The sequence below is a fragment of the Solea senegalensis genome, linkage group LG14, assembly GCF_019176455.1.
Source record: "Solea senegalensis isolate Sse05_10M linkage group LG14, IFAPA_SoseM_1, whole genome shotgun sequence".
NCBI lineage: Eukaryota > Metazoa > Chordata > Actinopteri > Pleuronectiformes > Soleidae > Solea > Solea senegalensis.
Window position 1 is genome coordinate 19,300,460 of NC_058034.1, and position 72,089 is coordinate 19,372,548.

The following is a 72,089-nucleotide window of genomic DNA, read 5'->3' on the forward strand; positions in this document are numbered from 1 at the left end:
TTTTACGGAATTGTATGTATGTAGACAAATGTGTGGTGTAACTTTTGAGTGTTGTGTGTGTTTTTTTTTTTTTTAACCTCAGCTGCACTGACTGTTTTTCATCAGTGTAGTGTTGGGAGGCGACAGGAGTCTATGAGATGATATATAGAAGGCTGTCAGGCAATTTCACACACTCTTTGGCAGACATGTGGAGTCGTGGACAGCGAGGATTCACCAGATCAGCCACTTGTGCTGATCGTATGCTGTTGAAGTGAGCCACGGACTCACAACAATCCCCGTTGTATGCTTTTCAAATCTATACATTAGATTCATGGTCAGGCCTCCATGATGGCACCAGGTTTGGTCCGCGCGGCGTACTAATCATCACAGCTGCTCGATGGCCCGTATTACCTCAGGTAATGTTTTTTGCAAACATTACACAAATATAGCATGTCACTGTAAGTGCTGCCACCTGGAGTCCCTCAATCTAAACAAAAACGAAAGACCTACATCGATGAAATGACTTTGGTTGCAGAACACACACTGTTGCTGTAACTAGGACCAACTAATAGTTCCTTCTTCAGTCTGAAATTTTGGTTTGGTTTGTCCCAGAAGTTACAGCAGAGGCTGGTAGTAGAGTGGATGACATCATTCAAAGGCGACTAATATGAGACCATAAATTTCTATGGTTTCAAAGAGTGTTTTAAACATTTCGGGTAATGTAAGTACACTACGTAACAAAAATATAACACTACTTGCATTATTTTTTAGATATTTTAAAGCAAACTACCCTGGAAAATACTTTTTTTCCACAATATTTACTTATTCTTTCCAGAAACTGATAGCAGGTGCCTCTTGTCACATGCTGTAAATATACATAGATGTGGCAACAGGTGGTGTTATCAGGTTTTGCAGCACAATATGGCCCCCTCTTTATTGCGGCAGTCGTTTCCATCGACACAACAATGGAGTCATACTTTAATGTTGCGCTATTTATGTTGCCAGTTATGAGTATACTTAGTCGCACGCATAATATAAAAAAACTAGCAAACAGCTAATGACCAAAAACTAAGCAACAGTCAGGATTATTTCGTCAGAAAAAAGGAAGAAAAAAAAATCCTTATTCAGATGCAGGCACCCTATATCTTCCCACCGCAAACCACTTTATATGGACACGGAAAATGAACACAAGCGTCTTCAAGCAGAGTGATTTGCCACAATGCAGCTTGATTGGACGTTGATTGTGTTTGTTGGCTCAACCTTAATTATCCCGGCTGATTGGCGAGCATCTCCCACCTCTGACTGCTGACGCATATCCCCATGAGATTGCGAGGAGCAGCGTCCTGCGTCTGTCAACAGCAACATCTCAAGTGCCACTGAGGCTTCTAACGATCATTTCGCAACACTCGAGGCTGCTCAGATTTGATTTGGAGTGTTTCCTTCTTCCTTTTTTTTTTGCCCGGCTGTTTCGCGAAACTTGCCTGTTGTTGAATCATCATTGTTGAGGACGCTATGATGGCTCTGAGCTGATTAAATTACCACAGTTCTATCTTGTTCAAACAATAAGAAGCTTGTCTGCATTCATATACACACACAAAAGCTATAGATGGACATCTGGTATAGTTCCACTTTGATGCATACATTTCCTCATGCATAATCATCACAGTTATCTTCCCTCAGAGTAATCTTATCTTCATATACTGAACCCTTCTGGTCCAGTATTTGAATGGATATTCATATAATTGCTTCATAGACTTCCATACAAGTATATGAACCAATGTCATGAGATTTCTGATAACAGGCGAGAAAAAACCTGGCACAATCATTTATTCATCTAATAGGATCTTGGAATATGTTATTGATTTCTAAGCGTTTTTCATTTAATTGGGTGTCAAATGATGTGCAGGAGAGCCAGACAGTGTGGAAGATGAAAATCTTGTAATATCGTTTGAAATTAACCTCCTTAGGAAGGAAAACGGCACCTACATATGATTTGTAATCCAAAGCTGTTTTCTTAATGCAGCAGCATTCAATACCGAGGGTTTAAACACATTAATGCAATAATGCTTTTTTTTTTTTTTCATGCTTGTGTGGCATGGTAAGCACTTTAAAGGCACCCTGTTGTGGTTTTGATATGAGTTTTTAATGTTATAAAGTTGTCGGGGAAAAAAGGGATACACTGAAACGTGGCTTTTGAGACACCAACTATTGATTTTCAACATTTTTAACTGATGTTACAAACAATATGTACCTTTTTGTGCATTAGAACACAAACATCAGTTGAGGTTTCAGTCCTCTACATGGTGTGTGACTAGTGATGGAGAACTGAGAAATGCACCAACGAAGTTTTAATCAAACATCTGGAGTTAGATTGGACTGAATCTTTTATTTGATAGCATGAAAGAGGTGTTGACAAAGTTTACTATATATATATATATTGCACTACATGATATCACAATACTCAATGTATTGCGATATCATGTCCTACATATCGTGATAATATCGCATTGTGGGGTCTCTGGCAATTCCCACTCCAAGCAGCTTAACAGTACTAGCACTTATCCATTGTGTTCCTTCAAATATACTCTTTACTACAGTGGATTAAAAAGCACAATATCATCCTTTACTATGTGGCTGACATCCAACAGAAGTACACAACCCAGAGATCATGTGGTACTTGGAAAACAAAATGAATTAAAACCCATTAAGTAGTCATATTGAATTGTCAAAATTAGCTTCACATAAACTCTCCATTAAATACCAGTTAAAGACTCAAATGGGCTAGTACTTTCACTTTTGATGGGGTTTTTCTTTAATACCAAGATTCTTCTTTTACACCGTCTAACTAAACTACTTAGATTAGATGATGCTTGAATATGGGCCCGCAGCTCATTTTTTTGCCTCGGGCCCATTAGTTGTTTAATCTGGCCTTTGATATTTCTAATTTTGCTCAAGTAAAGTGTGTGAACACCTTTCCCAAAACTACCATGGAAAATGACCACCATCGCAGAGTAACCACTGTGAAATTACAAACATTTTCTGATTTCTGAAAGATTGACTTCCCTCACAGTACGTCACAGTATTCATATGCACTTATACGTATCTCATGAAATACGTGTATAGCGCCATATTATCGCATAATTACCAATATCTAAGCGTTAGTGTGATGTTTGATGAACATTTAGGGTTTATTGAAGCATAGCATCACTGCGGGGCCTCAGTTAACTAGAAAAGAAATTACACCGATTTCACACTCTGGTCCCCTAACGCACAGACACAGACTCAGACGTCGAGCGCGGAGTGGTGTATTTGTGAAATTGTGACATAAATCGAAATAATTCATAAATGACCTTGTCTAGCAGCGGTGCCTCGGTCCTCTGATGAGTACATGTCACAGCAAAGGATTGTCTAATAAGTAATGCACCGGGAAGCCTGGCCAGAGAATCCCTGAAGCAATTCTTTTGTAATTGATGTTGCAACATAAAATGGCTCTCAGTGGGCCAGGCTGATTAGGTTGGGGTTTTTTTGTAACCGTCTAGCCACTCGGCTCTCACAAACAGTCACACAGCAGGTGGACACACATCACATCCAATTATCCCATTAAAGCAGATCCCATTCTTGTGTGTCCCGCTGCGCGTCTCACTTCTCATCTCATGTCTAAAGGCGTGTTTGCTGACCAGAAGGGACAGCACATTAATATTAAATCTTGATCACTGGCCATCACTTGCACTGTCGAGCAACCGTGGACACAAACGCAGACACACGACATCTGAAGTTTGTCCCAGAGTATTGAATGTAGTCCACAATTTATGGTGATGAATATGAAAAAGGATAACCCCCGTTGTCAAAAAAAGGATGCTGAACAGATACAGGTACGAACAGTGTCATTTTCTGTAGTGTTAAATGTGTTATTTAAAGGTATATGCAAATATACACAACAACACAACAGTATTTAAATGGCTGACTGGATTTAAATTTAAAACGTCGGAGAGTGTGGGCTGCAAACCACGGGTATCAGTCAAAGTGCCTCTGTTTTGAAGCAGCAGCAGCAGAGTCACAGCTGCAGAGAAAACTCATATGATGTGAAAACATAACATGTCAAGATGAGAAACAAACAGCGAGAGGGGAGGGAATTAACTAACCTTGGTTGAAGCTTTCTGTTTCTGTCTCTGTCTACATCCACACTGGCATCTGTCTTCAACTTTACTCCAAGCATTCCGTCATCTATAATTTATCTGCTGATCTTCGTTGTTCTTATGCTCTGGCTGAAACATTTTTGAGAGGGGTAATGAGGCTTAATAGGTTGCGAATATTCTGCATTTCTGATGCATAACTACGGCTTCCCGGGAACCTGGCTGTTGAAGTGCTCTAAGCTGCATTAGTGGGTGGGTGGCAGGCAAAACAGAACACAACAAACATTTTTAGCGACAGTACAGACCCAAAATGAAAATGTTTGTAATCCGTGAAGCCAGTTATTTAAGTTAAGTTAAGTTATGTCATACCATGTGTCCATTTTATGACTTCATGTAATATAAATATCTTACATCCTTATTTGATCAGCAGCAAAAATATGGTGCCAAGTCATTCTAGTATCCTGACAATCCTGTATGTCTATCTTCCTTGTATACTTTCTCAAATAATTAAAATGTACTGCATGGCACTATACTCTAACAAATGATGTGTTGGCTCAACTTAAAAAATTGATGTAACATTTTGCATTTTAATGTCATAATGTGTTAAAATGACTAATTTTAGTTATTCTAACTTATTTATTTTGCTTTTGTTCTACTCCACGCAAATTGTTACATCATTTTTTAGTACAAGAACAGAATAAATCAGAATAAATCACACATTGAAATTCCAGTACACACAAAAAATGTAACCATCATAAAATACATCAAGAAACTTACAACGTAAAATAGCCTTGTTTAACTGTCTCAAACACATTGCAAATAACAGTGTGACCTTTCCTCTCTAATTTGAGGATAGCTTAAATGTCTTTTACTCTTCACATTTTTTTAGCAGTGTATTTGTCAGCAACATTACCTATTTTTTGTTTAATTGTAGAACACGTTACAGAGACATAGCATCTCAGTTATCTCCTAAAAACAAAACATCACATTTACTTTATGTATGTTTATGTCAACACTGTGGGTCCACTAGGGGAGAGTAGCTACCCTGTGCTGCTCATGCGCAGCTCTGTAATGAACGCACTCTGTCTCTGTGAACTCAAAGTAAAGTGGTGTCTGATTTACCTCCTATTTAAATAGCAACTCCACCTTTTCCCATTTACACCATTAGGCCACGGATGGCAACCTCCCTCCTTGCCCCAGCAGAATTGTCCTGTGAATAAGAAAAATATTCTAAATGATAAATAATATTTATCTATATATAATCTAATGTAATTTAGTTTTAATTTATATTAATTTATATATTTTTTCATATGTTTTCGTCGACTAAGCCATGAACAATTATCTGACATTATATTCTCTTGTATGACTTAGAGTTCTACAATTCTACAATTCGCTTAGCAGACCAATGTAATGTACAACAGCCTAGCTATGAAGCTATTGCTGCTCAAACCTTCAACGCAAATTTGAAATACATATGAAAGTTAAACCACCGCCCGTAAAATGAAACTTGACAAATACTATTGTATAACTGCTACACCATTACTGCTAGCTTACACATTACCACTGGAAAAGCATCTAGTGTTGTGTAAAATGATTTATTGTAGGCTACTCTCAGTTATTAGCTTATTAGCGAACCGCGTTATTCCAACTGTGCTCTCCACAGTCCTGTCTTTCAAACGGCCCCGCCTAACTTGTCTGGACATGTCAGCCTTGTACTCAGCTTTTAACAGACAGGACACAGATTTTTTTAAGTTAGTAACTTAGCACACTTCTATGTTATGTTAAGGCAGAAATATCTGTTCAAAATCCATGTATTATTGAGTTAAGACTGTTTTGTTTAATTTCATTTAGAACAAATTATTATATTAAGTTATAAACTCATTATAATGTATACTGTTCTTGATTTTGAGCTATACCTACTAATGCCATGAATCATTTCTTAGCATTGCATCATAATGCATTCACATTAGGGTTGTGTACCGCTCATAATTGAACCAATGCAGCACCGGTATTGTTATGTTGAATTCGGTACCGGTAGCAAACGGTACCTTATTTCGGGACTTTTAAAATGTTTTTCAGTTGTAAAACAAAGTCTACACTCCTCAGTTTCAGATTTTTTAAGAAGCTACTTAGCTGATAATTACCTGAATTACCTGTTGATGAGGCGGATTCATTCGTCGTCAACGTTTCTAGCTTGACTAGCTTTAGGGGTGTTGCTACTCGCAGTGCTAGTAGTAGCACTGCTAGTAGCAACAGTAGTAGCAGTTGTCACTTTCCTTGAAAAAAAACGGTACATTCTTCAGCTTCTAAATAGATCCAGCGTTTGTCCATGTGCTTCATCAGGTTTGAGGTGTTTCCCCCGGCCCGCCTTGCATTTCACGTCGCAAATACTACATTGATAAAACATTATACACCATAAATAGAGCATTGTGTTAGGTATCCATGCAGCATTAACCCAGTGGCTCTTGAGTAATTGGACAATTAAAATAATCATGCTCGGAAACAAACTCGCAGTGTACTTGTGTTGACGTCTGAGCATCACTGCCACTAACGTGCGGCGGTGCATTGCGGCTGTCTGGGCTCCTGAGCAGTAGCCGCCATGACTTTGTCTGGTGTGACATTTGAAACACTATTTACATAATGAAAGTAGAAGCAGTGTCCAAGTCGGTGTCTCATCCTCCGTGCTAATGATTTCATGCTGTTTCCTCCAATCTATGAGGCTTGATTTAGAAGGACACCTCACTCTGCCCTTTTCCGTGACACATCTTACTTTAGAAACAAAACAGAGAAACTTGGGGGGAAGAAATCCGACTTTCAGTGTCCTACTACATTTTCATGTTGCCTTTTTTTTCTTACAAATAGCCTCCTTGGACAATAACCATGTCCATCGCATATTGAAGTGTGCAAATAAAGTTGTGTGATAAATATATACTGACAAGCAGGTGAAATTGAATATGATAAAAAAAGTCTGTCTGTCTTGGGAAAACAAAACAAAACTTTATCCCTCCAAAATGTCATTCCCTGTCATATTATTAAGAGAGTGAAGTCGTAATATTATGGGAATAAAGTCAGAATCTTTTCAGAATAAAGAGAATAAATTCAATAACTCAATAAAATGAGTAACGTGGATCATTTGGTGAATTTACATTTTGATTGGGGCTTCATAAATAAAGAAAGACTCTATTCTTATTTTTGTCACATCAGCACCACATTATAATAATAATCTTTAGCATCAGGACTTTGAAAAGATTTTGCAAGAAACTGAGTCTGTTTGGAAGAAAGAATCCCACAGATAAGGAGGAAATCATCTCTTTTGTGGAGGAGGAAATGGCTGATAGTGGTCGACTGCAGGCTATCGCTGGTTCTTTTGCTATTTAATAACAAGAACAACAATAATAATAATAAAAATCCCGTAATATTACAACTTTATTCTTGCAAAGTTATGATTTTATTCTCGAAATATGTAATATTTTGGCCCTTATACTCGTAATGATCCACATATTTGATTTGGCAGTGATTTTTACACCAAATATCCTTCCTTCTATTTATCTGGGCTTGGAACTGGCAAAAGGAGAACACTGGATGTGTCCAATTTAAAGTGTCCAGTTAACAATGAGCAATGGGGAGAGGATTGGGTACCTTGCTCACAGTTGCCCCAGTCCTTGACCTGACAGGGGACTCAAAGCAGTCACCCCATTGGTCACAAGCCAAGGTCCTCCATCATCTTTAATCTTTGCACAACCATGTTAATGCACTGTTACTACCAAAATGAATCTGATTCACCTGGCACACTGAATAATGCCATTTTATAATGCATCACGGTAGCTAATTAACTAATAAATGGGATTGATTTGTGCTTGTACAAAAAAAAATCAGGCAAAAGCCATCACATTGCTAATAAATTGATGCTGATCTGGTAGCAGGGACGAAGCAGCCAAATGCCAAGAGAATTTGATTTGCTTGTGTGTATATATATATATATATATATATATATATATATATATATATATATATATATACATATAAGTGTGTGTATTCCTATCAACGAGTTCTCAGTGGTGCAATCGATCTTGCTGCAAAGCCTTTTGTTCTCTGAAGTAATAAAGCAGCATATTGATTTATTGGCGAGCGACAGTTACCTTTTGCCTCCTCTTGTTCTGTTCTGTTTCGTTTCACTGTCGGCTCCCCTGGGGAGGAAAAGGTTTCTCTGTATGAAAGCTGAAGCTTGTACATTTGCAACAACAATGCAATGCACATCCATATACTGACACTGAGATTTAGGCTCCTGGTGAAAAACACAATGCAAGAGGTATTGATTAGTCCTTTTTTTTTGTTTGGGCAGTTGGTATTGGTCAGGACGCTGAGCTTTGTCGTTGTGTACAAATATGTTTGTTGATTTTTCATGATCTCCTGGAGTTGTCATAAGTATGAGAAGCCATACTTCTGTAAATATGAGCCCGGAATTAAAGGTCAATAAGTCACAGATATGAGAGCAGAAGCAACTTTACTCAGCCACAGTTGATGTGTCCAATGCACCCACACATATAGAAAAACAAGACTGTAATGAGCTCTAAAGCTAAAACTAGAAAAGCATATCTTTGCTGTTCTTGAGCCCGAGAGTTTCAGTGGTTGGACATGTAGCTACAATTAATCATTTCAGTTCAATCATCCTTATTTATTTGCGTATTTTTCCACAATTCATCACAATATCCATCTATCTGAAGCACAATCGTGCTAAAAAGATAAAGAGCAGGATTTACATTCTTTTCACTGCCATCTGTCAGTATTCTGCTGTATCCATCGTTTTGTTCTGTGTACTTTGTTCACATTATTTCCACAGTCTTGTGATTAGCGACACAATTGGAAATCATGATGTAGTTAAGCTGGTGGGTCAAATAGTCAGTGGTGCTCAAGTCAGTACAAATGATATTGCTTTTTCATTTGAAAGTCACCTTAGCCTTCTGTGGATATGAAAAATGAAACCCAGTGTATAACATGGATTCAGACTTCAATATTTTACCTAGGATAAATTGTGAGAATCTGATAATGCAAGTTTTTTATTTCTCATAAATGGGTTTTCCTCACTTTGTCAACTCTAACCCCAAGTTTCTTGTGTCACATAGGAAGTGGTTCATTTTATGTCAAGACCGACAGCAACATTGTGCTAATAAAGGCTAACAAAGGATAATGACCCAAAGTTATATATAAATCTCCACTTGTAAAACTGGTTCAATCGACTGACAGTCTATTGAACATCAAAGCCTCAATGATCAAAGCTCATCCTCTTGTCCTTCGCTATTTAGGGAGGCTGCATTTACTGGTGTCATAATATAATAAATAAATAGATAATAAAAAAAATTACAATTTGCAAGCTCGACGTAATGAATAATGACTCGCTGCATCTGCAGGACAGATTTTTAGAATTGGTCTGGGAATTACTTAATGAGCAAGGTGCTTTTAAACATCATAATTAAAGTACCTTAGGATTCATTATAATTGGAGTGTGTGCCATACACATCCCTCACTACTCAAACTGTATTTTTTTTACCTGAAGGTGACTAAAATGTATTAGTGTTTTGCCCAAGCAGTTTGTGGTCCCCTTTCCCTCGCGCACAGACTGGCAATTTAAAGGGTTTGCCTGTTTAATGGTTTGCCAACTAGCTGTGAGGAACCTTTTTTTTATTTATTTTTTTTATTTAATGACTGCCACCTTGAAATAAAGTCACTGTAAACTCACAAACAGGACCAGTGGTGCAGTTTCTCATTCTACCAGAGCTACTCGTTTCCATGCTGCAGTGAAGCACTCGTTCCTGCCATGTAATTGACAGGGCTGTATTCAGGAATAAGACATTCTGACGTTAGGTAATAAATTCCACCACTCACCCATCTCATCAAACACTACTCATCCGTACGCAGCACTCATTCGGTGTAGCGTTTGACAGGAGTTAGAGTTGATGGGATGAGCTGACAAATCGAAGGTGGTGAATGTTAACCTTCACAGGTGCTTGACTTCCCTTTGGTCTGTCGTGTCACTGAAGTACATATGTTTGTAGATTAGCGGTGGCGTCTTTTACCTGACATTAATATGCAGACAGAATCTTTCACCTACAGCACAGGAACATGATCAGTCACTGAACTATGTTTGTGTTTTTATTTAACACCAGTGTTCATTGCTGATGCTGATCCTACGATAATTGACTCGAGGAACAGTCTTTGACTGAAACAGAAGCATTACAGCTGAGGCTGGCATTTTTTAGTTAATTGTGTTCTTCCATCATTTTCCAAACAGTCTAACCATCATTAAAAAAAAAAAAAAAAGAAAGAAAATTGCTGACTTGTGCCATTTTTTAAAGTTCACATAATTAGTAGTAGGTCATGAAGTAAATTTGACTTGTTTACTTTTAGTCATCAAAGTCTACTGAGGCCATAGCTTGTTCAATGTGCTTTTGTTGACTGAAAACAACTGCAAACACTAGTGTGTGAGCCTGGAAAAACCCTGTCATGGTTTGTGAACACAAATGTTTACAGCATTTACAGAATTGAGTTAAGTCAGAAAACTGGCATTTGAATTCTTGACAGGAATAGAATGTCAGTCTTGGGGTTTAATTCCAACTCACACCGTATGCGTACATTGACTGTGCTATAAAGCCAAAGCTCATTATTTAGGTGCATGTTAGCCCCTGTGGACCATAGTGGCTTTAGTTGAATTTGAAAGCTTCCAGGCAACAAGTAACAATGCTAACGAGGCAGTAAAAAGGCTTGTAAACTTTTGCAGAAACAATTGAGTGTTACATATCTGTGAAGGTTCTCAGTCAATCCAGGTCATTGTCATCTTCCATAGGTAGCTGTAGGCGACTGGACTTACTCTCACCCAAGAGGCTCATTCAGTTCTGACTGACCTCCTGACCACCTGAGTTGGTGGTAAGCTGACTACTTTTACTGCTGTTAACTTAATAGCTACACAGTTTCTTTAAACCAGGCTTTTTGTCTCCGCTTGACGACATGATGTTGGACGTTCTGACAACTCAGATATACATCCTTCAGTCCAATGGTCGCTCGGCAGGATATGGTTGTTCCTTTCCACCCCATGTCTGACAAAGAGTGCCTGAAAAAGCATGAGTTCTGACCAAATCTAAAATAAGTTTACCCACCCTTCCATGAGCAGATGTAACCACTAGGGAAAAGGGCGATCAAGCAGATCTTAACCTCTTGTCTTTGGTGTTTTTTTTATTGAGTAAGTAGGACGAGCCCATAATAGCAGGGGTTTTGCGTGGGTGAGCATATTTCTTGGTTGAAGGATGTGACTCTGCAGATTGTGCTTAAAAGGTGACAATATTGTAACTGTGGATGCTGGAGTGGTAGAAGTACCGAACCAAGATGCAGCAACACAGACACATGGCAGCAGAGGGGGCACTGACAATCTAAGGGAACTAATTTGCAGAAATCTTTGCAGTTTAAACAGACTGCAGAATTTAGAGGTTGTCTAGAGGATTGTAGAGTGTGGTGCGTGTCACATGACTAGAGTAGCCTAAGGTTACCTGTGGTAGCTAACAGAAATCAGGTCATTTGTGGTCACCTCTCTTTAATTTCACTACAATGTGATAGCATTTTAAGCCAGAGAGCCAGTGTAGTATGTCAAAAGTTTAGCTGTGGGTTTCTTTGTCTTACCTCCACATGTACACACACACAGACACAGTCTTGAAAGCACGGTTAAATAAATAGTTTGAGGTGCTGTGCACTTGAGTCAGACAGAAAGTGCGGTGTACTTCCTGAGCCTAATTGGTATTTGTGCCATCGCCTTGTCTAAACTGGCCACGCAGTATGTCAGCACCACAATAGCAGCAGCTGCTGCTGTCTTTTATCAGCATCTACACTGGATCTGTCCAGCCACAGCACTGCTGTGCATACAAGAGCTCTGTGCCATATACACAACCATATCTGTTTGTGTAAGCAAGAGCAGAGAAAGTGTTGACAAATGGTCAAAGTTATGTACTGTGTGTCTAGTGTGATGTAGCCTGCTGCAATAGTCAAAATGCAAGCAGATGCTTGAGAAAAAAGATATGATGCCCCTTGCAAAACAGACTGAAATCATGATACTTATATAACACAACTCCTCTTATTAAAAATATGTAAATATTTGTATATTATTATATATTATATATGTTGTACCCTTATATTTAGGCATTTGTCTCAAACCATCACTGCATCCAGGTGTATGTGGTTCATGGACTATTCCTTAGCGTACTGGCCTTATGGAGAACATAATGCAATCAGGTTACTCAAGTCACTGAATCAAATTAGGCAGGGATTAACTCCAGAGTTGTCTCACTTAAGATGTAAGTGATTTAACCTGTGAATATTAAACCATTCAGAACTCTCAGTTTCAGTCTTCTTGCTGGATGGCATACAATTTTGAGGATGGGGATAACAAATAGATTTATGGAAAGTCATGGTCTCATCTCTCAGAAGAACCCGAGTGAGTGTCACTAGGTCTCAGGGTACCGGCAGCTTTTTGGTTTTTACCATTGGTATTTGGATTGGAATCATGTGACTGGAGGTTCATCTTATATATTAGCGAGCTGTCAATGCAACTCATACAACATGTGTATGTAATGCTCAAGCATGTCTTGAATGTACCTGGCATAATAGACCTTTTTCTTCAGCAGCAGATATGTTTTGACATGAACTAATAGGATAAACACAAGTTTTACCAATAACATTAATTTGGGATTTACTCAAAAGCCAGACTTTTGAGTATATGTTTATATATATGTATGTGTATATATGTATATATACATGTATATGTGTGTATATGTATATATACACTCATATATGTGTGTATATGTATATATACACTCATATATACGTATATATGTATGTATATATATGTGTACATATATATGTATATATATATATATATATATATCTACTGTGTGGTCATTTTTTTGTCATTTTTTTTAGCTTACCTCTGTACAGCATTGCTCTTGAATTTGCTGGTCTTGATTTTGGCAGTTTAAATTGCTATCATAAAGGTACATAGTGTTACGACCTGCTCACCAAGTTTACATAGTGCAAGGGCAGATGTCCAGGTGATGAGGGGTGAAATTGGCACCATTCGTCCAGTTCTACATCAGTGACACATCAAAATGATTTGGATGTCGTTATTTTTCAGGTATTAAAAACTTGTAGTGTCGTGAAAAATATGCCAACACCTGGAATCTGTGATAACATGATGTTTTAATATCAATTTATCTACAAAATCTTGACTGACACCACTGTATTCTGGTCTTCATGGAAAGTGCACTGTCACTGAAGCAAAGAAACATATAAAAATTACAAACAAACAGACCAATTTTTTACCATAAAATGTCAATTGATTTCCAATCGGCATTGGTACTGACAGTATAAATGAGCAGAATCATACTGAAACAGGATGGTTCAACTTTATGTAGCGATGTCTGAATTTCTACTGCTGAATTCTTTTGTGAGTTTGTTCTTGAGAAACAGTTGTGCATTTTCTAGCTGATCCACCTCATTTTCGGTAATATAGACTGTTAGTCGCCACAAAACAAAAACCAAAACAACCAGATGAGTACATTCTTCAGCTGTCCACAGCTGGTGTCCTCCTGATTAACCAAGCAGTTTGGTAATCCAGTGAGGCAGAGCACAACTTTAAGCCACAAAATTCTTATGTCCTCTTTGCGCTTTTTGAAGTGTATACGTCCCTTCAACCAGCTGTTAACTGCACAGCTTGGTCGTCTCGTACTCAATCGAATTCGGCAGGCGTGAGCTGAAAGCCTGTAAGGAGGCATGAATGCGAACCACGTCACTGGCAGTCAGTTTGAGTCGGTGCCGGAGAAGACAGGCAAACAAATCCAACTTCTGTTGACCGGGTGGTGACAGCCGGTTGACCCTGTCTCGTATCTCTAGGAGCTGAAGCATTGCTGTGTCCTGGGAACCTTGGGTGTATGGGTAGTCCAGCTGCAGAATCAGGTCGCGGATTGCCTCTGGGTCAAAGTGCATGCTGTAGCCAAAGACCTGGATGCTGTTGATCTTCATGTAGCCCAGGTTCCTGGATGGTTCTGTCATTTCTAAAGGCTCATAATAAACACTGTCATTCACTCCATCTTGAGTTTTTATCCTGCTCCGAAGGTAAATATGAATAGTTTCAAAGAACGTCTTCCATTTGTTGCCCAGTGTTAGAGTCCAGTTATAGCACTCGAAAGGTAGGTCCAGCTTGGTGGCCTTCCAGTCTGGAAAACTGTTCTCGTTGACAGGGATGTACCAGCTCTCTGAATGACTCCCTCCAAAGGGGTTGATGTAGAGAGTAAGGGCAGGCTCCAGGGTGCTGTTCTGTGTAAGGCAGATCTGAAGGGATATTCCAAGCAGCATGTGGACCATATTGGACTTGTACTTGTTGCTCTTCAGCGTCAGCAGCATCCTTTTTCTCCACGATGGGTCAAACCAGCTGTTGAGTCTCATGTCGTTGCTGATGAAGATGGCGTGCACCTAACAGAATACAGACATGAGGACAGTATGGGTGCACGGCACAGAGAGATAGCAAACATGTATGTGCAGTAAATTCCCATGGTTATGAAGATTGGTTATGGGTTTGACCTATCATTGTTTTACTGACGTCACACACTGGTAAGAGCAACTACCAATAAGTAGTGGAAGTAACTACTTCCACTAAGGAGTGCCAGGCTTATATTTTCCAACTCTTTCTATAGATGTTTGCATTTCCGTAGCTCACACACATTTTACAAACAGTACATAACTGTGAATTGAAGCCTTTGAAAATATAGATTGTCTGTGTACTGGGTTGACATGTCTCGAGTGCACAACGGTACTATGGCGTAACGGGTTTGGGTGTTGACGTACTGCTTTTGCTGTGTGGCCAAGAGATATCACACACATACCAATTGTGTGTGATTTCACCTATTAATTTAGTCCACTCCATTTTCTGTCCAACTATATGTTGTGGCATACTGTGTTTAAACACTGCTGAACCAGTTATTTTCAAACAATGTCTGTTTGCCTTTGGGAAGTTCAACACCAAATGCAGCTCAAACAACTCTGTAGTTACACTCTGTAGTCTAATCAAAGTACCTCAGACAGAGAGAATCGAAAATATGGCATAATAAATACAAGGAAAAACATGGAAAAACTATAAAGTTCCTCAGTAGCCAGAAGGGCAGGCCTTTGTAATGCTAAATGGCTCCCATGAGTAATGTATTCTCTCCAGGCTACTGTTGTTAAAGACAATGCAGTTTTCTGTCAGTCTGACGTGATTAAACAAAGGCTAAAGAAAAATACCTCTAGCCTACGGTCAGCTCTCTGCAGGAGGTAGCCCAGCTCCAAATCCTGGAGGTCCGTCTCGAATCCTAGGTAGTTCTCCGTAGAGTCCGCCACCATAGGCCTGCAGCCGCCCTGTGTCAGGGCAAAGCCCACGTTGCAGCTCCCGCAGCGGGTGTGGTTGTCCGGTGCACATGCCACACACGCCGAGCCTTCCCCAACAGTGCAGGGCGTCGGCAGCTGACAGGGGCTGTGTTCGTACTGGCAACTGCAGCTATGAAGCTCCTCGGAGAATTCGCCAAGCTGGTTGTTCTCTGAGCAATACAGGAGGGACTGGAAATGACTCAGCCAGTAGGACTGAGGCCTGGGCCAAGGAAAGACGACCGATATGAGATGGAGAGAGGGAAGGACAAGCAGAAAAAGAGAGACATTATTGCATGCAGAGCTTTTAGGTTTAACTGGTTTATTAAGAAGACTCTTGATTTGGTCCGGGGAATCTGTATGGCTCTGCAGACGACTTTATTTCATTAACATATGAAGACATGACACAATTCCAGGTATATTACCTTACTGATCTTTAAAATTTTTGACTTCAGTGTACAGTGTATATTTGTTTTATGGTGACTAATTTCAGTTCTATATTATTAAAAATGGCAGGGACTTAGCAGAGCGTGCTTGTTTTTAACACAGATGTTTCTAATACTTCCCACTATATGCCACTGTATGACACCAACTGAACCATTTCCATGACAACTATATGGCAAACTCCATTCACTAATGACAAGGATAGGAAGGTAACAGATGCCAAACCTTTCAAACTTGAACATAGCTTATTCAAAAGCTCTATAATAATGTCTTGAATGTTTGCGGAACAAATAACCAAATGTGACCATGTTTGTGGTACAACTGCTGTTGATAGTGTGAAGCTCTCAGAATCATTGTCCTTCTGCAATCTTGGATTTACAGTTCAATATTTCCAGCAGAATAATAATGTCAAGGAGGTTGTTGGAGGACTATGCATTAGGACATCTTTCTGAAGGGTTATTTAATCCTTCACGACCATAGGTGTGTGAATGTGAGAGTGAACGGTTGTTTGTCTCTATGCGGCCCTGTGATGGACTGGCATCCATGTCGTACCCATTGGCCCTGCGACCCTCATGTGGAGGAAAAAGTGGTGAGATTAAGAGACTTCATGGTTTTGTTGTCTTACACTATCTGATGAGAGCAGAATATACATGCAAAAGACACAGGCACAAGCATTGACATTTGACAAGAGAGCAATAGACATGAGAGAGAGAGTGTGCACCGCAGCTGTTGGCTCCATACAGACTGTATAAAAATTCCCCCATGGCGGCTGGAGTTTGATTCCCGTCTGTAGCACTTTCTTAACTGTGATCCCTTTATGCCTCTTATCCTCTTTGCTTGCTGAAGAATACATTCACAGTACAAACTGGCTTTCCTTTTTCGGAAAAAAAAAGGAAAAGGAAACCCTTTTTCTTTGATGAGAATGTATTGGGGTAAACTTTATGCTAATCTGAAACTGTCTGGTGGATTACATTTGCAGCATCCGTCCTCTGTATCCCAAACTTATTGTGTGCTTGGTGGTGGCAATCGAGTCTCAGTTCAAACCATTTGAATATCAAAATCCTCTGATGGGGGAATAAGGAGTCATAGGAAATGAAGTGAAATCCTTTCCATCACTCACTACCTGTGGGTACAGCGTTTCACCTCCGACAGCTCTGGCAGAGCAAAGCAGTCGCTGAGACAAGACTGCACTTGTTCCCAGGTGTGATCATGTGCAGCCTCTCTGTTTTCTGCAAGGATTCTACTAAACCATAGCTGTAACTCACAGCACATTCTATCTTCTGTGTTAAAGGGGCAAGAAACAGTGATTTAAATATGCCGTGAATACTGGTAAAAACCCAGAAACGTTCAGCGGCTCAACATTTGTGGAATCCCCCGACCCACGACCAGTGTCTCATTTAATTTATAAAGCTTTAACTAAAGTAATGAACCAGACTCAGACGTTAGTACAGTTTTAAACACACCATTCTCAATCCATCTGCCGTCATAAAAGCCGGCACTCCTCTCAGGCTTTCTGCATGATTTTAAAACCGAGCGGAATGGATTTACTTCCACACAGCTGCAGGAGTGACACATATGGTGATCGGCCGTGGATCACAATTAATAGTCATACCAAACCTTTAAGATGGTACTGAGATCAGCAGTCTGTTCAGGATAATATTTCTTCAGTTACTAGGACAGCAGGCAAATGTTAAAGGAGTAAATCAAACGTGTTTAAATAGTTTTTGGCACACCTTAGATTTGTAGGTAGTGGACTGCTTTTTTTCTGCTTCCTCAACTTCATTTTCATTCTTGTGCGTGCATAAATTAACCGATTAATGAAATATGTCGTTATATTGTGATAAAATCGTCTGCATTTCTCTCACTCAGAGAATTTGGCATCTATTTGATTTAAAAAGGATTATTGCTAGGTACCCGTCTCTTTACTGTCAGTTATTCTATGAATTATGTGTTTTGTTTTTGTGTTATACAGTCGTACTTTTGTGAGCCTTTAAAGAGAACACATGGTGTTCCACAGAGCCATGTTTGCACCACCATATGTTTTGAGTAGCCTAGATACGACAAACCAAATGCAGGTTCTGGAGAGGGGCACCTGCATTTTTACAATAAATGAAAGTCAAAATAGGTTCTCCTTAGAAGGTTGAAATAATGTCGCCGATTGTTGCTTCCCTCATTTTACACAGTGGCTACACAATTCATCTCCTGTCCAGTGGTACTGTGTATATGCTACTGTGAGACATTCTTCAAAGCGGTCAAGGAGGAATGTAAAAATAATCAATATGAAGGAAGAAAAAGCCGGTATCATGATGTGCTGTGAGCAGAGCTTCTGGCCATCTTTTCATTAGTGGGTGACAATATGACTGAACGAGCGTGAGGCTGTGGGGACTGAATAGATCTGAATACATTGACAAATTCATTAAAAACCTATTTTTAGAGTAAAATCCTCAGTGCAGTCTCTTAGCGGCCACATAAAAAAAGATTACTCTCCTTCTGTGAGTCATTCAAAATATTGATTTACATTTTTTTTTTTTAAATAAATAAATAAAAATATCCTGGAACCTATTGTGGAAGAAAATAAAAAAAAAAAACAGAGAAAGACATTTTCAAAGCTGATTAAAGCAGAAATACTGGGAACATCTCCTGAATGACAATGCGGATCATTATGCCAAACGGCAAAAGTTCCAGCACAAAGTATACTGTGCAGTTGTATCATTACAAGCTTAATAAAAGCCAAGCTGCCTGCTCCCCTGGCTGTCTTATTTGCTCATAAATTGTCAGCACAGTGGAAAAGTAGCTGGCAAAATCAATTGCATATCTCTTATCTACCTCAAGTGTCACAAATGGAATGTTAAAGGCAAAGTGACGGTGTATTTCTTTGAATTTCCACTTCTCCCACCTCCCCCTGTCAAACTGACAAAATCCCATTCTCAGTCATTTTCCATGGAGTATGAGGAGTTCTCCAAAAAAGGGAGAAGCTTCATGAAACACTCCACAGTGGATTAGGCTATGATAACATGAATAAAGACTGTATGGGTGAGCGCGACGTTGCGCCCGCTCTTTTTCATGCATGTGGGCGTGAATATCAGCGGTGAGGATCAGTGATTAATGCGTGTTTTGGCATTGTCGTCGATAGAGAATGAGACCACTTGAGGAGGGGGGGGTCGACTTAGACGGAGAAGAGAAAGAGAGAAGAGAAGCAAAAGGGAACGGAGAGAGAGACTGGACATTGAGCATTGAAGTTCACTGTATAGATTAATCCGCCGGGTGATTTATGTGTCGTGCTCTGCACCGCCGCCGCCATTACTGAGGTGGCTCCGTCAAACTTAAAGCAGCGTGACTGACAGTGATAGTTGGATTCATCACTTTCAGCAGTCGCTGCCTTTGACAAATGAAGGTAAAGCATGAGTCTCTTTTTCTATTTGGGGTTCCTGGGGGCAGATGTACTCACACGACTATTGGTTTGTACAAAAACATCACACATGGTTAAAATGACTCACTGTCAATTGGCATAGTCAAGGGCAGGTAAAGGTAAAAGTGATAATATGTTCCCTTATATGGAGAGCTGAAACAATTCATCGATTATCAATCGATTACGAAGTTAATCGTCAACTATTTTGATTTTGGGTTTGAAGCTTTTTTCATTATTGAAACAAGATTTGTGATTGTTTTAGGTTCTTAAATGTGAATATTTTCTTCATTTCTTTGCTCCATATCACAAAGAAATCATTGAAACTGAATCATTTTGGTTTGTGGACAGACATTTCCAGGTCTGATCAATGTTTTATGACATTTTATGCACCAAACAATCGACCGATTAATCGATTATGAAAAAAAAACGTCAGTTGCAACTCTACTTATATGTAGTATGTAGTAGTACAAATGTACTCCTTTCTAAAAGTAGGCGTAATCTAGGTAGCGTATGTACATTTTTGCTGAGCTTCCCTACCGTGGCCACAGATTTTTGGGCTATGTATAGATTTTTCTATTCGGTCTTTGATATAGTCTGAGAGTATTCGTTTAGGATTTTGATGAATCTTGACATAACAGGGGTGAATGCGCTTTAAAGTATTAGTTTCATGATGTGACGTAGCCACACATTTTCTTCTGAATACATTGTTTGACAAAAGTCGAGACAAAAAAAAAAGGACAATTCCCTCCCATGTAGCCACCAAACCAATATCAATAATTAGTTTTCTGATTTTAGAGGATCTCATGGAGATGAAGTGCAATACAATGCAATTAAGTGTTCATGATTCTGTGTGAAGATTTAGTGTGGCTGAGACTTGTGGATTCTTAATCAAAATTCTGCTCTTGTAGGAGCAGAATATGGGATCTACAAGGGAATAAATGTGCCTCTTAAAACAAAAGTCTGACTGTTTTACTGGCATTTTGACGACTGCATTCCAGCGTTTAGGAGGAGGTGCGTGTTTGTTAGCGAAAACTGTCCAAAGGAGATTAAAAACGGAAAGCCTTCTGCATATTCTCTATACACTAAATGGTTATAGCAAGGGTACACAAGAGAAATGTCACAGCAACAAGGGCAGCTTGTTTACTTCCTCCTAGAGTCTTGGATTAGTCTGAGGGAAATGCAGGCTGTGACTCAAAGTGCACTTGACTTTGGCAAACAATAATACAAAGAAGAAACAAATGAGAGAAGGTACATTTGTTTAAGTTCTGATGTACGAATGGTGGCTGATTTTAGTTCAAGAGGTTTATATTGACAAAAACAAAGCTGAATAATAATAATAAATATTGCATACGCGTATAGTTATTGCTCACCGTTCTCTGGGTAGGTGGACGTGGGGCTGTCGGTGGCATCTTTTGCTGAGGCTGAAGAGCTTAAAGATGACTCTCTGTGCCCGCTTGGAGAGGACCTTCATGCTGGTCTCCAGCTGCTCATATCGCCACTGGAACAAACTATCCAGGGACCATAGATGTTGGATGGCTGACATGTTGAGGAAATAGTTCTGGGGCAGCCTTGCATAGAATGCCTTGAATTCATCTGTCAAAACAAAAGACAGATGGAATGAGGACGAGGTCTATTATTTTTATGTATTTTATGAAATAGTTTATGGCAGACTGATGGGCTGTATTGGGTTAAAGATCCATACACTGAAGTTTAACTGTCCAAACACTGTCTCAATGTGGTTAATGTCTCTATTTGTCTTCTGAGTGTCTTCATAGTAAAGCCAACCACAGGTTATAGGTTATAGCCTTTGTAAATCTCAATGCAAATGCGATGGCCAGCACTGAATTGAGCCAAACAGATGGTCAATTTAAGCTGGATTTGATGAGGAGCAATGGACTGGAGCCTTTGGCCAGGTTCCTGTGCAACCTCCTGGATCATCTGCTGGTGTTAGGAGCGGGGGTGAAGCAACCAGCGCCAATGCATGGGCAAAATGGTACAATGTTATGTGACATCAGGGAGGTGGGTGGTGGAGCAGTTGGGACAACAAGAGCAGGATTTGGTGAAGAAGAAGAAGAAGAAGAAGGAGAAGGAATTCCCATCGCCGCTGGACCATGTGGAGCGTTGTTTGGCATCGTTTGGAGTGCCAGTGTCGGAATTATGCAGGACATGTGCGCTGTCTGGGCAGCAGCGACAGACGGATCCATCCATTTTGCTGTTGTCAGTCTCCCTCTGTTTGGTCTTCAAGAAGAGAATTTTGGTATTCTGCCTGACTGAGGCAGCGTTTGTGTGCATACAGGGGGCGGGCAGGGACAAAAAAGCGTTTCAATTAATTCAAAATATTTTATTTGTCCCCGGGGGCGTTCAAGTTATTCAATTTTTATTCTCATTCTCAACAACCAGATTTTTTGAGCAGTAGAATTCACTTCTGAATCTTTTCATTGGCACCTGAGTTGACCTCTTCCTTTACTAGCACGTTTTTTTCTGTTGCTTCTGACTGGTCTACACATATTGACAAAACATTTGAAGGCACGGTTTCTATACACAGTCTGTGCACTGAGTGAGGCTTTAATACATCATTTATAAAGACAAAAATACATGTAAATGACTCTTTATACAAAATGAGGCCTTCAAATACCGTTTGCTGATGCTGTTTTCAATACCCTTGCAATAACAAGCACATTTGTAATCAGGCCACTTCTGAGAAACGGACTGAGTTTAGTTGCAGCCAAGTGTACTTTTTGAATTGTAGCTTACACAAACACTTTATGGACAGTTTGTAAATAATGTACCACTTTAAAAGCAAGTATACATCCAAGTAGCCCAACTTTGATTTTCCTGTCCAATGTTTACGTCCTACAGGGGCTTTTTTCTGTGGGTCCGGTGTTTGTGATATATTACCCAGTCAATTATGACCACCTGGAACCTAATACCTTGACACGGATCATTTCAATGCTCCATTACACCATTGATAAGTACATATTGGATTGTGAGTGCTGGAGAACCCAGGGGGGTGCAGTCCCACTATTTGGAGGACAAATAGTGGGACCGCACCAAAAAGAAGGCCCCGTTCCTTCGTCTCATTTAAAGGAGTCATTGAAATTGAACAGATAATTAATGACGGCATGGTTTTTTTTAGATGTACAAATATGGACTCTGTATGACCTGGATTTGGCTGATAGTGGATTGAAAAAATGTATACTTATTCAGTAAAACCAAATGACAAAAGCGTTCGGAATTTCAATCAAGGGTACAGTTCAGGTTTTTTAAAGTGTGCTCAGTGCTGGCTTTGCTGTGCATGACCCTTGTGTGTCACTTTTTACCAGGAACCAGCTCAAACATGGCTTATAATGTAAAAACACATTTAAGCCACTGAACAAAAGGTTCACCTCAAATAATATATGCCTGTAATATGATAATACCTGAAGAATGGCTGCCATATTCTCTTAGATGTTTCTCGCTCGCTCGCTGTGAAAAAAAAACCCCTTAATTTGGATTTTCATAAGTGACAAAACACACCAAACCAGGCGGCTTTAGACCATCAGCTCCCCTGTCCCAGTGAGCTAAAAACACTGATTTTCACTGTGGACTTTGGTGCACAAGAGTGAGTAGTTTACAATGTTTACAAACTTTAGTTGCTGGAAAATGCTGTCTAGTTGCTATATAAGGAAGAAAAATATTCTTAAGATATTGCAGACTACAGTATGTACGGAGTTCAGTTTCAACCTTTTAATTATGTTTTTCCCAGGGGCTCCCACTGGTTTCTATATTTTCAGCGAGTGTCCATTTTTCAGGCTGAATCCTGGCACCAGCTTCATGTATTGGTGGCTCACAGAGCAAAGCCAAATATGCTAAATAAAAACAAAACAAAACAAAACTGTGGAACTATTAGACAGTAGGATAAACATTGGTCCTGATAGTTTTAGTGAACAGTGTTTATTTGCTGACTATTTTTATTACATTTCTGCCTCTACATCACACGGTCTGCTTTATCGTCACTGTTAAGGTCATTAGCTTCACTTTTAGAAATACATGACTGAGCGAAAGAGTATCATTTGTGATTATTTCGTATACTGTACCTTTGCCTCGTCTCTCAAGGAATCTTGGCTCTTTATTTCTTTATTTTCAGTTGTTCACTGTCCTTTTCTCCTGCTGATAAAGCAGCAAGGTAGAATTGTGGTGTCTCATGCTAAAGGACACAGAGAATAAATCCTGCAGATATCTGCATTCTTGGCACACTCCTGCCCTCATTACACACACAGCAATGAAAACACTGAAAGTAATTGCACTTTGGGATGTTTCAGCCAAAACTAAGGAGTGGAAAAAACACATCCATTTTGATTTCACCTGAGTAATAACAACCAAGGCAGGGTGACTGAGCACAGCAATAATAACTAAACATTATGCTAAGCGCCTCGATTCAAAATCTGTTTCCCTGGTGATATGAAAGCTGAACTGCCAATAAACAGGTTTTATAGCTGATAAATCTGCTCCTGACATAATGTAAACTACCTGAGCCGAAAGCTGTTGCAGTTTTTTTTTAAATCTGGTTCTGTTGTTTTGTTAATTTTCCGTGGCAGAGCATATGAGAATTGCGTCCCATTGCTCACGGTGCCGCTGCATGATTCCACAGCCACTGCAGACCACTCCGCTGATTATCGCTCCCCGCTCCGGTTGTTCTACCCTACTCCAGTGAAATCAGTCACCGATTTCTCCATAAAAGAAAACAACACACAAGTGTGTTTTTTTTACACACACTTCGCACCCGGTGCGCGACCTTTAGCCATCGTGGCTACTATTATTTACTGCGTCTTTGATTGGAGCATGGCAGGTGTAAAAATGCTGCATTATCCAATTCTTTATACGAGCGGTTATCTCTTCTACTTGGCCCCGTGGTCACACAGGTGGTCCCTCGTCCTCCTCCTCCTCAACGGTGATTCAGACGCATGTTATGAATGAAACTGCAGCGATAAGGTGACACTGTGCTCCCTCATATGCTCTGTTTTTTTATATGCAGACAGGGTGCCACGTTTGACAACCCTCTATTATAGTTCACCTATGAGGCAACAGGGAGACACAAACATGTAGTACCCTTTCCCGTCTTCAGATTTCACAATGGACATAAAACTAATCCTCACCCCCTCGTTATATAGATGATTTATATTTTCAAACTTTCATTTGCATGCACTGTGAGAGGAAGACATCCCAAGGTGTTCTCACCTGATTCCTCAAATTCCTTGTAGAGAATCCCCCATGTCTCCGTGATTCTCTCCAGGCTCTTCTCCATGGCCTGGATGTCCATGTATGGGCAGTTGCATTCTGGGAACTTGGGGTCACAGTTGCACCAGCAGTCATTGTCCTTGCAGACAAATTCGCCTTCTCCATTGCAGGCTATGTAGCTGAGAGCAGCCTGCACAAAACTTTCTCTCAAGTAGTCTGGAAGGATCACTTGTAAGCCTGTCAAAGAAAGCCGGGGTTTAAAGCCATGATCAAACTGTAAGCCTCGGGAGTTACAGTTTACGTACAGTGGCACTACAGCACTGGCTGAGCTTATGTCGTAAAGGAATAGTTTCGGGATTTTCGAAGTGGGGGTTGCATAAAGTACTGATACAAAGGCAGGGTTTTACATACAGCTCCGGAAGAAGCCACTTGACAAACAGCTCAACCAGTAAAATATCCATCAGCTTAAAAGTCAAGCTACAGTTTAACTCAACTATGATTTATTCGGACCAGTGTCCATAGCCAAATATACAAGCATTAGTGGGGAATTCATTGACTCCACTGTAGGTGGAGATCAGCTTTTTCGTATTAGACCGTTCACCGGTTGACCTTTTAAAATCACAGACCAAAACAACCTTTGCTGACGGCTAGTTTGTAATATGTCACAAGCCATTCAGTGTTTTTCCACCGTCGAATACAAAGCGTTTCATTCTTTGAGCTGACAGAACATGCATTAAGTCTCCTTGTCAGTCCAGAAAACACACACTGGTCTGGAGTTTCCATGTTTTTTTTCTTGTTGTTATCTTTTTATTTTGCGTATTATTTCTGGATCAAAGCCCAGGGCAGGACCTGTGGAACAGGCTGTGGAACAGGCCAGTTTGGGTCCAGTTGAATGTATACACACACAATAGTAATTTGAACTGGACTTTGATTAATTAAATCAAGTACAATTTCAGTGTCTACTGAAATATTTAAATGTATTTTAAAAGTATGGTTTAAGTCAGACTTACACAATGATTAGATGCCTTACTAACAGCATGTCAACATAATAACTAACATAGACCAACAGCATAGTGAGCATGCAGAGCTCAATCACCTGCCCACGTCCAGAATCCTGAATTCCTCTTTAACAATAAACAATTGCAAACAAACAATGGTCCAAGAAAAAATCAAACAAACCTTGAAGCTGTACTTTATTTTCAGGGCTCTGAACCAGAACAGAGCTTACAGAGTCAAGGTTGTCATAGTTACTGCATCCGAGCGGACCTGTGCGGGTCTCGGTCACCTGGGAGACATCAGGAAAAGAAGTATGTTTATACATTTGTGTTTCTTTACTCTAACTGAAATATATTTCGAGCAAACGCCAAAGCTTGATTCAAGGCTGCTCTTGGTTTTGGACAGAGCCAAACCGCAACATGAGTGGCTCCCTCTGTTCTTTAAATTCTGTATTTCTACAAGCAGAAGGAAACGCTGCACTCATTTTTCCATTTTTCCATTAGAGTTTTTTTTTTTTTTTTTTTTTTTTTTTTTTTTTTGGTCACTCACTGATTGAGGACATTTCTGTTGACCTTTGCCTCAAAGCAGCTCTAGCAAAAACATGCTTTTTCACTTCATTTGCAAGAGGAGATTTTATTTCAGGCTTTTTTTTCCTGCCGTGACAAGGCAGCGAGAACCTACTGATTCTCATGATGCCACAGGACACCATATTTTTTTTGTTAAGGGATTTGTCCTGGTCCAGGCTTGTCAGGGGACAGTAGGTGTAAAGTGACAGATGGATGAAGCAGGGCAATGATGGTGAGTCCATCAGTAACAGTCACAGAAGCCCGGAAGGGTTCGGGAACTCGTGACTCTGGTGCTGCAGGTTAACTCAGTGTAAGCCTCCTTAATCAATCCTTAAGAAACGTGGTTGCTGTAAGCGGAAGACATACACATCCTCTACGCATGTGAAAAGGAAAGTGAAGACAATTTGAGTGCAATTGTTATTTATATCACTTTATATATGTCTTGGTCTACTCATGAGGGATTTTAATGCTGCTATAAATGTGCAGAAATGAGGTACAGCCATGGGTTTCAGACCCTATGAATACTGAAACCACATAAGGAATCATTTGATAACGCCATATGATATGCGATGTGGCAAAAATATTGACTGATGAACGGAGTGCTCAATTTCAGCTCTGCGTAGCAGCTGCTGCTCACCGTAGATACATTCTGCTTTATTAGAAAGACTTAATAGGACATTATTGGCCACCTGTATGTTGGCACATATGGCTATATGAGAGAATGAGGCAAAGCCTGGAGCTCGATCTAAGATTTTTGTATTTTCTTTATAGATATTGTCCTTTGCCCTCCACCTCATGATATTTGATTTGGTTGATATTGTTTTACGCTGGTTGCCCTTCCTGACGCAACCCTCCCATTTATCCGGGCTTGGGACTGGCATAAGGAGTACACTGGGTGTGAGCCTCCCCTGTGGCTGGAGTCAATTTTGAGTGTCCAATTGGAATTGGGTACCTTGCTCAGGGGTAACCTAGCCCCTGACCTGATGGGGACTCAAACTGACTACTCTTTGGTCACAAGCGTGGTTCCCTTTTCTGCTTAGCTATAGGTTGTCCCTACCTTCCAAGTAATCAGAAAAAAGGCTGGCTGATAGGAATAAAGTATGTCATGTAAACATGCCACTCCAGAACGTCCGATCCGTTACAGCCTATTTGGAAACAACTTGAATTGCCTATTGTCACTTGGTTCGGTGTTCATATAAAGCAGTGGTTCTTCAACTTTTTCTGTTGGGCCCCCCTTTAGAGGAAGAATGGTCTCCGTTAAGGATGCACCGATATGACTATTTCCACCGATACCGATATCCGATATTAATATTGCTGCTATGGCCGATAACCGATATCTACCGATATCGATAAAAAAAAGTTTCTGAGATGATAAAAGTTTGCACAGAATGAAAATCGTGCAAGCAGAATTTTTGAATGTCTTCCTTTATTTTCAAAACATGTTTTACCTCCAAATAACAAGGTCACATAAGACACAAGTAACCAACTACAAGTAAAGGTTTTTAGAAACCTTTACCACTTGTAGCAAGTGTGTAACTAAATTAAAGTACAGTTTAACTCCCTCAACTCACTAGCAAGTGTGTAACTAAATTAAAGAACAGTTTAACTCCCTCAACTCACTAAACTCTTGTGAGAAAGTTTGGATCATAAATTACAAACATGAACATAAATAAAAATAATACCCTGCCAAAGTTACTGTAACCGAGATAAGGGCGTCTATACTGGGTACGTAAATAAACAACCCTTCCTCCCGGCAACAACAACCGCGCCACTTCCCTTCACAATAAAACTACACAACAGAAATGAGAAACAATACCTGACAAGCTCTACTAAGAGCTGCCATAATAAAAGAAAACATGTTAAAATACTTTATCAAACTTGCCAGTATTCATGGCAACCAGATATTTATTCAATTGCAAAACATCGGAAAAGTAGCGCCGACTTGGCAGGTTGTTGCGGGGTTCAATATGCGCTATCAACCGTCGGAACCCTCGGCTGGTCGTCAAGAGCAATCATTTCCATTACCTTGATCGTTATTGCCCTGGCCAATGTCTTCCTTTGGTCGAGTCCCAGCTGCGCTGCTTTCTTTTTTGTCCGCCGCCTAATGTTACTAGCGTTAGCTTCCTGCCGTTGTTTGTGTACTTCTGGGTGGCGGTTTTTCAAATGACATAATCAAATTTGTGGTATTGAATGACTTGACGCGGAACCCTCCTCGCATTACCTCGACTTTGCAAGTGTTGCATAATGCTTTTCGCGTATCTTCTATTGACACCCTGAAAAATCGCCCACACCGCTGACATTCTCTCTCAACACACACACACACACACACACACACATCTTGTGCTGCGCTTGCGTCACTGGCACTGTCATATGCCCAAACAAATGCCACATGGCCTCCCCTTCCCGACACATACACAAACAGCAATTAGACGGGTATAAACATCGGTTGTTAAAATCGGCGCAGTTTTACTCATTGGACCGATGCCGATATGTTAAAAAATGACGAACATCGGCCGATACCAATATTAATGCCGATATATCGTGCATCCCTAGTCTCCGTGTGTCTCTTAAATTTATTAGGTTTCATGCTGTCCCCATTACCAATGTTTTGAGACGCAACACACAGAGAGGTCTTTCTTCATCTCGTTCCACATTCGCCATGAATCCAAGACTGAGGTATGCGTCGTCGTATTTTCTCCTCGTCTTCGGCTGACGTTGGCTTGTCGTTAGTTTCTGAAACATTGCATATCGTTTTGCTCCTACCAGAAACTTCTCCATTATCCAAGCCTTGTCACCAGTGTGGATTTTGTTGTGGTACATCCCTAAAATGAGTCCGGGTTACTGCGAGTTCCACCTGCTGCAAATAGAACGGACCCCTGAGGGGCCCCACAGTTTGATAAAAAGAGTCAATCCGATCCTGACTTCCAACGTTGGTGTCATGCGTCCACGTAAACGATGGAATTGTAAATTCCAATCGGAATGAATATTTCCGGAATGAAGAAATTTTGCACACGTGAACATAGCGAATACTAAGCATTAAGAGTGGGAACAAAAAAAAAGAATTTGTCTCTTCCATAATGAGAAAAGAACACAATCAAGTTGTTAATGAAAAGAAAATATGAGACCTGAGAATCCTGCTGTTGCCTCGTTCAAAACGTTCCGCCTTGTTCATCGGTGTTTTCAGAGTGGAAATTACGGTTCAAGTCATGTGCCGATATTGTCATTGATTCGGGTCAGAAAATTCTCATACAGAAAAAAAACAGGGTCCCTGCTGCTTTCCGACAGCTGCTGTCATTAGTCATTGTTCAAACAAGCCGGCTGTGTCACACACTGTCCTCTGCACCGTGACTTCTTTAAGAGAGCCCAGATTTCCACAGCCAATCCCCAGCATAGCACAGCACAGCACAGCACATATAACAGGCTCGCTCTCTCTGCAAAGTGAGCTTCAATTTCCCCTTTTGTGGCTCTTTGCCTTGCCAGCCCTCACCCATTCATCTCTCAACTTGTTTGATTTCAAATTCATGCAGAGGAGTGCTTAGATGCATTTGTTCTGCTAGTGCGTGGGTCAGCACCCGGTGGAAATGATGCACAAGTGTAGGGGGCTCTCTCTCTCTCTCTCACTCCTTTGACTCACTTCCTCCCAGTGATGGAGGTGAGTCTCTCCTCCCTCCACCTGTCAGTTACGCCAGAAGACTGCCTTTGGAGCATGAAAGCACTGCCTCTATGTAGCTACAAAAAAAAGAAAATAATAATTCTGAAGAAATGAAACAGACAAAAGCATCTGCCTCTACACTACAGATATGTCTCCCTTAGGTGCAAAAGAAAAGCCCTCCCTGAACACAATGTGCTGTAGTGTGAGGACGGAGCTTTGATATTAGTACAGGGAGTCTGATTCTGATTGATGTCCTGTTGCAGTGGAGAAAGCTGTACTTTACACAATGACAGCCTCCGTGTTGGAATGAAAAAAAGGCACAGGGTGGGGAGTAGGGGGGGAGTCAGCCTCCTCTCCGTCACCCCATTAACCCCATGCTACCTGAAGGTGACAACCGGAGGCAGCAACCTGACATAAGCAGTGTTTCACAAGATTCATTTATCTCCCCCCCTCGCCATATGTGCCCGGCACACCCAGACTCGGTGTGCTTATACGATGGCGGCTGATGATCATATCTCATCACAGGGGGGAAAAAAAACAAAAAAAACAAGAAGCATAATCTTCCGTTTTATTTTCATTGCTGTTGTCATTGTTTTATGACAAGGAAATTGTAAACAAAATGTAATGGCACCCAAAGCTGCGCAAAGACAGTTTTCTGCATCGCAAGTGACACCAAGACGCAAATATAAACCAAATCTGAGGATTTTTTTTTGTTTTTATGTTATTGTTGTGTGCCTCTATTTGGTCTTCATGAACATAAATGATGTAATGTTATTTGTATGCCGCAGCTTTCATCTGTCAGGCAACGCTATGTGCGTATGCACCAGCAGCGTGGGGGGAAATAAGTGTTTATCCCATCTAACTGCTGTCACTGTGTCTTTGTAGGGCTTTCACTTCTTATCTGAAATATTTATCAGATGTATGTTTGATCTTAGGGGTGCAATTTCAATCTTGAGCCTGCAAAAAAAAGTTTGAGTTCAGAATATACAGCCTAGAAGCCTATCATGCCGTTTGATGTAAATACCGTGTGGGCCAGCAGAGGCATTTTTGTTCAAACTTGATGTTTGGGAAAAAGTGACAGCCCTTTGTGTATTTTTAACACACTCACAAAATATTATATTTCTATTACTATGGTGTGTTAATGATATGTATGTCCTATCTGATATGGAGGACCTTTTACTTTCATCTGAGAAATTGAAAAGGCATTTAATGAATTCGGATTCATATGTTCTGTTTCGCTGAGTTCCTTTCCTTGTGTCCTTTGTCGAGTAAACTTTTTGTTTCACTCTGTGGTTTCCCTCTGTGTGCATCATGTGTTATTTCACTCCCTCACTGCCCTTTTGTTTTGCTCGCCTGTCTGATAACCAGCGCTCGTTCCCAATTGTTTTCACCTGTGTCTCGTTATCTCACCTTCCCTTTATTACACACCCTCTCTCTGTGTTCCCCTTTGTTTGTGGCCGGATTTCGTTTTTTATTTATTTATTTATTTGTTTATCTTTTGGCAACTGTAAGGATTTATACACCAGCCTAGTGAGTCGTGAATGTGCATAAATCATCAACGTCAATGAAAGTTTGAAAGTTTTGTCATTACAAATATGATATGGACGACAGAGGAGAGGACAGGGGAAATAAATTCACTTAATGTCATTTTTATTTCTGGCTAAAGAAGCTTGTCTTCTTCTTGGCGTCGCGCTACGTGAACGTCCCCCAGATGGAAGTGAGAGGTAAATGCTCGAAGTTGAAACGTACGTACCAGCACGGTGCGCATTCTTAAATTCAAAGCCGGCGAGATGAAAGAGAAAATAAGTAAAAACAAAAACTGAAAGGTCCACATGGCATTGTGTTTTTAAGAAATTTTATGAAAAAGTGTGTCCCTGAGGGAGGTTTGTGGACGGATACTTCATGAGTAGCTCTAACTATCCACTTTGCTTGTTTAAGGTTTGTTGAAATCCTCGTCCTGATAGTTATCGATGCATTCTGAAAATCAGTGTCTGTAGCCCCCCCCCAACAAAGACTCGAATGTTTGACTGGCATATCAAACTGTCCGTCATTAATTATGAGGCTTCACAACGAGCCAGAGAGACACTGGTAGTCAGTATTTTGAGCAGCAGAAATTCATTTCTGAAAACCTCGTTCAACCTGTTTTTTTTGGTTTCCTTTACCTTGTTAATCACGCCTCCGTAACATCAGTTGATCAGGCATGTCACCACCTAACATCAGGTGAGAGTTCTGAGGAAGATCGAACCAAAAAACTAAGCTCAATCAGAAGACATAATGAACTTTCACAATAGATGTAGTTCAACCTGTTTACAGCCTCCATGCTTTACCAGCACAATGTAGCTGTCTGTCTTGATACTATCCATCCATCCATCCATTTTCTACCACTTTGCCTGGAAACTGGAGAACCCGGAGAAAACCCCCACACACACACACAGGGATCACATGCAAACTATGCAGAAAGGCCCTTGTTCCAACCGGATCTTGAATCCGGGTCTTCTTGCTGCAAAGACACTGTGTGGTATAAAAAAGTGACATCACCACAAAAGTAAGATGTGAAGAAAAAAAAAGACAGTCGCACACCTCTGCCAACCCTCCAGCCTTACACATTTTTCACCTCATTGTCCTGATGTAATGAGTTTGACTTGATTGATGACTCGTGACCCAAAAAAAATCAAAGTAGACGTAATAACTAGTGCGTCGGTGTGTGTGAATGTGCCCCGGGAACTCAACAGTATATAGACAAAAAAAAGGATTGTACCTTGATGGCAGTGGAGGCGATCTGGATGTGGTGCAGCTTGCGCAGGGTACTCTCTCTGTCAATGAAGTAGGAGGCAGCCAGCTGGTGCAGAGCCTCCAGAGTCACAGTGGACGAGTTCCCAGAGTAGTCGCTCACCTCTGCTTTCTTACTCAGTTTCCTCTTGTCCACAAATATCGTCAACGCCTCTTCTCCTGCACAGAAACATTTAAAAAAAAAAAAGTTTTTTGTTGGTTTGTCAGTTGCAGCAATTGTGCTTTTGCCCATTTTTCCAGAATAACCTTCAATATCTGGCAGTCATTTACGATTTGCTGCATGTCAAAACAGTGCATTAGCAATTTAATTTGAAATTTGAACAGTATAAAACATATTTAAAATGAGACTGTTTGCGGTTTTGTCTCAATGTCCAAAAACAGGGCAAAAATATGGAAACTATGCACAGGCGTCTTTCCACCTTTTTCCCTTTGTGGCAACAAAGACACTGATTTGTTGGCTTCCTGCAACAACGCGAGTGAAAATACCATAATAACCACATGTGCAACTTGTCAGCTTTCAGAAACCTTCACAATGTTTCTCATAGCACAAACTGGCGCGTAAATTACGGTAATGCAAAGTGCACTTGCTCAAACGTTTCTATACACTGCCTTTCACTGGCACATCGTTTATGACTGAATATGTGCGTTTTCCCACTTAATCCATTATTTGGCCCTTATATAATGTTATAATTTACAACCCAACCTGTTCTGTTTTGGGACACAACAATTCCAGATAGAAACAACACAGCAAAACCAAAGCTGATTTTTGACCTCGGTCAGGACCAGCCACATCATCCGCATCAGTAGCCACTGATCATAGCAATCAGCACTTCATATGTCCAAGGGCTTTGGTGCGGCACAGTCTCATCGCCCCCGAATCGCGAGACAGAGCGCCTCATTTTATCTCCTCATAATGCAGTGTTAATGCTATTGGGTGCTATTTTTTTTGTTTCTCAGCTGCTGGGGGACCCACCCTATTAATATCACAATATCTATTTATTCATTTCTATAAGTCCACGTGTGTTTCCGAACACAGAGGAGCAATCCATTCAGAGCCGTGGAGGCACCTATGGCAACGGTCCAAGGCAAACCCCTCATTTTCCAGGGAGTCCGGTGTGTAAAAGTAATCGACAAGTATTGCTCTGTGTGTTATATTCCTTTCATCACTGCACTGCACTCAATAAAATAAATAAATACGTAAATAAATGTGGCACTGTTTGGTACAGCGCGCGCACACACACACATACGTCTCTGAAGAGCAATGTCTGTGTAGTCGGTGGCACATTATCCTGCTGTGACTTGTAATTCATGTTACTTGACTTTGACCAAGTCACTGTGTCGCGCTCGTCTGTTCTCCTGATGGGAGAGCAAAGTGTTGCAGCGTTGATCAACACAAACTGTTTACTCTCGTAAAGCCGACAGGATGTTCTCCGGGAGCTGAAGCAGCTCCTGAGAACACTTTTTCTCCTTTTATCCGACACTATTAATGTACCGCGTAAGGGAGAAGCACTGCCTCTTAATTTCATTGTACTCCGCATGTGTCATCAGCTGGTAAGAGTGCGCTATGGCTTCATCGCTGCTCTGTTAAGGGGTCCAGTGTGTAGGAATTAGTGACATCTAATGGTGAGACCGCAGATGGTAACAAGCCAAAACACTCCTCCGCTCATTCTTCCTTTTCAGGGAACTATACAGTGGCCTCTGCATGCCAGAAAAGATAATAAAAAAAAAGACTCTCCCACTCTCTGCCATTTTCTTTCTCTTGCTTGCTGGATTATACATGTTGTTTATGTGGGTGGAGCTTTTTTTCTTTTTCTTTTGTGTAGTAAGCCATGTACATTTCTGCATTGCCCCTGCCTAAAGTGCACATAAAAAGCTTATAAGGTTATCACAAAAACAAAGCTATTTTTATTTGAAATTGATCATACACTCATACAGCACTAGTACTTGGGGCTATAGTCTATTCCAGTAGTTCTCAAACATTTTATACCCCCCTTGAATATATTGAGCTCTTGAATTAACACCATTATCACCGACGTTCAAACGCGGTGGTGTAAATAGGTCGAGCAAAGTCAGCTACGGACTTTTCACAGGAGGCAGATTTAGTCCCATTTGGTCTCTCATCCTCCTCCTCTTTCTTCACGTGTACTTCTCACAATGGTCTAGTGAGATTAGATTAAGACAGAGTGAGACACAAGGTGACTCTAGCTATTTGTTCCAATAACCACAGTTTGAGAACCATGGAATCTATTCAATTTCTGCCAGTTAACCCTTTTAGTTGATGCACACTGATCACAATTATCTGTGTGTCTTCAGGTGTCCTGGTCCAACACATATCGTTATTGAAAACACACTATGAGCTATGGTTGTGACAATAATCTACATTGTACTATGCTTTGAAATAATAAAATACCATTTGCTTTTTCTTGTTTACCTCCCAGGGTAGCTGACAGCAGAAAGTGAGTGCCATACTTCCTGATCAGGTTGTCAGTGATCATCTGCGTGGTGGGTCTGTGGCCCAGGAGTCGTATGTTCCTGATAAACTCAGATGTCAGAGGTAATGGAGACTCCAGGAAATCTCTCCGTTCAACTGCCAGATTATTCACCTTCCATCTCCCAAACTCCCTGCACACAAAAACACACAAGCAAAGTAAAGTAAATAACAAAAAAGCAATACATTATTTATTATTCAACTGGTTCAAAAGAGTCCTCTGTGGAAGAAAATGTATAATTAGTGAATTAATGAGCCCAAATTAATCAATTTTACATATTATTACACTTAATATTAAAGTAAACTGATGGACATTTTGTCATGATACGATTCAATTCATAGAATTTAGTTTTTACTAGCAGCTTTTGGCGGCCTTCTCTGGTTCTCATACATCGTGACAATGTATTTGTTCATCATTTGAAACAGAGAAACACGCATGCAGATGAAGTTCTTTGTGACTTTTTTTTTGTTGTGTTGTGTTTTTTGTTTTTTTTTTGCACGGTAAGGAATCCCTCAACCATGCTGACACAGCCTAAAATTAAGTGAAAGTGAACTGATGAGAACGAGGAGAAAAAAAAGAGCAGAAAGCTGGTGACAGAAAAAAAAAGAAAAAAAAAAGAAAGAAAGAAAGAAATCATTTGAAACCGAGATTGTCACCCGGGATGCTGCTGCTACTTCACAGCTGAGAGATGTTTTCCTTAACAGCCCCATCACGACAGACACGCGTGTCAAAATGAATAAAACACAGGTTGGTGTAAGAAAAGAAATAAAACTCAAGCTGTGAATCTAGGCAGCGCAGAATGAAGAAAGTCACAAAAACCGTGAAAGAAAAGGGACCGCCACCCTTTGTTGCCTTTTCAAGTTATTCCGGTGACCTCTGACAGCTAATGTGTCTGACCTCCACCATGAGTGCTGCTTATATGCTGGATTTATATGAATCCCTGGTGCTTCATTGATTATAATGTCTCACATAGCCAGACCTCCACTGCGCTGTGTCAGCACCTCGGAAGGTTCTACTTGCCCCTATATATCATTCTGCTATAGAGGGAGGGAAGGAAAGGAGCGTTTGTGTATTATTTTGAAACCAATCACACCTACATACGGCGACATGCAAAATATACAATCACACAATCCGATTCTACATCAGAACCTGCCATATTCAACTTGTAGACTCCAGCTCTGAGCTTTTATAAGTCCCTTAAAGGCGTCATAGACCGGAAGCTCCAATTAACGCTGCGTTTGTGTGTGTATCTGCGTCATGAAACCCTAAAGTTTCAGAACAAACAGTTCAGCCACTGCTGAGAAAATAGTGTTGTATTGTTTTCCTGGGCTCTGCGAAGCGGATCGGCACTTCCTTAATTTGATGTCGTCATCAGAAATCCTCACCACTCCTCTCACCACCGTAGCGCCTCCTGGTGCGGGCACTAGTCCGGGCACATCCGGTTACGTACGTTCAACCGCAGAAGAAGAAGAACTACTCTCATTGTAGCTGCTGAGATGCAGATATGTGTATCTGAGAGCTGGCCTACCTATTACGTCACTTCCAGGTACCTGGCCAATCACAGGACAGTGGGAAAGCACTCGTTGGCTGGCCAATCACAACACAGTCCTTGTCTGGGGGTGTGGTTTTGGTCTGAAACAGCGCAGCTGACGAGAGCGTCAGTGAGGAGATATTTTGATCGGCTCGTTTGCAGCGACTAGGAGGTTTTTAATCATGAAAACAAGTTAATATATGTAAATGGACCTTCATAACTAACATATATGTGTGATACAAGCATTCTATGTCACCTTTAATAAAGGGAGAAACTATAGAAGAATTAGAGAAGAATCACGCGGCCAATGGGAGGCTTATACCTGCAGCCTATGCGTCAGAGTGTAATACGTCTGTCACGCGTGTCCATTTGTGATAAACGGTGATACTGTATGCACAGCGGGAAGGTAGCGGGAATGAAATGAAGACTTTGACTCAAGGTTTGAATACTGTCAAAACGAATAAGACTCTTCCTCCTCTTCCATATCTCCCGCTTACAGCTACTAAGCTACTCATTCTTTCTCTTTTCATGTAACAAAAAAAAAACGAGCACATGCAGCACATTGTTAAAGGAACAAACAGATAAGTCATAGGCAGTGTGGTGAGCGGCGCTGGAGCAGAGCTTAAAGAGATGCATGTTCATGCGTGTGCATCAATAAAGACCAAGCTGCCATTCCTGCATGCATTATTACAGTACATTTGTAAAAACCTTTGCCTGAAGCAAATCTCTTTGAGCAGATGTTGCATTTGGCAATGCTTTGTATAAAGTATGTGAAGTTATTCAACCAAGGTCAAGCTGTTAAGTGGAATATTTCCATGTTAAGTATCCTACAGATAACTTTGTGCACTTGTTCACCTTAACAGAGAGAGTGTTACTGTGCATTTAAATGAGCCTTGTTTGTTTTTTGTTTCTTTGTTTGTCTGACTTTTGGCAAAATATTACAAATTTGGATATTGAGATCCTTCCCTCTAACTCGAAGTAAAATAAGTCCTTGAAGAGATTGCGGTGAACTGAAATATGACAATCACAAAATAATGCATTTTATTTTATGGGAAAGAAGCAAGGTGCTCATATTTCTCAAATTTAATTACCAGTAGCAGCCACAACCCCGGGGATTTATTCACAGCGATAAACTCGCTGGTCAGTCCTCGTCCTTGTCAGCATTTGGTAGCGTCCAATATGTGAGCAGTATTTTCTTCATTCTGTAAATAGTATCTATCTGTCTGTCTCTCTGTCTGCCTGTGTTGCACTAAACAATCTGATTTCCCCTGGATTTCAACTGAAATGTGGGCATGGGAGATGCACACTGATAGCAGGTGGATTTAATTCGATTAACATCATATCTGAAAGAGATATTTCATAAATAAATCGTGAAGTCGAGCCTGCGTGCGATTCATCAGAAGGCTGATAAAAATCAGCGCGAAGGAACCTTTCACAGATTTATCTGCGTCCGCGTTTATGTTTGTTGGTGTATGCAGAGAACCACCACTTCTTCTATTTTATTTTGAAACGATGGCGCGATACAAGTCAGGTTACCCAAAGTAATTTCATGTTTATTTGAAAAAAATGTACATTTATTTTGGAAAAAAAAGCAATGAGCAACGATGAACACACCCACTGAATACACTGCATTTCGCTACTTTCATTGATAAAAGTTAAACTCCATAAACTCTGGACATGTTTTGAGTCAATAAAAGAAACAATGACTGAGGCAGCGGAGGGTAGAAAAATATGCACGTAACTGGCTGCTTTGAAAAATCCATGCTCTGAGAGCACACAATTCAATCTGGTTCCTCTGCGTCGGGTTTAAAGGCCCTGAAATGTCTTTTTTTCTAAGTCGCTTTGGATTCAAAAGTGATGGAATCCCACACAGATGCACTGCGTGTCAGAGAGTGTTGGTTATCTTACGTGTTATTTTTGTAGCTGTGTTTCGCTTGAGCTTTCCACTCTGGATTTGACTTTTTTGGAAAATGCTTTTACTTCGCTGATGAACAGAACGTTTTTTTTTTTGTTTGATTTTTGCTCGTGTTTCAAGGGAAACTCCTAATCTGTCAGTGATAATGACAGACTCATTGCTCACAGCTGAATTGATTTGAACAAGAATGAATAAAAGAATGAATTTATTTTGAACACAGAAACAAAATTCCTACTCTGATCCATTGTGACTGTTCGTCTATGACATAAACATGAAAAAAGTATCCTCATCTCCTAATTATTTGCGGTCTAAATATCCACCCAGTGTCAAATATACGCTCAATAAATACATAAATCACACAACACAGAGCATTCAGGATGCTTTTTTCCATTACTATGTCAAAATGTATATATAGAGGCAATAAGAATGTGCATTATGGAGTGTCTTGTGTCCTTTTTTCAGCACAGCCTATCGGCAATCTGATGAAAAATATTTATTTTCTTCCATTTTCACCAACTACATAAACACACCCGAGCAATGAGTACTAAAAATCTTTTAAATTGGTGATTACATTCGTGAAATTTGAAATTTGGAAGTACGTTCTCTTAGTTTTGACACGCCCATGGCGCAGTTTACAGTTTAATTGTAAGACTGTAAGTGGCTCTAAGTTGCCCATAGATGTGAGTGTGTGGGTGAATGATTGTTCATCTCTTTTGGCCCTGCAAAGGAGTGGTGACCTGTCCAGGGTGTGCCGCACCTTTGGCCCTAAGTCAGCTGGGATTGGCACCAGTAGCACCACGACCCACATGTGGAGGATAGGTAGATGATGAATGAATGAATGAATGAATGAATGAATGGATGTAGGACAACTGTGGTCAGTGTGGTTGGGTGTACGTTTTTTAAGCCTTTTGAGGTCTGGAAAAGGACAGAGGGAACGGTGCAGATTCAGCATCAGTAGTGAAGAGGGAGCTAAGCTGCAGGGCAACGTTTTCAATTTGCCACTCAGTTTATATTCCAACCCTCACCTGTAGTCATGAGCTCTGGGGTAGCGAACAAAATAATGAGACACAAGTGGACAAAATTAGTTTATCCCGTTGGGTAGCCCGGCTCAGACTTAGAAGTGGGATAGAGTGGAGGGAAATCGGAGTAGAGCTGCGATACCTTTGTGTCTAAAGGACCCGTCTGAGACCATTCAGGCAGCTCAAGTGTGCCGCCTGAGATGGAACCCGAGGGAAGACCCAGGACATTCCACAGAGATTTCACATTTAATGTAACCGAGGAACACTGGGGGGAAGCTGCTGTTGGATGGATGGATGGATGGATGGATCATATATGGCTCTGTTGCTTAACTATATTGGCTGAAAGGTAATTAATTATGATGTGTAACCAAGCTCAACTATGAGAAAGTAATACGTGCTACACAGTCAGTCAAAAACCTCGTGTAATATCTGTCTTTACTTTCTCTTTGAAGAAGCAAATACAAAGCCGCTGAGTGCAGTATTTGAAACTGCAAAATATCAGTAACATGCAGTACTTTTTCCTACATAGCATCTAAATCTCTATATGTCATATTTGGAGGCACAGGTGACATGTACAATAAATCCACAGGTGCTGGAAGGTTTTCATTTTATTAGACTCCCCAAATGGGTTTGATGTCGTCCACCTGTCTGTGAAGTGACACAGTTTTTTCACTACCAACTGATGGTAGTTCGTAGTTCGTGAAACGACACCACCTACTTAGTTTGCTACCGACGGTGAGCTAAAAAGAAGAGAAAAGAAAAAGCGTTTGTTCATGGTTGTCTGGTTTTTAATACAAACTCATTAGATGCAGTGGAAATCGGAGATGATGCAAGACAAGCCACCTGGAGAAAAACTACCACTAATTAAATGTGTGCTTAGAAAATTACGATAGTGTTTGTTTATAAAAGCGACATTTTCAGGCCAAAAGTGCAATCCTATTTTAAATTTTGGAAAACTTTTTAGTTTTAAAAAGTTTTGCTCTGCGCCACCCCTGCCCCCAATTTACTTGCCTATATAGGAAGACGGGGTCGGAAGACATATTCATCAAAGTCTCTATGGACAGCAAGAAAGTGGAAAGTGCAGTATCTTGATGTGAAAAAAATCCCTATATGAACATCATAACCAAAAAGGAACAATTTTGAAAGTGTTTTCATGGATTATTATTAATTTTCCCAGATTTCAGTGCAGCAAATATGAACAAAGAACATGTGTGTTAGAGATATGCACAATATTATGGCATCATGATGTGCGTATTCACCGATATTGGCTTCAAAATGTATTATTGGAACTGACGCTTTTATCCAAAGCGATTTTACACATGCTCCCACATGCATGTGTAAAATATAAAGTCTTCGTTCCAGAATAATGCCGTGTTTCACTCCATGGTCTCAGCTTGCCTCGACTCACCTCGCCTCTACGCGGTTCGGTTGGTTTCCCGTTACAACATAGTACCTCCTCAACGTGGGCGGAGTCATCACTGCACGGCTGCATGAAACGGCGGTGAGTTCGCTTCACACACGACACACACAGACTAGTGACGGGCAATCATTAGAATCAGTCCATTGAGTCAAATATTGAGATTTTAGACATTTCCCTGGTAATTGTTTGAGATTGACCCACGTTTTTTGGTATTGTTAAGCTGATCTACAGTTCGGCTTGATTCTTGTGCCCGACGTCTCTTCCTGTGACGGCACTCTGACCGATCGGTGGACGGCTGTCTGGCGACGTCACGCATACTATCGCCAGGTACTATCGCTAGTGGGAACGCGTAATAACCATGTTGTGCCGAGGCGAGGTGAGGCGTGTTGCGCTAGTGGGAAAAGGGCTTAAAAGACTGATATGCATATATGTACCAATATCAATTATTGGCCCAAACATCACCGATATATCAGATATCGAAATTCCCAGTAAGTGCGTCGTCCAGTCTTTCAAATATTGCTCTTTTCGCCCTCTTGACTGCTAATCAGAACGCGTGGAACACCCTTGGCCGCTCATGACAGATGGGGGTAGTTTGGCCTTTTGAAAGGGTATATATCACATTAAACCAGGAGTAATGAGGAATGCTCCAACAGCCAGGTGTTTGACTGCTGCTAAGTGTACACGCTAACTGCTGCACATAGACGTCAACACACTCGGGCCGCAACGATTTCCAATGCACATCAGTTACTTTGTTAGTTGTTGTTGTTGTTTTGTTTTTTTTTATGATTATATAATCATCAAACGAGACACTAATGCACATATTACCCCAAAAACTGTAGGCGGAGAGTAGGAAGTAAACATAATGATGTTGAATGGATACGCGGTATCCATTGACCTTTTTGCTGACACTGTACTATTCAGACAAAGCCTTTGACTAATCTCTTGCTCAGATACATCTAGTGTAGCGATTAATCTTCACCTCATTTCATGCCATACAAATAAATGACCTCTTCAAATGGTACACCGTGTCTCTTGAGTTCCACTTTGCAGCATGGAAGCACTAGTTCCAGGCCGCAGCACATTCTGTGGAAAAGGAGGAGCATGCGGGCAGGGAGGGAGCGGCGGAGGGAGGGACAGCGAGAGAGAGAGAGAGAGAGAGCAGAAAACAGGTATAGAAAGACTATTCACAAATCCCCGCTGTCATTCGTTTCTCCAGTTATCGTTGACTGTGATAAGCTGGCACTGTCTTATCTTAAACCCCCAAAAGGCCAAATGGTTCATCCTGCAGGGAAGAGAAGGAAATGAAATGGGTTTCACCTCGGAGTTGATTTTAGGGGCTGCAATCCTCCCCACAACTTGCTATGTCATTATTATTATCAATCGTAGCACCTTTTCACCAAGGTACATCACTTTCATCAGTTTAAATCTTTGGCTGCTATCATCGCCAAGTGCTGGAGTTTCTCAGAAGTCAGAGAGGGGTTCTATTTTCTGAAATACACGCTTTCAGATTTTAAACCAAGGCAGAGGAAAGTGCATTTCACTCTGACTTCACTGCACATTAGTGGGCATCTTCTGTGTTTTTTTGTTTTTTTTTTAAAAAACCCACTGAATATAGTTGCGATCAATTGTCAAGAAGGAGTATATTTCCCATTTCTGAGATATTAACATTTGAATACTGTAAATGTCTACAGGCCCCTTATAAAATCTCCAGCATTTCACACAAATAAGGAAAGGTTGGTGAGAAAATAGAATGTGAAATGTGTGTGTAACCAAATTATTTTTAGTCTTTTATTTCTACACCATTTATCATCTCGCAACTCTTCCGGATGTATCTTGCGATCGTTTCGGAGGCCGCCCAACCCCTAAATTGTGACTCGCTCGACCATAACTGAATATAAAGTAGCAGCAGTTTAACACAAGCTCCACCTCAGACAGCAATACAACAATAAACCTCAGTCTTATTGCAGGAGCCCTCTCCTATGCAGACAATGACTAACCTTTGATGCCATTCAGCAGGTGCTATGTAGATTGAGAAAATGATGAAATAGAAGTCTTTTGAAATTCCGATTTAATATCTAATGAGCATTATTATCCAGAGTATCATGATATTCCACATTCCAAAAAAAAAAAAAAATCAATAATCCAATGCAATATGTTGAAAATAAGGCCAAATGTAAGGCAAACACTCATGTCTTTCACCCTGGTGAAGATGGCAGCATTCCCTTTGGCAACGTTCACAGCAGACAGGTGGCCGAGGCGGAAGGCTCACATTGTGTTTGCATTGGAAGCAATGGTTACGCTCCTCCATATCCAGCATACAGAGAGAGACACACACACAGACACACACACAATTTCTCTTTCATTTTGTTCAGAGGACTTGTTAAAAGTTCTTTCAAATTCAATCAGTAAGAAAGGCAGGAAATTGAGTGGAGGGGCAACGTGGTGTGAATTCATTACTACATCATTGCTGAGGTGGCTGAAACGCTGTAACTCAGAGAGGCAATTCTGGTCATTCATCTTCTCCTGTCATTGGGCATTTATTAGGATTTTGCCTGAGATCTGGACTGCACATGTGGAGGACCGGGGCAGAAAATAATATTGTCACTTTCAATCACCTCTGGCCCCCGTGTTCCGCACAAGTGATGTGGCTCTCAGCCCCAAAGTGGACTGTCAAAAATTATCATTTACAACAAACACAAGCTCAAGATGTATTTGTCCGCGCTACAGCTGCCGGATTCGCTCGGTGGCTGCGGACTGAGTTATTGATATGAGCTACTCACTATCTCGGAAATGCACAGACAGACAAACTGCAGAGTTTTCAGCGTCAGTAAGATTTACTCAGGAGGGCAATGTTTCCCCAATTTTTTACCTTTTTTTTTTTTAAGATGGCAACCTATTGTGACCCAAGTCGTGACAGCAGGAACACATTTGTGGATAATGTTGCACCTAATATTATTTTGAATTGGTAAGCAAATCCAAGAGATGTTATTTTTAACATACATACACAGCTTTTACTTTGGGAATCACTGCTCTAGGGGGAACATGGATTTTAGTGGCAAATCATCAATAGGGGGCACTATAGGTGCTGACCCCACCTGCCCTACATGAAAAAAGAATAATCACAGACTTTCACTGACTTTCTCAAATATATATTAATAAATAAGTAGTGTAAATATGACCCAATCAGTGAGTGAAACATATAATCTGCAATTATAATGTACATTTAAAATGATGCGTTCCCTGCCCACATTCCAGCAATCCCTAGACTCTCATTATAAAAGTACATGCCGAGTTTGCTCCACTTCGACACAAGCGATTTGTGTCGAAATCACACATGACTTGTGTTTGGAGTCGTGTCAGACACTGAGGCATGCAGGAGAGACGGAGGAGCCTTGTTGAGGGGAAAGGCAAGAGCGAAAGAGAAAGGAGAATTCAGTAAAAGTCACTAAAAACAGCGCCGTTTGAGAGGAGAACACTGCAGGAAGAGAGCCTAACCAGCCGTGCATCAAACATCTGCTGTTTCCAGCTTGTTAAACATGAGTTATTGCTGTTGTCATACATCAGTCATACCTAGACACTGGGTCAGCACCCACACATGCGTCTCAAGATTTGGGTCACCAAATAACTTTGCAGAACTTTTTTCCAGCATCTTACTTAAGATGTGTTAACGTAACAAATAATGTAAATAAGTATTTATATTCATTCATAATGTCAAAAAAGTGGCAGTAAAAATAGATGAAATTTCAATTTGAAGTGTTACATATTATGTACAGATTTGCTCATGTTGTGGTTTGTATTTTAAATGAGGTCACATTGTTTGTCTTTAACCCTTTTTTTGCTCATTTTAATCAGAAAAGGGCCAGAACTAAGTGCTTCTGCCCATTTGTCCAGAATAACTTTCAATATCTGGCTGTTATTTACAATTTAATGCAGGTTAAAATACTGTTTTAACAATTTAAAGAGGAATTTAACACCATATTCTGCATGTTAAATTGGAAATTTGAGCAGGGTAAGACATATTAAAAATAACATTTGTTTGCGTCTTTGTCTCCATATTCAAAAACTGGCCAAACAATGGAGACGTTTTTCCATCTCTTTCCGCTCTTGGTGAGTAAGACTAAGGCTTTCTGAAACAGCGCAAGTGAAATTACCATGACAACCATATGTTTGCAACTTTTAATGTCATTTTAATGTGGAAGTTCTACTTTTTTAATTCACAATATCGGGCAATCGTTGGTCCAGTTGTGTAGTTTAATTTAAGTATAAATACACTGGCGTGATGCACTAGGGTGCTTTGGCACTACCTACTGGTGTTACAGCGCATATAAAACCCAACTTTTACCCCCCAACTGACGAATTTGTGTGTCAAAATGATCTTTGATTGTTTTTTGTCTATATCCGTCCAAAAGCTGTTTAGATAATTGATTCTACACCATTGAGTGAGTTACTGAATGTGGCTAAAAACGTAGGACGGGAGACAATAATGAGACTTTCCGCGGTGGATTCATCAGCTCTTTTCACACTTTTATGAGCTTTATTGAATCAAACTTTTGTGCGTCAGCTCGACTAGGGAGAGATGCCTGCAGTGTGACCAAATTGAATGCGAGTGACAACTAAAGAACTAGATTAGCAATTAATGGGGCTGGCAGAAGGTACAGTGTCTAGTTTTAACACTTCTTTAAAAAGGAATATTGCAACAACAACAACAACAAAAATAATAGTTTCCTTTTGTCAGCCTATTTGCCACGAGGGGCCTCATGGAGTTGCTGAAACCTTGGAAGTGACTTTCAGGAGAAGTAAAGAAAGACAGAGAACATCAGTGAGAATCTAATACTGGGATGTTGAGAAGAAGCGCTGAGGGCGAGTCTAAAACACTCAGCTCAACACTCTTCAGAGCACCTGCAGTCTCCCCCGTGGTTTGGAAAATCTGCTGTTGTTCATTGTGTTTGAAGAGGCTCTCGGATCAAACAGCGAGCAGCTTTTTTTTTTTTTTGATCCAGTTCGACTCAAATAGTTAGAATAAGCTAATTGCAGTTAATTCTAAGAGTCCCATTGTTTTAACTCACTGTTTGTTGATGCACAGTGAAGCTTACCAACACACTTCTATTATCCGTACTGTAGTTAACACCTCTCGAAACAAAACACCTTTCTTTTTTCTTTTCTCCCCTTTGCAGGATTGTGAATGATTGCCATCCATTTTAAGTATAAAGCAGGTACCATGTTGACAGTAGCTTCAGCAGAGTTGATATGGTGTTTTTTTTTTTATCCAGGAAGGTTGCCTTATGTGTTAGAGTCAGAGTTAAAAAAGTGACCTATGTGAGAGTAGTTTTAGTTTACATTGAACTAGGGCTGAGCAATAATTCAATAACAATATGTCACAATTAATGTTTTGCCTATAGAGCGCAAGGAGATTGATTTACTGAGTTTGTTTACACCTCCATGGTGGCAGGAAAAGATTTGGCTGCTCACTGGACGCTTTAAATCCACAGAGATGAAGTAATAAATGCCTTATGGAAACACCTTCAGTAACCAGACCTGATCACCTCTCTGATAAACTGGATTTGAACAGTGTGACTTCCTGCCGGAATGGTTTTGTGTTGTTTTGCCTCTGTTTGCAAACGCACTTGTGGACACAACACGTACATTATTAGCTGGGAATGTCTACAAAGTCCGTCTGTCCGTAAGTTTCAAATCACAAGTAATGGGATTGGTTCCAACTTTCCCTCAGGAGACTGAGTTGAAACCATAATAATGTCCAGCCCCTACTTCCAACTTCCAAGTGTGCCTTCCATTCACTGTCGTTTAGAATCGTCTCGTTCAGAACCATGGTTCTCAAGGTGAGCTTCCTCTGGTGTATACTACTGTATGAAAGTAATAAGAGTCATCTTATCTCCCGCTCCATCTTAATCTAAGTTCACTATACCAGTGTGTCAAGTATATGTGAGGAAGGGGAGGATGATGAGAGAGCAAGTTATCTTAATGGGAATACATCTGCCTCCTGTGAAACGTCTGCAGCTGACTTTGCTTGGTCTATTTTCTCAGGTGGAACTTGTTATAAAAACTTTGAGAACCACTGGACCAGCACATTGAAGACGCCATATTTTGTCTGTATAGTGGTTTATTAAATTGTAACCTTAAACTTGGTGGAATCTTTTGTGAAACAAAAAAAGTCTTTCATGAATGAACTAGAACTAGTTTCTATTTTGTTCCGTGCAAACACGAGCCTCCGTTTGAGCCGCTCCGATGTATTGTCAACCACTGGTGAAGGGTGGCAAGTAAATACACTTGTTTATACAAATCATGGGAATTACTGCCATGCAGCATCATTTCCTTTTCTTGTTAGCACAAGCGTTAGGGCTTGATGAGGAAATTCAAGGACATCTGTTACTGTGTAACACACAGCAGGATGCTCGGTCCCCCGGAGAGAATATTGCAATATTGCAATAAAACAACCCCGCTGAATTTTTTATGAGCTAGCTCCAGGTGTGGGTTCCCAAAAAATGATCACCACATTTCACCCTGCCAGTGTCAGCGGTGACAGAGAGCTATTATTCGCCAAAACAGGAGCAAAATAAAATAAAAACAGGAGGCTCCACTGCAGCTGCATCCCCCTTGTCTTTGTCAGATTCCTTTTTTTTTAAATCAAATGGGACTGAATCCAAGTGAATTCAATTTAGGAAGATTTACAGGCTATTTACTTTTTTAGGCTAGGTTTTTCCTTTTAATATCATCACTATTAATCAATGCCGCATTGTGGTAATCTAGCGGGCCTCAAACACAGCCCTGCAGCTGACAGAAGCCTCTCAGGGGATTCTGTGATAATGCAGAGTAATAAGTACTAAGAGCTCACTAATCACTTGGCCACATGATAAGACTATTAATCTTGCCTCTCTTGCAGCTCAGCTCCAATGGACCACTGCCTTTTGCCAGAGAAGGAAATATTAAAGACCTCTAACACAGCAACCAATCACTAAAGCCATAAAGCATCCTCGCACGATCCATAGATGTCAGGAACCCTGTCCGTCTATTTCCAGACGCCTGGACAACATCCTCCTCAACGAGGACGGATATGATTCATGACACCTTCTCCACTAATTCGGCCGTATGCCGATAGCTCAGGCTTGCGTCGCTGTCACAACAAGTCATCGATTTTAATTCCCGATCCTAATCAACACGCTTTTGTCGTTCCACCTGATCATGTGAGCGTTCGAATGCGTCGCAGGGTCAGCGGACAGCAACATGTGTGCATTTAAGGCTGCGCGTGAAGCGGCGGAGGCGTGTGCCAGACCACGCTGTGAGCGCTGAGCACTGTGAGACCCCTTTCTGCATGACAACATAGGACGAGAAACGCAGACTGCCTACCAAGCAGGCATGAACATGGTTGTCATAAAGCACATTCTCTACTGTGCGCACTAATATCGGATATGGAGTTTTCTCCCTTACATCATTTTGATGTTACAATAAACACACAAATGCACTGGTAATAAAAAATAAATCAAAGAAAACCAGTGCAGCCAAGTCTGATACAACTACTGTAACCTCCTCACATGTAATTAGACGGAGATGTCCTCAGATTGACCTTGTCCTGTTGAACCCGACACACGTCACAATAGATGTACATTCAGCCAAGGGAGAATGGAGTTCACCACCCTTCTTTCCTCATCTCTATCATTTAATTCAACTCCCCCTGATTTAACTGCAGTACATTTCATCACGAGCAATATAATTCTCACTCGAGCACTTTAATCAGGGTCAGGTGAGGATTTGTACAAATTTGGTGTGGCCTTGGAGTTACTGAAATTCATCGTTGGCATTAATCAAGAAGGCGGCTTTTTTAAATCGAGGCCATATTTTTTTTTTTTCTGCTCCCACTTACCGTTGCAAAAATATTCAGTATGTATTCAGCATATGCAGTATTCATGAAAGCATGCAGTCTTTCCGTCTTCCTTCATTAAGGAGTGATGCTTAATCTTCAACTTCATCCGCCAAAATGGCTTGATATGAGCCACCTCTAAAGCAGCATATGGATCCCACAAAGAAATGAATGCTGACTAATCTATAGTGGATAATTATTCTTGTGACGTATATGTAGCCCTGACCAGCTTCTCAATCATGTCACTCGACAGGCTACCCAGCTCCTAGTTCAGGCTGTGGTCATCTCCTGCCTTGACTACTGCAACAGGCCTCCTGACCTGTGCGGTGAAACCACTACAGATGGTCCAGAAAGCGACGCCATGCCTGGTCTACAATCAGCCTAAAAGGGCACATGTTGCCCCTCTGTTTATTGAGCTCCACTGGCTACCTTTAGCTGCCCCGCATCAAATTCAAATCACTGACGCTAGCCTACAAAGTCCTTCATGGCTCTGCTCCCGTTTACTTAAATGCTCTCCTAAAGGCTTATGTTACCCCTCGAGTACTCCGTTCATCAAAGGATTGTCGTCTGGCGGTGCCAACACCCCGCACAAGACAATCCAGACTCTTTTCATGTGTCGTTTCACGCTGGTGGAACGACCTACCAAGCGCTACCAGAACAGGGGCGTCCCTGTCTATCTTCATGAAGCTCTTGAAAACCCAGCTCTTCTAAGAGCATCTTCTGTCCTAGCACTTACCCTACCCCTACCCCCTCCCCATCTCCTTCTGCACTTGCATCCACCTCGGCACTCAGTCCACTGTTCCTATCAAGTGGAATTCTTTCCAAGACTTCTTCTATGTAGCTTATTCCCCTCGTGGATAAAAGCTTCTAAATGTTTAATGTAAATGTCAATAGAAGCAATCATAAAACAGCAGGAAACTGTGTGGAACTTCATCTTGCACTAATGACTTACCTATATATCTTGTATCTGGTGGAGAAGCCGAGCCGGTTCTTGTCCACAAAGTCAATGTACTCCTGGGAGTGATGGAAGGGCCCCTTATCAGAGAGGAGCCAATCCAGGGGGCCCCCAGGCTTGTCATTGGGGAGGCTGGATGTTGTTGTTGCTGCTGTTGCTGCTGCTGTTAACACCGACTGTAAACACACCCAGCAGTGGAGGCTGAGGCTGATGACTCCCCATAGAGCCATCAGAGATGGAGGGAGCGAGGGGGGGGATGCGGGTGGTGGTGGTGGTGGCGGTGGTGCTGCTGCTGCTGGGTTGTGGTGGTGTTGGTGGTGCTTAGGGACGTTCAGCAGCCGGAGCCACTCTTCATTAGCTGGCTCCTCCACTGGGAAGAGCAGGGGACCTGCATCACCTGAATGCCCCCTGGACACCTAAAGAACACATAGCACAGCTAAGGGTACAGCGAGACACAGTCAATCACAAATACTGACTTACAGAAATAAACTGATATAAAACTTTAAAGGAGCAGTGTGTAATGTTTAGTGACACCTAATGGTGAGACTGCAGATTGTAACAAAATGGAGGACTCCTCCACTCAGCGCTGTCTTTCCCAGTTGCATCAGAATTACAGTGGCCTACACAAACCAGAGAGGATGGCATTCTGCTTTGGTTGTTCACTTTTTGAAGGACATCCAGATTAATGAACATTTTTTTTAGTTCTTACTTTGATTTATTTGTGTAGATCATATTTCTACTGCATTTCATTTATTTAATTGTGTGCTTAAATTGTTTGTATTGTTTAGCGTGTCCTGATTGGGGGGTGTGGGGGGTGGGGTGGGGATCTAATCTAATGTAAGTACTATATTCAATCTCTGCCAAAATGTTGCACACTAAACCTGGGAATGAGAGCAGGATCACATCTAGAACCTTCACTTATTTGAAGGGATTTTGGTGCACGTAAATGCTGCGAAATGTATTAATATTAATGAATTGATCATTTATTTAAAAAAAAAAACAACAAAAAAAACACAACCAACAGCTTCTTTGATGTGAGGATTTGCTGTATTTCTGTTTTACATCATTGCAAATTATTCCATATCTTCAGATCCTAGACCAGAACTACAACAAAAACATGTATCAGGAAAAAAAACAACAACATGAAAATGTCTTTCTCAGGAATGAAAAAATAATTCACCTCTTTTTTCTTTTTTTTCTTACATATTCCTCCAAGGAGTTTCATCTCTGTGGGCTTAGCTGGCAATGTTGCAGCCTCACTTTGTGATTTACAGAGATTCTCTGGTATAAAAGTCACACAGGACAAGTGCTTCTCAAACTGGTGCAAGTTACGATTCCAATTGTATATTCATCCCTTTAACTCTGTGAATAATTGGCTCAGCTGCCGCTTTCAGATTTGTACTCGTATCAGAGTTCAACTATGATGCGATGCGACTGCAGCAGATCTATTGCGTTTTGTACTCGCACACAAATCAAGCACATGGACAAAAATAAATAAAAAATACTGAGACTCTATTGTTGATAATATAAACCGTCCTTGCTCCTGTGCGTTATCAGAGTACCTGCTGTTCACACTGTTGTCCGGGTTTGTCTTCATAACACTGTCAGTCATCTTCACCACAGTCTGCCAAGTGTGTGTGTTCTTGAACATACAATTTTGTGAGGACTAGGGCTGCAACTAACCATTATTTTTTAGAAACGAGTAATCTGTCGATTATTTTCTCGATTCATCAGATATTCTTTTGTCTATAAAATGTAGGAAAATGTTGAAAAATGACGATCAGTGTTTACCAAACCTGGAAATCACATTCAGAGATTATAAAACGTTGGCATTCAGAGATTAGAAAACATTAGCATTCAGCGATTAGAAAATATTCACATTCAGAGATTAGAAAATATTAACATTCTGAGATTAGAAAATATTCACATTCCAACTTGAGAAAATGTTGGCATTCAGAGATTAGAAAATATTCACATTCAGAGATTAGAAAATGTTGGCATTCAGAGATTAGAAAATATCCACATTCCAAGATTAGAAAATGTTCACATTTTGAGACTGAAAACGTTCCCATTCCAAGATTAGAAAATGTTCAGATTCGGACATTAGAAAATGTTCACATTCCGAGACTAGAAAATGTTTACATTCCGAGATTAGAAAATGTTCACATTTTGAGATTAGAAAATGTTCACATTCCGACATTAGAAAATGTTCACATTCCGACATTAGAAAATGTTCACATTCCGACATTAGAAAATGTTGGCATTTAGAGATTAGAAAATATTCACATTCCAAGATAAAAATTAAATTCACATTCACATTCACATTCTGAGATTAGAAGATGTTCACATTCTTACTCATCGATTAAGAATCAATTAATTGAATGATCGTTGCAGCCTTAGAGAGGACCTGAAAAACCCTTATAATCCTGGAAGGACATTTTCTGAAGGTTAGGTTAAACAAGGTTTTAAGGTTGAGGTTAAAGTTTAGTTTAAGGGTTAGGGTAAGACATTTCAGTTGTGATGGTTAAAGTAAAGGTAAGGGGAATGCATTATGTCTATGAGTGCCCTCACTAAGAATGCACTATAGAAATGTGTGTGTGTGTTGTAGGAGGTTTGAGTCCTATTACAGTATCTCAATGACAAGCTGTCAAGTTAACTCAGCCATATGACTCTATGTGTGGGTGTGTATACATGAGAGAAACACATCTCATGTTTTATATATACCATTGATATCCTGTATATTATATAGACAAGTTCTTACACATTGAAAATAAGCAGTTTGATACTATATCTTTTAAATCTATTGGTGTTTATTGTTTATTTTTGTTACACCAGAAAACCAGATTAGTGCAGATTATTGAGTCTCAGTGACAAGGTCAGTGAAGAGTGGATTGATTGACGTCCACTAGGATCTGTGTGACATTGACGAGCATGACTACCTTCCCAATTTAAGCCTATAAACGCCAACTGTTCCCATTCCAGTTGGTGGTGTGCTCTCTTTTTTGTTTTGTTGTTGTTGAAAGAGACTGAAATGAGTGGTCACCATGTCATCTTCAGCAGTTTGCTGTTGGCGGCTGAATGAAAAGACTCTTGGCCGGTGGGTGAAGGAAACCTCTTCATCTTAACTGAAGACGCACGACGACTATGACCTGGATGACTGAGAACCTTCACAGACTGGAGGGTGTAACCATGGAAACTTGTTTGACGTGTGTGCGACTCACGGACTAAAAGGACATACAAAAAGAGGTTAACTCCTAGTGAGAAATTCCTGTTACTGGACTGGAGCATGTTTATTATGAACAGAACCACAGGCATGTTTCAATGACCACTTGTTTTCTGAACTGGTGAATTTGACGCTATCGATTTTTGAACGATAACCTGTTTTGTAGCCATACATAATCAAACAAAACAAAACAAATTTAAAATGTTGCATGCTTCTCCGCCGAAACCATTCAAATCGGCCACTTTACATGACTATAGTGTAGCTTCATAGCTTGCTTTGTTATTCCTTTCCAGAGAGCTTCAATTCATCTGCAGTGTGTTTAAAATTAGACTTCCCTTCCTCAGCAACACACTTTCAACATTTACTGTCTTCCCTTAAACCCATTTTAAATAACAACGATGGCGTGCACAGCATGTTGAATGCTATATTTATGTTTTTACAACTAAAGGGCTGTCTTGCATTATTCCCTACATAAGGGGTCTCAAACTCAAATTACCTCAGGGCCACTGAAGGTCTAGTTTGGTCAGTAGGGGCCCTGGTCAAGTGAAAAAAAATCCAAACAAACATTGAAATTGTTATATTTATGATGGTATTTCACATTATTTAAAAATAAAAGTGTTTTGGTTTCATATGGATCGATAAAAATTATTACAAAAAACAATAAAAAAATGAATCTATTAATAAAAAAAATAACATAACTCCACATTAAAACTCACATCATGCTATGTTCACCAGGTCCCAATCCTCATACTGATCAGTGATGCTTTCATTACACATTTACTTAACTTTGTGTTTGACATCTGTTTAAACAAAAGGGAAAAAAAAAAATGTAATTCATGTATCTCCATGCCCACGCTGCTCATGGCAATGTTGTCTTTGTGAGGTAAAACAGACACAAATTGACGTTAAACACTGCTGTTCCTTTATCCACATTAAGGGACAGACATAAGGATTACTTAAGCATGTGGGTGGACTTAATTCAGTTATTTAAATTATTCTTTATTAAAAATATTGTTGTATGGCAGATATGCTGTCATATTGCTCTGTCTGGATCAATTATTCTTCTCAAGTCTCAAGTCCTGTTTTGTCAGAGCAGATTTTTAGATTTTTAGCAAATCTTCATCAAAGGTCAAGTCACATTTCATAAGTTTTACTTTTCCAACTACAATTTAAGGCTTTCACATGGACAAAACATTTTTTAATTGAGCCTCACCAATGACTCTGTCTTAATGCTTTTAAGTCTCAAGTCACGTTTCGGAGCAGTCGAGGGGAAATGAACTCCCAAATCATAATTACTGGGAACAAACCTTAAGGATTATAGTCTAAACCTAAAAGAAACACAACATTTCCACACACATATGCAGAAAAGAAGCAGCATATTGTCAGCAGTGTCCAGTGGACACAACAACCTACACAATTTATTTCCTTTTTTCTTCAGACTGAGTTAACAAAAAGGGCCTGAGCTTAATGAGATTGTAACTAAGGTAAATGTGGGAAACAGAGACTGCAGAGACAGCTGGGAGACAGAGCTTTATCAGAACGAGGTGATCTTTGCTGGGCTGTTGCTCTGCAATGAAACGTGATCTAGTTTCACTGACAGCGGCACATTTTACTTGATTGGAGTACATTTTGAGCATGCTTTTATTATCAAATGGAATCATCTTTAAAGAGACAAAACGGGACTTAAGAAGAAGACAACAGACCCAGAGAGTCCGTACATTTCCATGATGTAGCTCAACTTAATTTGACTTCTCTCCTAGTCCCAGTGGTAGTGGTGCAATGGTAACTTATTACATCACAGGAACAAGCTGAGATAGTAGCTAGCCTTCATTAAGCTATGTTTTCTGTATCCCGGCTTCTTCTATTATTTCTGGGTCAAAGTCTGAGGCCCGGGAACTGTGGAGCATGTGCAGAGCGCCACGGCCATTTTGGCTCTAGTTGATCAAGTCTTATTTTTTTCTCAAAGTAACACTTTTCTTTTCCAAATACTGTGAGACACATCAGCGCAACTCAGTCCGATCAGTCTTAACCCCCCCCCCAAAACAATAATCAACAACGTGATCACATTGTGCCTGCAGTCCGACTCATTTACAGTCTCTTATCTCAATTCGGAGGGTTTTTGAAAGTCACACATTACACATTCAAACCTGATCTAATAATGAATTGTTTAGTATGACGCAGGATGCGGGCACCACTGTGAGACAATCCCACACAGCGATGCAACAGATAGTAAATGTAGGGACAGGAATTAAATTACCCAACGATGAAACTAAGCAAACCACTCAGCCCCTTGTCAGCGCTCCTTAATCTTATTTTTGCTGTTGATGCAGTTAAACTGCGAACGGTTCCTGAGGCAATATCTGCTCTCATTGCAGCAGCGTTGAATAGTTTATTCGCACTGAGACGGAGAGACCTCTGTCTTCCCGGCGTTGCTCTTATCTTCTGCCGTGCTCCCCTCTTTGAGCTGGAGTTTGAACATCGCACTCCTTTCCCTCTGCAGCATGAAGGGCCACACGCAGGCGCCGCTCTTGTGTGTGATTCGCACGGTCTTGAGTTATGACAGAAGCTTCTAAGTTTGTGAACGACAGCGTGTCTGGGCTGGAACCAAACATCGGCTCCAAGAGCCTGTTTAGAGTGATCCAGACAGTGACCCCACACTTGGACTGAGTATTGGAGGTGAAACCTGGCCTTGCTTTACATCGTGCGTGTTGTCTATAGAGTGACCTTGCTCGGAGGGGTGTGCGAGGCACGCTAATATCACAATACAGCGTAGAGGTCATATGCAAAGACTTCTTAATCCTATCATCCAACAGGCAGCTATCCAAAAGCTGATGCAGAAGAATACTTGCCTTTCTCTCTCTCTCTGTATCCTGTTGCTCACCTGCTTTCTTTCCCTATACCTCTCACGCTCTGCTGGCTTTTTGTCTCTCAACCCACTCTCTCTCTCCTCCTCTGCATACTCAAATACCTCGCCTGTCTCTGTATGTGTGTGTGTGTGTTTTTGACACACTTTCTGTGACAGTCCTCTCTGTAAACATCCACTGCTTTCTGTCTCCGCCAGCCTTATAATCACATTATCGCCCCCAAACAAAGCCACGCCGTAAGCCTTTGTTGTCAGCCGCCTGGATATTATCAGATACATGTCATTCTCCCTTTACAAGGGCATTCTGTTACATGCCCGTCTTTATGCAAACATTGCTTTCCATAAAACAATGTTGAAAAATCCACCTCCTAAAGGCACAATCCCAACCCCAACTCCCCACCACCGTAATCTCGAGAACAAATCATGTGTTGTGTGATACAACAGGAAGGAGTTTTCAATTTGAGCAGTCGGCAAACACCGGGGCACCAGTGGATCCATTCAAATGTGATTTTGAACAACATGGGCCAGCAGTGACCCGAGGCTGTGTTTGGGACTTGTGTATAAAATGAATGCTCAGTTTGTTCCTGCAAGGCTCCCTCAAAGGGATTGTGAGAGGAGTGCAAATGTAATAAAGATAACCGTTCCCTGAATAGGCAAATGCCAAGAATAATATCAGCTTAAGTACAGTTGTGGCATCGTTGAGCCACCGCAGCCCTTTACCAATTACTTGTGTTGAATTTAGCTATCAAGTGACGGTGGAATCTCATTGCAGATTCTGAAAGTATTGCTCGGCATACCGAGGTAATCATGATTTCAAGTGAAATTAAAAATGGTATCCATAGGTCCCCCTATGGCTCTGTGGTGGAACTGAAGAGTCAGCATGCACAGTCACTTCAGGCATGTCACATGACATACACTTTTCTGTCCATGCCTTAAGGAAACAGTTGTGCTGAAGTAGAGAGAAATCACATATATTGGATTTTTCTCATTTTTCTTTTTTCTTTTAATTCACACCTACAATAATGTCTTGCTTGTTTCCACACAGAGGAAATGTCAGTTTGGAAGTTGTGGCGGTGGGTGTTAAAAATGGTTAAAGCGCGCAGCCAACAGTTTATGGAAATCAACACCGTTTCCTTCTCCTCCCACTGCCCGTCCCACTGACAAGCAACTTTCAGTAAGCACCGGTCCATATCAAATAATTCAGGCTGCAGAAAATACTTAACAGGTCGCCTGTGATGACTCCCACCGTATGCAGTTTAATACTAATATCTTATCATTGCTTGACCAAAATGCAGCAGATGGCGGAGCGGAGAGTGCAGTGTGTGTACCCGCTGTTCTTCATCATGCGCTTCACTTTCGTTTACAGCATTTTTATTTTCCATTTACCAAATGAAATGAGGTTCTTCCGACGCATTTTCAACCGAAGGAAAAACTTTGAGCAAAGTCAACACAGTAGAACCGGGTAAACAAGACGAGCGTGGGAGGTTGTGTTTTGTTATTGATCATTAACTTCATATTCTGTGTCATTATCAGTTTGGGTGAGACAGCTGGGTTTGTTTTGCATCCCAGGCTCTGCTATCACACTACTTAGGTATTCTCATCAGATAAGTCAGATTGATACACACCCGTCCAACCACCACAGACTTCACATCCTTACTCTCGACTCGGCCACATTAGCGAGTAGCCCTTAATGCAGGGTGCATTAAGGGCTACTCGCTACTTCCTGCTTTTACAATTAAACTGCGCTGACACGACGTCTTAGAGAAGTGATCAATTATTTAATGGGTTCGTATCTAGAGCTTCACAAACTTTTAGAGTTTTGAAATATTCCGCTAAACTGCCAAAAGCCGACCTCAGATCTACCAATGAATGATCTTAAATATTGCTAAAATGAGAACATTTTGAAATGTAGATTTTTCTAACGCAGAACAAGGAAATGTGTTTTAAGTTGTTTGGCAAAGTGAAGATTTGTGTCTGTAGCTGACATGTAATACCAGTGGACTCTGGCCCGCCCTTTGTCCTTCAAGGTTGTGGGTTTGATTCCAGTGTTCTTATGCAAGGCACCCGTGATGCACTGCATGAATGTGTGTAAATGGGTGAATGGCAAAAGCTGCTATGAGTGGTCATCATCAAGAGTAGAAAAGTGCTTCATACAGTAAACACAGACCATTTACCGTTTGGGAAGCACTAATCTAAAATAGAGTTGTTCCGATTCCGATACCGGTATCTGAAATGCCTCCGATACTGCCAAAAATGTGGGCATCGGTATCGGCGAGTACTGGAGTCCATGCACCGATCCGATACCACGTAATGTATTAGAGCTCCGTTAGCTCTGACGCGGTTCTTCTTCGCCGCTCTTGAAACAGTTGCGCTGTGCTGTTTTAGAGGTGTGAAGAAGAACTGATCACACGACACCTGTAGACAAGGCGCTAACGTTAGCTCATCATGTCGGCGGTTTGGCAGTATTTACCAGTTAGCTCCGTTAGCGCTGTTAGCTGCGCTAGCTCCGTTAGCGCGCCTACAGTCAAACTGGAGCGGCCCGTTTATTAAACGAAAAGAGCAGCGCGACAACTAACCAGCGTACCTGTGTCCTGCGTATGTATGCCTCTGTTTTTAAAGTTTAGCGTTACTTCAGAGACTCATTTTCACAATCCGGAGTCATGTAAAAATGATGTCACGCGCGTCCTTTCCCGGTCAGTCGTCATGGAAACATGAAGCTCTGCCAGTGCTGCGAGTCAAAACAAACGTACAAGCTGAAAAACGAAATAACATATCACTGGTAAAAAAATAAATGGTGTCCATTTGCTGTGTTTGTTCATGTTTTACAGAGGGTTTAACCTGAGCCAAACCTTACCACCAATGATAATCACATGCAGGCGTAGTATGATATTTTTTTTATTTTTTTTATTTTTTCTTATAAAACACTGGTATCGATTGATTTGACCAATATTCAAAGCATATGGTCTCTAAGTCTCTTGAAAACCTACCAACAGCAGGCTACATTTTTGAGAAAATTCTGTTAATACTAGGACTGGGCAGTAATTCAATAACAGCAATTTGAGTCACTTAATATAATTGCCATACCTTCGCCTCTGACTTGTGAAATGTTTCTCTGCTTAATAAGTTTTTATTATTGTCTGAGAAGAATTTCGACATCTTATCTAAAATTGACAGCCCTTAATCACATCATCTCATTTTGGAACAAGAGGAGTTTGACACACGGCACAACCCACAATTGGGGTCAAAGTGCATCTCCCAGTAGGACGGAAAAAAAGACACGATCCACGTTGAAGGACTTTCACTCAGGCAAGGAGGAAAACACGCTCATAACTTACTCAAAGCTCAAACTGTTCTGCCCCCGAGGCATTGTGTTAGAAACATCAATAAAGTGATGAGACAGTGAGTCAAAGGCACTTCTCATTACAAGCTCTACTGGTAGTTACATTAAGGTATGACATGCACAATGTGAGCCTGGCTCACCCTCTGTATGTGGAATGACAGCTCTCTTAGTTTTCATACTTCTTCTCTAAATGCTCAAGAATGGAGCACTCAAATTGGAGAATGTCACTAAGTCAGTGACCCGCAGTAAACCATCAGGCTGGCTGGGAGTCAAACTGAGGAGCAGCCTGATGAGGTCAACAGTGCCCATGAGGTATTTGTCCTAACAATTCTGCTCTCCGCACCACTTTAGATCATTTATTGAGTCAGAATCCCCAAAGGGTATGATTACTTAAATTCCAGACATTATTCTGCACTTGTTTTGAAATGATGTGATTGATTCACATTGTTCTTGAGCCGAAATTAACTGCATTGGCAGCGTTGCCACATTAAATTCATATCACAAAGTCTGACACAGCTACATTTGTTTTATACAGACCCCCTTTTTTTTCTTTTTTTTTTTAACATTGATGAAACTCGCCTTTGAGATTTCACTGCAGCACTTAATGTAAGTTTGCCTAAATTACATTTCATCCAGAGGTCTAAGCCCCGCTACTGACAGCAGAACTCAACTCTCGCACTGTCTGTGAGTGGGTACAGTGAGTTTGATGAGATGTGGGAACTCCCGGGACCTCATCTTTCTCCCGAATTTCAGCAGGCGTTTTCATCGGAGACAAGGACAAAACAGAGCATTCAGCTCATAAACATCTGTTCTCTCGTGATAGAATACCAAAGCGGTCACTTTCCCGAGCTTTGCGTGCGCGTGTGTGTGTCGCTGTACCGTAGGTTTGTTTTGGCGAGTCGCTTGCCACGCGGGCCGTATCTGTGACTGAAACACTCCGATCTTCTTTGTTGGCGCCGCTTGTATGCAAATTGGAATGTGTCCTGTTTTGTGATATCTGACACGGAGCACATCTGAAGGAAAATGATGGCAGGAAAAAAAGAAAGAGAGAGAGACGGAGGGAGGTCTAAGCTTTGTAGGCGTCGATTTGAATTAGAATTTTTTTTTCCACAGGATCCACTTTGTAACTTGTCTGCAAGCCAACCCCAAAACCATCCTCAAAGTAGGGAAAAACAGGAACCGATAAACTCAACATATTCCCCCTCTGTGCTGACTAATGAGGTTTTTGGCCCTAATTAACCCAGTTATCTTCCCTCCTACAACTGTCAACAATACCTCTCATAACAGTGCCAGAGGTACAAAAAAAAAAACAGCCTTTGTGAAATTATAATATGGCTGCCAGTTGCACTCATCCGGCTGTCGTACAAACAAATACAAAGGATGAGCTCCCACGGTGAGCAAGACATCAAAGCCAAAGAAAAAGTCACAGAGTAAGCGCTTCCACACAGAAATCATGACGACTTGCATGTCGCATCCACAAACTTATCATGTAATAAATAAAAAAAAAGACATAAGGCAACACAAGTTTACTGAGTGCAAAAGTCAAGCTATTGTGTAAATGTCGTGTTGTGGATTCCTCAAAATACAAGACGTCCACATTCAGATTAAGGGACTGGACATAAAAGGCCCGTAATGTCATGCATATTAACTCTATTTTTATTTAAAATAATGCTTCTTTTTTTTTTTTATCAGTGTACTTCGACACACTTCGCATTCCAACGGCAGTATTCTTAATCTCTCAATGTCCTCTTTGTATGTAAATTAGCTTTGGTGAACAGTCACACAACAATACAATGTTATTTGCATTTGTTATTTCCGTGAGCTGCTGCTTCTACAGTTGTAATTGGATTGCAATATAAAGACTCACGTCATTTAGTTTGCTTCCTTTTTTTGGCTCTTTGGCTCGGTCAGGCTCACTTTTCGACTGAGAACATTACTTTTTTTTTTCTCGTTAGGCCGGGTGTGCCCTGTTGCCCCGATGGCCAAAACACAACAACACAATAGATAACAACGCGGCAACGTGGTTCTCTCCTGCTATGCGACTGTTTGTGTCCAGAAGACGTCAACGATTGTATGAGAACAGAAGAAACACCGGGTGTCAATCATCTGACTGTTGTGGGTCTAGCTTCATCCGTACTATACCATACCATTATTCTGGTACTTCCAAGGGAAGGGTACCAAAAATGGAAGGGTAGGGGACGGTTTTTGGTACTATTCTTGATGGAAACGCAAAAGAAATCGTACTGAACCGAATTGTTCCACTCGGTGGAAACACCATTTAGTTTTTTTGCACTGTACATATAAATGCACACTAACCAAAATGTGTTGTAAGGACGTAACCTATCGTCATTTAACAGAACTCTTGAGACCATTGTGGACAGGTGACTGTACCAAATGGGCAAATACCGTAGTTCCTAGCAGCAGTTGACACTTGCCACAGTGTGTAACCCATCATCCTTTGCGCTCCACTCACTGCCTCCATTGGCAAAAATGGCAGGCACCACAGAAAGAGAGACAAAGACTATGAAACGGTGGATGCTCCAGCTGCTTTCACATCCATTTCAAGAAATGAGAAAAGGTAAGAAAAGGTGACTGGGGGGAAAAAAAAAAAAAAAAACACTGCCAGAATGAAGCGACCCACAGGTCAAGGAATACCAGTAATATAAGAAGCCACTTGGCAAATCCTCACACTGAAAAACAGATTTCAGAAGATGAGAGGAGAGAAAACAGATCCAGCGTGGCCAAAAGACTCGAAAGGAAGTATTTACAACCCCACTTCCCTATAACTGTGAGAAGTTCAAGAGATCACAAGATGTATAGGTAAATATATAGCCAGAGTCTTAAAGCCAATTTTTGGAGACAATGAAAGATTCAGAGGGTTAGTAAACACGCTCGAGCTCAAGTATAAAATCCCAGCACGCACATAGTTTAGTCAATCGCAATAACCAGCTCTCTACAAAGACACAAAAAGTTACACAGTGTTTCACGAGCTGCCGTCACAATATTGTCATAAATATTACCTTGCTATTATTGTACATAGATAATTAATATTGTTGTATCCTAATTTGTACTTTATTGGCTGCATGAATAATAAGTAAGACAAGGCTCAGCAGAAAGTTACAGGAAAAGGTTTTTAAAAACACCAGTTTTAAAAAAACGTAACGTTTAATTCTTGCATAAGACATAGTTACGTATGGTGTCGTGCGTCATATTGAACTAATCCGCATTTGTTACAGCCACAAATGAATAGTGAGAGTTTACAGTGTTGTTCTACTCAAGCAGCAGGACCCACGTGTCACGTCAGAGTCAATGTTTGCCTCTTAAGTCCAGTTTAATCTTTCAACTCCTGTTACAAAAACAACACGGCGCGTGTCCTTAAGGCGGAGCGGTTCTGGCCGCGGACATCTTCGGGGCGAGCGCGGAGACGGATCAGGCCAACAAATCCTCCGTCTCACAAAAGCGAGATGGAAATTTGGCTGACAGAAGCAATAAACTGATAACAAACACGGCAAACGGGCCTCTTTTATTACGGTGACATTTCATTACGGAAGATGGATTTCAATAAGCCCCGTCACCTTAGACAAAGCCAAAATAAAATAAAATCACAAGATACATGGGTGAACAAAATCCTCCAAAGATATTGCTTTGATTCATGTTTACGCTACACATTAATTTATGTGAGCTGGCTGGTAATATAATCATTTTAATTTAGCATAAAGTCTCTGTAGTGTGTGTGTGTGTGTGTGTGTGTGTGTACACTCGAGCCAAATACGACCGTTTCTTTTCATTTTCATCAATTTTAAGCTGCATAAAATCTCAAAATTGAAAGCGAACGGGGGGGGAAAAGTCCTTTTAATGATCGCTTCCTCGATTGTAAACTTCCCACCGGTTTTTTCTTTTTTTTTTTATATGGCCGCATATCACCAAGTGACCAAGAACATGCAGAGAGTGAAGTGGTTATAAATCACGGTGAAACACAGAGATACCTCCGCTGCTGATGGCCTTGTACAAACAGGGGACAGAGGTTGCTCTTAAATTATAAGGGACTACTCTACCCTCTCTGTGTTTCTGTTTCCTCTATCTGTTGTTTCCAGCTGCTTCACTCATTCACTGCTACCTCACTTAATCCATGCCCAGTATCAAGTAAACAATGATTTACTGAGCTGCCAGATCTTTGAATGAGTTTTTCAATGGGGCATTGCACTTGACAGGGAACCAGCCATATTACCCTCCGAGCTAATGCTAACGCTAGCTACAGTGTCCTATTGAAAAGCCCTTTTTACGTTTGAATGTAAACTTGTATTCATTTGAATCCTCTGTTGCATAGTTTATTCTTGATTACCCGTGTGCCTGCTTTATTGCACTGTACATTGCAAAGTTGTTGTTTGAATCTGACTTTAAAGGTGACTGTGGGTTTTTTGAAAAGTGCAAATAAATACAATGTGGTATTATTATTATTATTATTACTGTATATTCTGTAACATACTACTGGGTACTGAAAAATGGCTGCAGAAGTAGCTTCAATCTGAGTCTTGTGACTTCATATGAATCTTTTTGGAAGCAGCACTTATTTCTTGTCATCTCTTTTCATTTAACTACATGTATGTGGAAGGCCATAGGGGAAGTAGTGTGTTCACATTATCCTAATGCTGTGGCAACACAGTGATCTAGTGTAATTATAATACATGTTATCTATACAGCGCTTTTAAAGCTCTCAAAGTTAAAACCAGAGAAAAAGGAATACGTACAAGTGCAAAGAAAACAGAGCAACAACAAAATAGTGCAAAAGGTTAGTGCAAAAAAGAAAAAAAAGGTTATAGATTAAAGACGGATAGTGTAGTGTGCTAACTTCAGATTGACTGGTCTAGAACTTATGATGCCTTTGAGTGACATATTGTGATGCATTTATATAACATGTACCACTTCTTTGGGACACCAAGGATATTTTTAGTCATCTACTTCCATATACCCTCCCATCTCTAAAAGTGTAGTGCATCACTTGTATATCTAAACAAACGTCTGTTGCAGCAAAGATTATTTCACACAATAGTGATTAAGCCTGTCTGAAGTTCTGTCCCCACCCTCCTCTGCGCTGCTGCTGTATACACACACAAACGCTCCCTCCCTCAGGTCAGATTGTAGTGCTTGACAGAGCCCATTCTCATAATGGTGGATGCGGCCTCGACATTGTCTTATATCAGTTCTGTTCATGAACAGAGGCAGCATAATAACAACAACAAAATCACCAACATGTGCACACTGCACCTTTAAATGTAGTAAACTTTATGATGAGAACTCCACAAGTTCCCCCACTTTCGGTGCTATAACCTCGTAAATCCCTCTGAAGGCGACTTTTAGTATAATTTGCAATATAAATAGTTTCATTATTGTTACAGATTGGTCGTTTCCATTAGCGTCGCATGGTTAGTCAGCGTAGCCAGCGTCTGACGCCTGCCTGTGTCGGTGGGAAGTCTGCAAATAATGTGAATATTAGGAGAAATAGCGACTTCTTCTTGTGAATGACTGCAAAATGAACAGTAAGAGCAGGTCTGGTGTCTGCTTGTTATTGTGTGTGATTCTACAGAATGTGTTCACATTCTACATTCAATTACCAGCCGCCTCAGAGAGATTTCAGCTGAATGCTTCAGTTGGTCTTCATCTGAGAGGGTTTCTTTTTTTTTTTTCTTCTTCACCATAGTCGGCCACAAAAGACTTTTGTCTTCCCCTTTGCACAGTTTGCTTCCCTGTTAATTTTTTATTCTCATCTTCTCATCTCCACTCTGCTCTCCCTGCAGCCTATCATTTCAGACTGAAGACAAACTCCAGCCAGTTTGCTCATTATCATAAAATAATGGGCCGTGAGTAGTGAGAGCCTCGTCTTTCTTTCTTTCTTTCTTTCTTTCACACATTAAGTTATACTTGCTAGCCTCCACCCCGTCCCCCCATGATCCCAGAACTATGTGATGAAGAACCATCTTGCATTGGAACTGTATTTACTTTACAGCCTTTCCAATCCCTTGTGGCATATTTATAGTGTCTGTGGGAGGAGGGCTGCTGTGATCCTTTGGTTTCCTTCTTCCTCTCCCCATTCCAGTTTTTTGAGCCTTCACACCTACAGACAGTGTCTCATCCAGTTGGCTCCGCAGCCCGACATTAAACTGCGAGAACAAGAACTTGTCATGCGATCCCTGCTGTTGTTGTTAGTCTAGGAGCCAATAGATGGCTCCCTGCTCCGTCTCAACCATTATGTAAGGTAAAAAAAAATGACATCAACTGTGTCCAAGCCTTGTCTTGTTCTTCACACCCTGACCAACAGGCACACTGTCTGCGATACCAACATTTAGGACATGTATAAATACCCAGCCTGATATACCAGATATACCAACAGTGCACAAATGGAGCCTGGAAACGAAATGACCAGCTAACTACAATGTTTCTGTGAGGCAGGTGACCGATACAAGGAGAGAAATCTCTCTTTTCATGGGAGGAGACAGTGTGCCTTTCAGGCCTGGACACGGTTGGGTTCACCAGTCTCCCAGGATAGATGAGGACACTGCTGAACAGTGGCCCTGTTGTGGCCCTATAAACAGTCTGAGGCTTTGGCACTTCTGCCTAACACTGGCAAGTGGCAAAGAGAATTACAGCAGTGATTCACTGTGTTCTCTGCCATAAAGCCTCACTGCAAAACTGCCTCGCTGTCACTGACTGTTTTGTAATCAACTCTAAAACATTATTTCAATACGAAGTCATATCTAAAGTACTGCAAACAGCACCCACGCCAGACTGCTCTTGGACCTGTGTGATTGCATTTTAAATGGTATTTGTTTTCTTCGAGGGCATTTGGCTCATTATCAGAGCCTCCACTGACAATCCCAGTACACTGCCCCTGACTTATGTGCCTTCTTTGAGAGTGATGCTTGAGGGCGAAATGTCTCATTATGAAATCAGAGGGGCTCTTTTCCATTTTTTTCTTTTTTTTCGGTCACTTTTTTCCCAATCTGAGAAGAGAGCTGGAGTGGTTTTCGGTTTTCTGCCTTGCTGGTGCATGGATGGACCGTGCACACACACACACACACACATATGTCAGTGCTACACAATTGATCCTCGCCAATGAGAGAATTCCTATACACCCTCAGTGATATAGATTCTAGGTGTCTGTCGGAAAAGCGGATGCAGGGTGACAGTGTGGAATGCGGAGGAGGCAAGCAGGCAGGCAGGCAGGCAAGGGAGGACATGAGTCCGATAGTGCTCATGCATATTCTGACAAGCACCCAATACTGTGTGTGTGTGTGTGTGTGTGTGTGTGTGCTTGAATTATGAAGCCACAGCAAATATTTCACAACATGTCTGAGCAGAGTGTTTGTTTCCACAGTGCTAGTAAAGCTGATGTGTCCTTGTTCCCCATAACACATGACCAAAACATCCACAGGTAGGTTGTTTATGTTTACCAAAAAAAAAAACAACACAAACAGAATGAACATTTTTACAAGAACTCACCGCGTTTTGGAATTGCAGTTAAAGTTTAACTCAGTATATCCCATTCTCTTGACGACTGCGCCTCTCAAGTGCCGATAATGCGCAGAAACTCATGTCACAGTTTGTGAGGCTGTCGACAGTAACTCCGCGGAGGGAAAACATAGAAAGAACAACACTCCGAGAGAGAGAAAAAAAAAAAACAACACACTGAGGGATCCGAGGAGAGGGGGAAGTGACGATGCTCCGGACAAATCCGTCGCACGGTTCTACACCGGTGGAAAAAAAAAACTTTGAGAGACGCAGTCGGGGCGCGCTGGGGGATGAAATCCCAGTTATCCCAGTGAATTCAGCGATCCTACAATCAGCTTTGACCTTTCTGCAGATAATGACTTTACGAAATGAAATCATCCAGCGGGAAAGGAGGAGAGAAGAGTGGGAGAGGGAAGAGAAGAGGAGGAGGAGGAGGAGGAGGAGAGGCTCAAGGAGCGCAAAAGGGGGCTGTCGATTAGACGATTAAAAAAGACGCGTTTGCGCATTTGTTTTAGCCAGAGAGCGGCGGGGACCCGCGTCGGAATGCGGCTACCGGGGACATGGACGCACACCCCGCGACGATGGCCAAATATCCCGTCATGAATTCCAGCCCGGAGTCGTGGGTTTCCTCCCTACACTCGACCCGCCTACACCGCATCGCTGTGTGGAGGAGCGCAGCAGCCAGATTCTGTGGACAGAAGCTGTTGGTCCGGCAGCAGGCGCCTCAGCTCCCCCTCTGTGTGCGTCCCTCTCTCACTTAATCACATGTTTAAGACACAAGTAGCCCTCTGTAATCGCCGCCAAAGACTCTGGTGGACGACGTGGGGAGAATGATAAGCGTTTTCTTCACTCTCGCCTTCACACTTTAAATGAGGACTGACAATCTTATGCCGTTAACTTTATACTCTCATATAAAGTTATTTTCACATAGCAAAGGCAGGGTCAGTGGAATGAATTAAACACCACCCCCCAATAATTGCTATGCTGCTGGACTTAACAGTGTCCCATAAGAGGACGTGGACATTTGAAGACACTTATCAATGTTTGGCGTCACATTATAGTTAGCCCATGCCTTGATCGTCTTTGGTTTGGTCCGATGGAGCGTGTGTCTATGCATACATTAAGAGTCATTATGTGGCACTGGGAACTGCAGCTCTCCTCACAATCCCCACCACGCAGCGGCGGGGGGACCACATGCAATGAATAGATGCTGGCATTTTCATAATGACTGTGACAGCACACATTAAAGCATCAGGGATCAGCGGCGCAGCAAAACGCCGCGACTCGCGCGCACACACTCACGGGCAGCGCACCTGATTTCATTTCAGATTATGCGCTGATCACAGAGCCCGCGCGCCAAAGAGCGTGGAAGGATTTGAACGGTCGCGGAGACATGTTCTCTTCTTGTCTTTTATTGGCTCTTAGTTCTCTGCAGGAATAATTAATATACTGAGAAACAGAAAGAGAGAGAGAGAGGGGCCCTTTGTCATGGATCCCATTTTATATATAATCTGAATCCATCACTTATGTGAAAACTCTTCTGGTTTGTAAACCCCATGATGCCTAAATAGTTGATTTGAACAAAACACTTTAGTCTGAGTACACAATATACTGTTCCCGAGGAAAAATTAATCAATTAAGTAAATAAATAAATGCTGAATGCTGTAATGCTGAAATTAATCAGCAGTCATGCCTCTGAGATGTACAGCAGGCACAGCAGACCTCAGTGTGGTGCTAATTAACACAGTTCCCTGTGCGTTTCAGCGTCCAGTTAGTATGCGGCGCTGAGCCGGAGCTGTCCGTGGTGCTGAAGTTGATTTATGTCGTGTCCCTGCAGAGATTTGCCTCAGATTCCTGTGACAGAGACTCGGTTCTTATGTTTTATGCCACAAAAGTGACAAATTCGTGTATTTTTTTTATTTTTTTTATTATTGAAAAATGCATTTTTTTCATCCAAACCCACATATTATTCATATTAAACCCATAGATAGATTCCTGTACAATTTCCTGTACAAATACTTCACTGTAACGTCACTGTAGTTATGTCATACTACATTTAGCTGCATGGATCATCTTTAGAGGAGTTTCCTGACACAGCCTACATTAATAAATTATCTTGAGCTTGATGACTATGGAAGCACATTGCATTCATTTGTTTGTCGTGGTAATTTTTTTTCTGAATAAGCGAGATACTTCAAACTCTTGCGAGAACCTTCAACCTGCAAGTGACTCCTATGGACCTATGGTGACTCCTGCCGGCACATACGTGTTGATCTGAATGGACTTTCCTTCTGAACAACCGCAAAGTCCTCAGGTGCCTGCGTAAAGTTGACAAACTAATGGTAATACCATCTATGTGACTTAAAGACAGGACTATCTCCCAGTGTCTTAAACCCAGATCAAAGTAAAACTTGATTAAACTAAACAAGTCATCCATTTTGTTACTATTAAATCGAGCTCTCAATAAAGGAATGAATGTGTTCATTGTTTCAAATGCTCACGAAACTCAGAAAAAATAAATACATCAGAAAAAAATACTATGAAAAATAGTGAATGCAATGCGCTTCTGTAGATTCTGTAGATAGCCCATTCACTCGCACATTGCATCTATGTGCAGCACTTTTTCTTATCACACACCCATTCATATGATACTGACACAGCTATCAGGGGGAACTTGGGGTTAAGCGTCTTGCCCAGGAACGCAGAATAATGGAACCTAGGATCAAACACGTGGCATTCCAGTTAAAAGACAACCACTGAGCCCACTGCTCAGTAAGTGATAAACCCTGGAAATAATTACTCCAATTCGTTCAGTCCTCACACACTGGACCTTTACAAACAAATTAGATGGTTGATCGGATAAGTTACCCAGTGCATTCCTACTTAGCACAAATAGGAGTCCCACTTCATCCAGAAGTGCTCAATAAATCATAATTACAATCCAGTTTTGTAGTTTTGTATGGCAACATTTCAACAGAATTATATGGGATTTTTCTTTTCTTTTCTTTTTTTTTTCTTTTACACTGGAAATGACTCTGTTGAGGAAAAAGTGTCCCTTTCATCTTAGCCATGACCCAGTAAGTATCATAATTCTATTAACTTCACTATCAACAATTAATGACTTCCATTAGCATATTAATGAGTGATGTTCATGAAAGGAATCTCCATCATGTCGGGTGGAAGTGGAGTAACCCAGTGGATTTGCTGCTCCAGCGTCTGTGATGACGAGTGAGGCTGTGTAACTAATTTACACCTTAAGCACAGACTCATTAGAGGACCTGGGAGTGTCTGTGAGGGATCACATTCATTTAAGCTCTGCAACTGTCTGGAAGGCTGCAGAAAATGTCTCTCCGGTCGGAAGGGCGGTGTCACGTGTACTGTTTGGCCTTTTTCCACTGTCATTCCTCATTTCCAATGCCAGTACTCTGTTGAAAAAGAAAGGTTCCTGTCCATATCAGCAGTGACTCATTCCTGAATCAGAGACATAACCTTTTTGAAAGGATTTTTCTTGCATGCTTGTTTGATTTCACTTTTTTTTTTCTTTTTTTTTTAAACAGAAGTCTTAATACACAGCAGGATAAGAATTGTCTCCCCATTATGCATTCTATCTTAGTGGATCTGCTGTGAACTCTTGCGGCAGTTTTCCCACAATCACCTCCGTTTTCGAATCAAGTAATGTGACCTTAGCTGTCTCCATTATCCCTCAGGCAGCCATAGAGGACAGTAGATTCTGATAACTCCATTTCATTGGGCCTGTGGAATGAGTTTAGGGCCGTTCAACTAAGTGCCTGTTCATTTTAGCTTCATTTCACTGTCTATCATTTCCTCCACAATACTATCAGAGCAGCGGTTATCTGTTCTATATTTAAAAGTGCTTGGATTATTTGGTGCAATGGATGAATACTTTATATAGATTACCTCCAGCTATCTGGCGTTACCTTCTTTATATCGAAGCACTAAGAGGTTTGGAATTAGAATGTAAGCGAGCTCCTGCAGTATAACCTGTTTATTATGGCATATGCTGATCTGTACAATGTCAGGGAACAGGGTTCATGAACAAAGGGAGCTGCTCAGAGAAAAAAATATGCAACTTTTTATTCTATCACAAAGCTTAGTCTGCTGCTTCCCCTCTCTCATGTTTTTTAAGAAGAAACAAAGCAGTCACAGGATTGAAGCGACAATGAGTTTCCATGCAAGTTTGTTTGAACTTCAGCTGTCGTGGGGTTGTGTCATCCTCCATCCCATTATACATGTGTTGACTGAAGTGTGTCTGCCTCCGCTCCATTAAGTGGCAATGGACCCCCTTTCAGCTTGTCAGTATTAAACAGTTTATGATTTAGCTTGTGGCTCCATCCATCCATCCTGCCGCTTTATCCTCCACATGAGGGTTCACGGGGATGATCTTTAAAATATTAAATTCTTTAAACTGACAGAGCATAAAATCAGGATCCTTGTCAGTCCAAAACATGTTATTGTCCAGGATTTTTTTTTTTCTGTTGTCTTATTCCTCTATGTACTGGCTTCTTCTATTATTTCTGGTTATTAACCATGAGTGGAAAAAGAGGCTCAATCCCGGGCCAGATTGAGTGAAATCATGGTTCCACCAAGGGTATACCAGTGGTGGTGTAGTGTGGTCTACTGTAGTGAATATACTCTCACCTGAGTGTTGGTGTAGTATGGTCTACTGTAGTGAATATAGTGTGGTCTACTTTAGTAAATATACTATCACCTGAGTGTTGGTGTAGTGTGGTCTACTGTAGTGAATATAGTGTGGTCTACTGTAGTGAATATACTATCACATGAGTGTTTGTATAGTGTGGTCTACTGTAGTGAATGTAGTGTGATCTACTGTAGTGAATATACTATCACTTGAGTGTTGGTGTAGTGTGGTCTACTGTAGTGAATATACTATCACGAGTGGTGGCATAGTGTGGTCTACTGTAGTGAATATATACGATAGCAGAGCATAAAATCATGAATGAAAATTATGAATAAATAAAATCTTGTTAGTCCAAAAAATGTTACTGTCCAAGATTTTGCCATGTTTTTGTTATCACTGTTGTCTTATTCCTCTGTACCAGCTTCTTCTATTATTTCTGGATTTTAACCATGGGTGGAAAAAGTGGCTTAATCCTGACCCCACCAAAGGTATACCAGTGGAGGTGTAGTGTGGTGTATTGTAGTGATTATACAGTACTATGACCTGAGTGAACGTTCTGTCAAAGAACAATGTTGAACACTTTTAGGTGGTCGTGTGTAAATCCTGGCCCTTTGTATTGGGCATACAGCATATAATCACAAATCACGTAGACTTACATAACTGAGGTTTAGTG

General features: G+C 40.9%; 1 protein-coding gene across 2 annotated transcripts; it reads right to left on the minus strand.

The window, feature by feature from the left end:
- Nucleotides 1-13,330: 13,330 nt before the first annotated feature.
- On the minus strand, nt 13,331-50,102 carry brinp3a.2 (bone morphogenetic protein/retinoic acid inducible neural-specific 3a, tandem duplicate 2). Of its 2 annotated transcripts, none has more exons than XM_044044941.1 (8): nt 49,822-50,102; nt 35,054-35,244; nt 32,591-32,781; nt 25,798-25,903; nt 24,619-24,855; nt 20,772-20,994; nt 15,429-15,771; nt 13,331-14,621 (listed from the first exon to the last, which is right to left on the minus strand). In XM_044044941.1, the coding sequence occupies exons 1-8, from the start codon at nt 50,052-50,054 to the stop codon at nt 13,851-13,853; spliced, it is 2,295 nt and encodes a 764-aa protein (XP_043900876.1). In that variant the 5' UTR covers nt 50,055-50,102; the 3' UTR covers nt 13,331-13,850. The 2 variants fall into 2 exon arrangements, with proteins under 2 accessions (XP_043900876.1, XP_043900875.1); XM_044044940.1 differs by having other exon boundaries at nt 35,033-35,244.
- Between the last annotated feature and the right edge of the window lie 21,987 nt (nt 50,103-72,089).

Bases quoted from the DNA above. Each gene is read 5' to 3' on its own strand.
- brinp3a.2 (XM_044044940.1), bottom strand. From the start codon at position 50,054: ATGGCTCTATGGGGAGTCATCAGCCTCAGCCTCCACTGCTGGGTGTGT. The intron at 24,856-25,797 runs GTTTGTTTGATT...TTTCTTTGACAG, and splicing joins AAATAAAGTACAGCTTCAAG to GCTTACAAGTGATCCTTCCA. The intron at 15,772-20,771 runs GTGAGCAATAAC...TCCTTGGCCCAG, and splicing joins GTCCACCTACCCAGAGAACG to GCCTCAGTCCTACTGGCTGA.